This window comes from Melanotaenia boesemani, chromosome 2 (genome assembly GCF_017639745.1).
Source record: "Melanotaenia boesemani isolate fMelBoe1 chromosome 2, fMelBoe1.pri, whole genome shotgun sequence".
In the NCBI taxonomy this organism is placed as follows: Eukaryota; Metazoa; Chordata; class Actinopteri; order Atheriniformes; family Melanotaeniidae; genus Melanotaenia; species Melanotaenia boesemani.
The window spans coordinates 298,044-370,132 of record NC_055683.1 but is presented as its reverse complement, the minus strand read 5'-3'; the positions used below and the strand labels follow the sequence as shown (position 1 = coordinate 370,132).

Below are 72,089 nucleotides of genomic sequence, written 5' to 3'. Positions count from 1 at the left end.
TTTACTGTAATAAAATGTGTAAATAGTCACGTGTTCCTTGTTAAATGCTTTAGATTAATGTTATGCTACAGTAACATGTATGTGAAATATTTGATACTACAACAGTGTCGTCATAAAATATTTTATTTTATGATTATTAACTCTGTTTTTCCCATCACATATTAAGTGCTGTGTGTAAGGACATGCATTCAAATTTGGCTTATAAATGAGTCCCTTAATAAAAGCTACATCTGCACTGTTTTCTTTACACACAGTTGCCTATATGAGATTAATAGTACCCTCATAAAGAAAGACATATTGTTAGATGGGTATTGTGACATAGAAGGACATGTTTTGCTGTGTTGTCTGTGATTAGGTTCTACAGGAAAACACAAGTGACTCCCGAAGCGGTCGGACACGTGTCTGTGTAGGTTCTTCGTTTTGTCTTTTCCAGTTGGCTGCTCTCTATTTCAGGTGTAGAACTTGGGCAAAAGCTGTTATTTATGAAAACTGTGAATACTGTGGTTAGAAAATCTTAATTACACCCACATATTTACTTTTACACACCACATCCTCATCTAGTTCATAAGTAATTGACAGTTTGTACAATATGTTGGAAATATGTGGTATGATCCTATAATCTACAATTGTAAAGCCAGACGAACTACCAGCCTTTACCAACTTTAATACACACTTAAATATGGAAAATAAATAAGCATCTTTACTTTCTATCAACATATATTATCTAGTAGTAGTGTAATCACCAGTTCAGCTTTATTTATTTTATTAATGTAATATATGTTTATGTAAACCTATTTTCTAGCTTCTGAAAATCTAAAGAATTACAATAATGCTACTGATTTGTTCTGCATGGCAGTGCTACAGGGAATTGTAGTTTTTAAATGTTTTGCTGATGTTATAGGGGTCTATGGTGAATAAAGAAGATGAATGCAGGCCCGGAGGTGGGGCACAAAGGCGAGCGCCTGGTGGCCTGGGCCTTCGCCTATCGGGCTGTTTGTGCTCAGTCTGAATGGGGGACATGGTCCCCCTCCTTCTGTGGGCTCACAACCTGCAGGAGGGGTCATAAAAAGTATAGTGCAGTGGGAGCTGGGTGGGCGCCAAGGGCAGGGACCCAGCCTTTTTGGAATCCTTGGATGGGGTGTTGGAGAGCAATCCTTCTGAGGACTTTCAATGCTCATGTTGGCAAAATGTATATGTAAGACCTGGAGCCCCCCCCCGATTTGAATCTGAGTGGTGTTTTGTTATTGGACTTCTGTGCTCATCAGGGATTGTCCATAATGTACACCATGTTCAGGCATAAGAGTGTCCACATATGCACTTGGCACCAGGACACTCTAGGCCATCGGTGATCCGGGAGGGGCTCGGAGTAGAGTCGCTGCTCCTCCACATTGAGAGGAACCAGATGCCTCAGGCATCTGGTCAGGATGCCTCCTTGTGAGGTGTTCCAGGCATGTCCCACTTGGAGGAGACCCTGGGGAAGGCCCAGGACACGCTGGAGGGGCAACATCTCCCGGCTGGCCTGTGGGACTGCCTTGGGATGCCCCCAGACGACATGGCAAATGTGGACTGGGAGAGGGAAGTGATGGATAGAAACGTTTTGCATCCAATTAAAAGATGGAAATGCTGAATTATATACAATACAAACTTTTTACATCCCCTGTAGGTTAGTGTGTTTCTAAATTTCAGCATCCTGTAAAAGTATATATAAAAGTGCTTTATGGAATATAATTGCACACATGAAAAAAAAAAAAAAGTAATCCATTTTTTTATTTAGAGATTAGGTTAAATATGCTCTGCTACATAATAGTGGATATATACATAAAAATGATTTAAAAAAATGTAATTTGGAATGGAGCGCAGCCAACTGACGGCAGACAGCCCATCAAAGTACTGGAACGTACCATACACCTAGCAGCATCCATGGCAACCACAGCAGCGTCCATGGCAACCACAGCAGCATCCATGGCAACCACGGCAACAACGATCTGGCGAGACCTGAGAGAATGAAAGACTGGTTGAAATGGCTAAAAGACAGATTTTCTTTCAGGTATCTCATTAAAGGTCCATTTGGTATCCTTTTGTTGTTTCACTCATATATTAAATGGTCACCATTTAAATGTCTTAAATTTACGTTGTTTGACCAAAAATTGCGCAGTAATCACTAGAATTTGAATCTTGACACCTTTCGAACTGGATCGGGAGTCTCAGTCCAGCTCATCAGCAGCGTGAATATATGACAACGACCTGCCTGCTAGGAGGCAGAGTATGGCCTTATGGTCCCTTACCAATGGGCTAATAACCACTGATAATGCCCAGTTAATGGAGTGATAACAACCAAATCGGATCTTTTTACATGGTTCCTGCCATCAAAATTAAAAACAACATGAGAGTAATACATACTAACCAAAGCAGTGACAAACTGCACCAAAACAGAACAGAAATGAACCGTTGTGTATGGATATATGTCTGCTTGTAACATGACAGTCTCCATGGTAAATACGATAACCTGGAGTAACTACAGCCACATAGCCAATATGGCTGTTACAAAAAAACACATTAATGGCTCATCTGTTAAAGTAATTGTATGTGATGGACACCAGGAGTTTTGTGGTAACTAAACCTGAGGCTCAGGGCCTCATACCTGGCAACTTACTAATCGTTTGGCTCCTTAACATGAAATAACCTGCATTTACTATAATACCTTTTATACAGTAATTCAATTTTACATCTTATATACCAGTTTTAACATAATAATAGCAGTTTCTTTAGGTCAGCAGAGCGTGTGTTGGGACAGCCTAATTCTTTACTCCCAAAGTATCCATAATAAATTAACATCCAAACATAGAACAATGAAATTAACTATAACAGTCATTTTAGGTTTTTATATCTGAATATTTGTCTTTGGTTCCCAAGAGTTTTTCCACTTCATTCCACTGCAAGACAGAGAGAAAGACAGGCAGCCCAAAATATTACTGTTTCATTAAAACTGTTTTCATAATGAACCATCCTGACTTTACCATGTACAAGAATATTTAGAGTATAGAATAGAATAGAATAGAAAATACTTTATTAATCCCTTTGGAGAGTCCTCAGGGAAATTTGGGTACCAGCAGCAATACAACACCAACAGTAAAGCAGGATAAGCACTAAGATATAATATATACAGGTATAAAGTAAAATAGAGGCAATAAGGTGCAAGAAAGTGTAAATAGAATGCAATAAAAAAGTTAAATTAAAATAATATAAACAAGCATTGCACACAGTAGAGGTGGTACAGATTCCCAGTTCACTATTGCACGTTTAAGTTATAGCAACTGTTTGTATGGGTTATTGTGCATGTGTTGTATCAGGCGGACTGCACACCTCCTTCTCCCCCCTCCTTCTCCCCCTCCTGCCTAATGCAGAGTTGTACAGTTTGATGGCTCGGGGGACAAAGGAGTCTCTGAGCCGGTTGGTCCTACTCTTGGGGAGGAGCAGCCTGTTACTGGTCAGGCTTCTCTGTGCACTGATGACAGTGTGCAGAGGGTGACTGGCATCATTCACAAAAGCCAGTAGTTTTTTTAGTGTTCTCCTCTCTGCCACTGTCACCAGGGAGTCCAGCTTCATGCCAACCACAGAGCCCACCCACCTGATGAGTTTTTCCAGCCTGTTAGCACACCGACCTTTTTGTCATGTTACCCCCCCAGCAGACAACAGTATAAAAAGCGTACTAGTCACCACAGACTGATAGAACATCCACAGGAGTTTCCTGCAGATGTTAAAAGATCTCAGTCTTCGCAGGAAGTACAGACGGCTTTGGCCCTTCTTGTACAGGTGATCTGTACAGCATGTCCAGTCCAGCTTGTTATCCAGCCACAACCCCAGGTACCTGTAGTTGTCTACAATCTCCACCTTATCGTCCCTGATGGTCACTGGACGTGGTTGTGGGCTGGACTTCCTGAAGTCAATAACCAGCTCCTTAGTCTTTGAGGTGTTAAGCTGAAGATGGTTCATCTGACTCCAGGTGACAAAGTCACTGACCAGATTCCTGTACTCATCCTCTCCATCATCCCTGATACACCCCATGATGGCTGTGTCATCTGCAAACTTCTGGATGTGACACAGCTCTGAGTTGTAACAGAAGTCTGAGGTGTAGAGTGTGAAGAGGAGAGGGGCCAGCACCGTCCCCTGAGGTACGATTATTTATATTTATATATATATTAGAATCTATTTTGTAATCTGATGATGTATTAAAAGCTTACCTACCTGATTTGGTCATGTGGTCAAAGCTGCCCTCGAGAGAAAACTATGAACCTGTTCCACCTCCTCACCTGTTGTATTTCCTGGTTTCTGTCCCCCCGTCACCTTTCCCACAGCAAATATGTTTCTTAGCTTTACAACCAGGCTCCTGACCCACGTCACTGTAGTTTATCAGATGTGTTTCTGTATTTATGTTCTTATATGTAGACACAGCTAATATTTAAAAGTCTGCTCAAGGACTACTTTAAACTCATGTTTGGACTGTATTTAGATCCATGTCATATTGGAAGTCCATCGTTCAGAATGCCAAGCGGCATGTATAAACTTGCTTTTTACCACATTAGATAACATTTCTTACACAACTATGTGGATGCTGATTACATACACACACAACTGTGTGGTTTAAAGCAAGTGTATCTCTAGACAATGTCTCAGCAGGACTGCATGTAATGAACTAAATGATGTTACTAACATGGACTACGGTTTTCGTCCCAATGAAGAAATGTGCCTAAAAAAATGAATATGGTGCTATGCGTCATGCGTAAGAGAAGGCAGCAATGTGTTTGAAAGACAGTGTGAACCAAACATTTAACTTGCCACTGTAACTCACATTTGCCAGTGAGAAGCTTAGCATGCGTTACAGAGAGAAAAGGCTTCATCTCTGTAAGAGGCTGAAGCTCAGGGAACTTTTCACACATCTTCTGCAAATATGGCCAATACCTGTAATGAGAAAGTAAAGGTATTAGTATTGTTGTAAGATATGCTAGGACCAGGGATGTCACCAGTATGACCACTGTAACCAATCAAAGGAAAAAAATGTAGTGAAATAAATGACAATATATGCTTGATGTGCAAGTATTAACACTTTAGCCATCTCACCTACAGCTACAACATCTGAAACATGAATGTAAGCGTTGAAGGATGAGGAGTGGGATGATTTGGTTTTCACCTCGTCAATCTGAACTAATTCTGATCTGACAATTGGTGTGTGTGTGTGTGTGTGGTCCAACCAATGAATTCTAAGCAGAGATGGCAAAAGTACCCGCATTTCTTACTTGAGTAGAAGTAAAATACAAATGTAAAAAAACAACTTGAGTAAAAGTAAAAAGTAGTGATCCAAATATCTACTCAAGTAAAAGTAAAAAGTACAGGCTCTGAAATGTACTCAAAAGTATATTTAAAAGTAAAAAGTATTTCTATTGCATGATTCACTTTCTGCAAAGCTATTAAACACAGAATAATTTATATGGATTCTACTTTAGCAATGTTATTGTTTCAACAACCACCGCTGTCTAGTATCTCAATGTAAACTGTCACAAATCATGTTTAAGGCCCAACTCTCAAGCAACTTTATTTAATAGCACTTTTTTAATACATCAGGTAACAAATGTTTAACACTTTACAGGTGTGTTTTTGTACGTGGCACACCCAGGAACTACAGATGAAAATAAGCTTCTCTAGCTATTTTCCAGTACAATAAACACTGTGATATCTTCCTGCCAAAGAAATTGAAAATGGAAAAAAGAAAAAGTTGCACACCATGCATTCAGTGAAGATCAATGAAAAACCCTTCACATTAAAGACAACACTTGTGCTCCTCATATGTTACTCATGTTTACACCTACACAGCACTAAACCCCCTCTCCACCTCTGCACTGCATCACTCCATCCCTCTATGTGAGTTTAATGTGAAGGCATGGTCAGGGCCGGATTTAGGAGGATGTGGGCCCCTGGGCTTGAGCCAATGTGCGGGCCCTACTTAATCATAGTAATCCATCTGTACACACACATACATACATACATACAAACACATGCACACATACACACACAAACACACACACACAGACACAATATATATATATATATATATATATATATATATATATACACAGTATATAGATATATACATATAGATATTTGTATCTGTAGATTGAGAGAGAGATTACAAGCAGGAAAATTACCGAAAAAAAAAGTTTTCACCTTTTACAACTTTAATAAGCTGCTTGTCACAAACTACAATCAACCCTGAACTGGTTTCCATAAAGACAAAAGCAAAAGGCTCCATACCAGAATATGCTCTCACAACATCGCAACATAAAATCCTTGAATGTCTGTTGTTGCATAGACTTCAAACACAAACTATAAAACATTAAGTGCAAGAAAATGCATCTCTCAAATATACTTTTACAAAGCTGTCTGAACAAGCAATACATACAAATAACCAAGCATTGTGAGTCCTTCAAGTGGAAATAAATGTATCAAAACTCAAAATCAGTCTTTAGTTTCAAATGTCCAAAAAATGCTTTCCTGACAGTCAGAGAGCACGTGGACATAAACAAATATAGGCTAATGTTCCTTTGGGGAAAAAAAGAGATCAGAAAATACTGCAATTTTGAAAGTTTAAAAGGACAACTCGAACCAATGACATTAAACCCTTTAGGTAATGAGTCAAATGGTTAGAATATGGATAAGCCTTAAAGGCATTAGTTTGACATGAACCTTGTAAAGTTGCCAACTTTTCTGGATTTTTTTGCAGCAAAGTCCTTGACAAGATCACTGAAGTCCAGCTTTCTCACTAGATCACTCTCAATAGACATGAGAGTCAAATGGTTCAGTCTTTCCTGTCCCATTGTGGATCTGAGTCTGTTCTTAACTATTTTGAGCTTGGAAAATGATCGCTCACCACTTGCATTTGTGACAGGAAATGTCAGGTAAAGTCTGAGTGCAATGTCCACATTTGGGAAGATGTCCTGCAGGTTATTTTTCTTAATGAGCTGCAAAAGCAATGGAGCAGATGTGATGCCTTTAGCACTTATAAAGTCTTTGAACTGGACAATCTCCTCCACAAAGTCCATCTCAAGGTCAGCTGAATATTTACATTGGAGATCAGATGCTTTGTTTCTTAGCTCTGGAACAGAAACATCTGAAATATTGTTCAGGAAGCCAAAAGTGTTGTTGAGGTTATCATATGCAGCATACCTGCGATCGATTTCAGAAAGTAGTCTGTCAACTACCACCAAAAAAACACTGGTGGAGAACTTTTGTCGAGCTGATAACTCAACCTCTGAGGTGGCACTTTCTCCAAAAAAAGCTTTTGGATTTTTTGGTCTTTGAGTGCTAGCTCTGTAAACCTGTGAAACTGTTGGGGACAACTTCTTTGCTTGAGACTCAAACTTATCAAACTCATCTCTCAGACCTCCAATGTAGTTGCGCAAGGATCCTACCAAATCCACAGCTTTACATAAGTCCAGCTCCACCGACTGCAAAGCTACACTTGCTTTTTCAAAGCGCTGCAGAATGCAATGCCACAATGTGCACATAAATGCTGTTTCAAGCTTGTCCATTTTTTTTTTCAAGTGACCTTGCTTCATTTCTTGTTGCTGCGTTTTGGTTTGTGTCATTTACAATGATCCTCAGCGATTTTTGAATGTTTGCATAGTTAATATACAGTGCTTGTGTGGCATCTGCATGTGCAGCCCATCTAGTGTTAGAAAGATACTTCAGTGTTTCAATGCGCTTGTTTGCATTAGGCTGCAGTCCATCTGTCACCACCTTCCACCTTGCTGTTGACTTAGAGCAGAAGTTAAATAGGTTTTGCACAAACTGGAAAAAATCTGCTGTCTCAAAACAGCAGTTAACACTATTCACTCCCACCAAATTCAGGGTATGTGCAGCACATGGAACCCATTCAACTAGGGGATTGATTTCTTTTATGCGTGCTTGTAGTCCTTTATATGCTCCAGACATGTTGGCAGCATTGTCATAGCATTGCCCCCTGCAGTTTGCAATGTCAATCCCCATCTCTTCCAAAACCTTGAGTACAGACTCACATAAAGCTTCCCCAGTATGACTATGAAGTGGAAGAAACTTCAGAAAGCGTTCCTGAGAGTGTCCTTCAGGTGACACATATCTTAACACAAATGTTAGCTGATCAATATGTGCCACATCTAGTGTGGAGTCAACACTGATTGAGAAATATTTTGCCATCTTTACTTCACTGACTATTTCTGATAGGACACGATCACCCATCAGTTGAACAAACTCCTCACAAGTTTTGGAAGAAAGATATGAGGGTGTCCCTGCACCTGCATTTCCATATTTCTCAATGTGAGACTTCAAAAAGGGATCAAACTCACTGATTAACTCCAGAATACCCAGATAATTCCCATTATCAATACGGCCAAAAATGTCACTAGAGCCCCTAAGAGCCAGCCCTCTCTCTGCCAAAAACTTCACAACAGACACAACTCTTCTCAACACTTCAGTCCAGTATGCACACTCCGATTCAAATTGTTTTTGCAGCTCTGTGTCTATCCTTCCGCTAGCTGTTGCAAGTGTAATATATGGCTTTTCTGTGATGTTCACTGTTTTCGTGCTCTTTCATGCGTTCTGATGCGTGCTTCCAGTCACTGAAACCCGTTTCAAAGCATGACTGACTTTTAGCATGGCTAAAAATGCGACATGCAAAGCAGCACACATCTCCAGAGGATGGGGAGTAAAGCAGCCACTGTCTTTGGATGTACTCACCATTTGCGAGCTTGCGTTTAAAGTGCGATCTGGAGAGGTGCCGCTTCTGATGTTTGTACACCCGTTCCGATGCCTGAAAGCTAGCATTCATGTTATGACAGCTCCCCGGTCCTTGCTGAGCCCAGTAAGTCCGCATGGAGTGGTCCGTTTTCCCCCAATGTGCAGGATCCGTACTATACGGATTAGTCATGGTCATAGTTCCATCTGCCGAAAACGTCCAACTGGTGAAGTCCCGCCTGGTGTCTCTGATTCCGCATGCGGTGAAGTCCCGTCTGGGGCCTCTGATTCCGCAGGCGTCAGATCAGCCACTTCTGGCGGGACCGTCGCGCCGGTGTTAGCATCAAAACTAACATTTTCAGAAGCGGAGAGGAACGAAGGTTCTGTTCCATCTCCGCTTAGACGTTTAAAAAAGCCTGTCAGCTTGGGCATTTTCTTTATCGCCTCTTTGTCAAGACCCTCTTTTTCTTTCTTTTTCTTTCTTTTCTGCGCTCCACTCTCATATTTTCTGTTGTCCGCCATCGTGTTCTCTGATGCTCCACCTAATGCGTAAGATGCGTCAAACTTAGACCAATAACAATAAAGCATTATTGATTGACGTTTGCCAAAGCAAATGAGAACAACGTCAAATTCCTCTCTGATAAAATTAAGGAATCCTCACACCATTCATTCACAAAAATACAAAACAGCATTTGGGGCCCTCGAAGCACCGGGGCCCCGGGCTGGAGCCCTGGTAAGCCCCTGCCAAAGTCCGGGCTTGGGCATGGTAAACAAAACAAATTTAACAAAACCTTTTGTTGAGCTTCATGAGAAGCAGGTTTTCCAAGTTCTCAGAAAGCAGCTTAGCCCTCTTGGGTCTAAAAATCATTCCTGCTGTGCTAAAAAGCCTCTCACAGGCAGCTGAGGCAGGTAGTGGTGTGTTGAGCTTAAGAGACAGGTGGCACACAGATGGAAATGTTTTTAGGATGTCCATGGTATCAGTTGGACTGGCCAGGTAGGAATCTAGTTGTTTGGTGTTACCGTCCCGTTGATCTGTCTGCTTGATTGACAAAAAGAAGTCCTCCTCTTCTGCTGACGACAGAGAGTCACCTGACTGTGCTGCACTACTCTGCTCCTTCAGGTGGGTTTTGATGTAGTCAAGGCCTATGGGGGATATAAAACCAAATGAAGAAACAAAATTAGAATACAAGAGAAGGGGATGGACAGAAGAGGGAGGGACTGAGCAAGGGAGGGCAAGGAAATGAAGGACTATGGATGGAGGTGTGGAGAAGGAGGTAGGGAAGGGTTGTGGGGTTATAAGTGGAATTTATACCATATTTATATCCACTTTGGTTGAATGTACATATAGATGTGAGGGGAGTGAGTTTTAGGGTGTTAAGAATATTAAACATAATTTAAAAAATATAACAATACAATAAAAGAAAATAGGGGTGTCCTGATACGATATCGGAAATAGGTCTGATATCTGCAAAAAATAATCGGATTATATCGGACTGCATCAAAAATCTCCGATAAATAAGCAGTCCACTCCACCCTGAATTCTGGTCTAGCAATTCTTTCCAGCAGCGCTCGGATGCAGCATGCGTTTGGTTAATAATAAATGGTTAATAATAAATTGGTCAGTTTTTTTCCCTCATGCTTACTGTTGCTAAATATTGTTCTATGTTGGAGTAATATCACTTGATCATGCCGTTCACATATTCCACACTACAAAAAGGGTAAAAGTGTGTATGATTTATGTTGATATCTTATCGGACTGATATCAGTATCAATCAATCCCGAAGGCTGTGATATCGGTATTGTCTCAGAAGTGAAAAAGTTGTATCGGGATTTGGGACGCCCCTAAAAGAAAGCAGCACATACCACATTTAATGATGCCTTCATCAGTAGTCCAGCGTGTCCTGAACTTGGGGACAAGAATGGCAGCAGCAATCAGCTCTGGATCAGCAAGCGTCTCTCCAAAGCGACGTTCAAGCCCTGCTTGAAGAGCATCCACCAATGGCCCACAGTACTTGGAGGTGGTGTGAAGGTTCTGGAGCTTGGACTTGAGCAGTGTGATGGTGGGTACAAGCCACCCCATCTGCACGTTTGCCTCAGCCTGAAGAACATCAACTGCTTTTGCAACTGGGCTCATGGTCTTTGCATATTCTGTGAGAAAAGCAATCTCGGCAGGACTGAACCTGAGAAACATACAGATACACAAAACCATCAGTGTATAAACAGTCAAACATTACATGCCCACAACACCTAAAACTATGCAAAGTTTGTGCTGTGTTCTTTGTAAGTGCATTATAGCATTATTACTTAGTTCTACTCCCTGTTAGGCCACTAGGCGGCACTATAAGTTAGCACTGCAGGTCATCACCTTTAGTGTTGGTAGAACAGCAGGGAAGATCACCTGAAAAGATGGTGAATAAAGAAGCTAGCTGCTCTTGTTGATGATCTCTTACACATTTACTTACACCAGCCGACCCTACAGTTAGGTGGTAATTAGGGCTGCACGGTATTGGAAGAAACTGGCATTATAATATTTTCCAACCCTGCGATATACATTGCGATATATATTTCAATATGAAAAGATACAAGAATTTCAGCAGATGACTTGAACAGCACTTTAAGTTCTGCCATCTTGTTGACAATGAACCTGCACTGATCTTAACTTTCTAAATGTTGCAAGTCTGTTTTTTTTCTGTTAGTTGTTCGTATTGTTATTTCTCATTGCCTGCTTTTAATCTGCTAGGAGCTAAGTACGTTTTGTTTTATTATGTACAAATATGAATTGTGTTTTACCACAAAAAGTTTGTTCTTCACCAAACTAAGTAAGTGAGTGGTGGATCACTGTGCACAATGTATGTCAGGTACCTTTGAAATTAGATAAGAACACACGAGTTAATTTGCCTCCTACGTTGCGATTTGACCTGCGATGTGACTATTGCGCACAAATATATTGCGATGATGCTCAAACGATATATTGTGCAGCCCTAGTGGTAGTGCAAAGTAAACTTACATCGGAATCTTCAGCGTGCTGCAGATCGCTGCAATGGCTGCTTCTCCTTGTTCTTTCACAATCCGTACAATCCTCTCAACAGCATAGAAGAGAGAATTCCACCTTGTAACAATAAAAAAGAGGTTACATTATATTTGTATAGTGCTTTACATCTGAAACAGATTGAAAGGTTTGAACACGTCTCAAAATGCAAAGTGTACCTTGTTTCACAAGGCCTCAGGAGCTGGAGTTTGCAGTGTTCTTCAATTATCTCTATAGCTGAGGTGGATCTGCTGCTCTTGTTCCAGAGAGCCTGGCACTTTGCAAATGATGAGCGAGAGAGCTTTATGTAGATCCGGTCTTCATTCACTGCTTGGACATCAACTGTTGCCACCTGCGAATATCAAAGGACCGTATTGAGAATAAGTGTTCAAACTTACATGTCATCCCTTGGATCCATAAACTCGATCAATCATCCACCAGGTTCAGAAGATGACAGGCACAGTGATGGTGCTTTGGCAGTTGGTATTCCAGGCCATCATCCTGCTCCAGCAAGGGGCCGGCTTAAACAGCCTCCATCGTGATCTCTTCACCATCCTCCTCTCCTTATTAATAAAATATTAATTAGCATTCAAGGGTGTTTTTCAAGATATCCAAACACTTAGTAGTTATGTCATCTTCACAAACCAATATGATGCAACACTCACCTGATTCATCTGGCTCTGCCCCGAATGGTTCTGCATTGTTGTTTTCATCATCGACACCGTACACTCTGAAGGCTTTCAGAAAATTGGACCCACTATCTGTCGTTGTACGCACAATCTTGTCTCTGATGTTGAGCTCTAGACAGACAGACGGGTAAAAAAAAAAGGCATACCGATACGACACCACAGGAAATTTGATGATTGCACACATTAACAGTTAAGAATCCAGATATTCAGAGTTAAAGGCAAAGTATTAAAATTAATGAATGAATGCAGATGTGACAACAAGCCTAAATATTTAAACTGGATTGGACTCAAAGAAAATGCTACTAAACCTACCAATAGCCTACATACCTGTATGGATCTTAGTCAGAGCATCTGCAAGTGCAGTGAAGTTGTGTGGTCCTTTCAGTTGCTTGCATGCTAGTGCAGCAGAGCACCGCTGCAGACTTGTAGGATGTATCCGGTGGGCTGTGACACCGATGAAGCCCTTTCTGTTTGCTGTCCAGCAGTCAGTGGTGGTCCCTATGATCTCCACATCATGCATCGCCGCCTTGAGATTCTCTTTCATCTCTGTAGTTGCTTTGTCAATTCTGCTCTTCATGGTATTGCGAACCATGACAGATGCGTCAGGTTGGAGGTATTTAATTAGACGTTGAAAACCCTGTTCTTCTACAACACTTAGAGGCTGCAGGCCATTAACCACAAAATCAACAAGACGCTCATCCACACCTTTCTGTGTTACACGAGGTGTATCCCACAGTTTCAGCTGCTTGGGTGTTGCTTGGTCATTCGGATCTTCCTCATGCTTCCTTTTCTGAATAGCTAGCTTGGTGTACTTCTCCAGGTATCTCTCGTGCTTTCTCTAGAGGGGCAAATGTAGGAGAGCCATGTGATACAAAGAGAGTCAAGTGATACAAATGTTTGTCAGGGCAGCATTGCCTTTGGCTTATAATGTTAGCCTTATATCATCACCAGCGGTGCACACAACCATTTTGATCTGGCTCTCAAATGAGGGCGCTGATTTTTTTAATCTATGAGTCATGGGTCAGATAGTTTTTCTGATAAAAATGTGATTCAATACAAAATTTGCATTTAAGTAAATTATACAGATTACCATTTGACTTCATAAAATGAAAAAGACCCCCCCAGTTTCACTATAACTTTACTGCTGTTAACAGTACTGTTTGGCTTTTTTAAATTGTAACAGCAGCACCACCTACTTAAAATCATTTCCCCAGACAATGTTTGTATCCCTAAGAGCAAGAACATGAATTCTATTAGCAATAACGTCTGCACACTAAGATGTTAGATATTCAGATGAGCAGTCTAATGTTAGCTTAGCTAACTAGCTAACACGTAGCTAGCGCTAATGACTTACCTTAATGTGTTTCCTGAGGTTTGACGGACTGTTCTTGAACGCCAATATTTCCTGGGGTTTTGGTTTGCACAAGATACAACGCATTCGCCAGGAGTTGCTTTTAGCACCAACAAACTCAAAAAGCTCTTTCAAATAAGGCCATGGGTGCAGCTCCCCAACAGACTGCTCCTGTGACTGAGCGCCATCCTCACCGTTGTCCATTTTGTGCAGCTGCTCAAACGTTGGTGGTGTAACACGTGTGGGCGCGGAGTGGCAGACCTGCTCTGACACGCACACAATGGGCTTTATGCGCAGTCTCTTCCGGGTCACGATAAGCCAGCCCAACTACTTCCGGTTGACAGCTGCCAAAGCGGTGAATATGGTGTTTTTTACCCGTTGTCTTCAAGACTTGCCTCGCATCAACGTGGACGATGTCCACAGGATTTTCCAGAAGCATACGGCGACGTCCGCAAGCAAGCGGATTAAAGGCTTTAAGTTGTTTATCACCAACTTTATACACGATTATGAAGGTAAGTGGTTCGCTAACAGTGGTAGCTCGAAGGTAGCATCATAAGAAGACAGGCAGCTAGTCAACGTGTTAATGTGATTAGGACACCGTGTAGTAAGAACAGTAAATATTAAGCTCACATTTTACACAGAAATATATTTGGTCTGTTTTTGACATATAGTAATGCTTTGCTACTTATATTGTGTGTTCTTTGGTTAGCACCATTTGCTAATAAGTCACTACTGCTTCTCTTCCTCAGTTTCCGACAAGAGTGAGACAGAAGTGACAGTGAGGGCAAAGTGCTTCAGATCCATGAAAAAGAGCCAGAAGCCGCATTCATTGAGTGTAGGGAAATGGGAGCAGCGGGAAGAATTTACTTATTAAATATCACCTCAAACGGCAGTTAGTTGCAGTACTGGGTTTTGATGCTGCTGTAATTTTTGTTGTTAATGTCTGTCGTTCAGAGGCATTTTCTACTCTGGTTTATTAATGTGATGGGAACTATGCGGCTCTACAATTATTGTCAGGAGTTTTTTTTTTCATTTAGACGAAATAAGGGGAAACGATGCATATTAATGAGCATTCAGTCAAATGTAAATATAGCTCAAGACTAAATTCATCTGTAGACCCCCTGGCAGGTTAGTGGTACTACAGAAATGCACACTAGACAAAAATAATTCAGTATTTTATGTCTATTCAGTATTTTAACATATAATAATATTTGGCTAAAACATATAACAAGTTTAACAACTTTAGTTGCTGTGTTTTTATAAGTCATACCAGTTTTAGGGCTATCATTCACTGCATGGATATAAAAACACTTCACATGGTACTGTTTCTATCAACGTCTTTTACAGGTGGTTCTCAAAGAAACTAAACCTGTTGAGCTGCTGACGTACCAGTGTTCATGTGTTGCTGGGCTTGCCCTGTGCAGTCATGTTGCAGCCTTGCTGTATCAGTCTGCTGATTACAGCCAGAAGGGACTTACAGCTGTACCCCCAACACAAAGCTGCACAGATTCTGAACAGCAGTGGCACAAACCTCGTACTCAGGAGAAAAATCCAAATTTTTTAACATAATGTTTTTAGTTACACACATAGAAAAACCTCATCTTTAACTTTTACATTTCTTTACAGGGCTTCAAACCTGGTCCGACCAATCAGATGGTGATAGTATCAGCAAGACCCAAAGAAAGAAGACTGGCTGAAGGAATCTGGTAATACATTACACAAAGAATAGTTCATTTATTTTCCTTTGTCTGTTTTATTGAATTTCCCTTTATAAGCATGCACACATGCACACTCTTCTTCTTAACGCACACAGCTTGTTAACAGTGAGGCACAAGAGAAGGCATAGATGCAGTGAGTACATAGTACATGGTAGATGATACCAAACCAACAAGCAGCGTGAACAACTTCTTAAGAATAAAGTCTACTCTAAAGTTTGGCAGTTCAGAAGGTTAAACTGAATTGATCTCATAAAATATTTGACTGAACATGTAAAACAATTACGCTATGCTGTAATTGCGGGAGTAATTTATACAAAGCAGCCTCAAACCTGACCTGCGAGCTCCCAGACATGACTGTGCTTCACCTGAACAGATGCCAAGGGACACTGCTCCACTTATAACCACCATGGGGATTTCAGGGGCTATACCACTGGTGGACAGTGCCTTTGGCAAAGTTCAAGAAGGAAGTGTCCTCTCCTATCTCCTCCCAGCATGGAGCCCACCTAAAATGTGTTTGCATTCCACTGCAACACCACGACCATCTGTACCTCCCTCGAATTACTTCTTGGGCCCCACCAAGTGCTGCTTTGTACTGAGCCATTATCAGCAACTCCACATGATGTCTCTGGAAACATCACATGACATGGCCCACCGAACTGAGGAGAGCACAAGGCAGCAAAGCTCTCTGCAGGAATGGCACCTCTTAAGGAGGCTGCGTGTGACATCCTCTAGATTTAGGTATGTGCACTTTTCACCCAACAGGATATATAGTTGTAAACAAACATGATGATCCTGTCGGAATAAGAAATTGTGTTAAATATGATTTTGTTTTTAAAACTTTGCCTTCATATATATATATATATATATTATACTGTTTAATTATATACTGTTTATCCATGTGATGTGCTTCAGAGAAGTTTGCCATGTGAGAGGACAGTCATCGGCAGAAAGCTTGGCCGTTCGAATCTCCCGGTCAGGCTACAAAAGTGCCGACATGAAGAGAAGCCTCGAGCTGGAGCCTAAGGCAATAGAGGAGTATTGTCTGGCGAGGGACGTCAACCACTACCCATGTGGCTTCATCATTCATCCCGATGCGCCGTGGCTTGGGGCTTCACCAGATGGTCTGAGCTTCGACCCAAAAGCTGAACCTGCATTTGGACTGGTAGAGGTGAAGTGTCCTCATGTCAGAAGCTATGTCGACTGCACTTACCTCAGGGTCTCTGATGACATACTTCAGTTAAAAAAATCACATGCCTACTACTGGCAGGTGCAGGGGCAACTTTTATTAAGTGGATTTGAATGGTGCGACTTTGTAGTCTACACTGAGGATGACCTGTTCATTCAGAGGATTTACGGGGATGATGAAGTTCTACAAGCTATAAAAGAGAAAACTGATTATGATGCTTGCACTGCTTGTAAATAGAGGTGGGTAGTAACGTGGTACATTTACTCCATTACATTAACTTGGGTAAGTTTTTACAAAAAATGTACTTTTTATAGTAGTTTTAAAACGGTGTGCTTTTCCTTTTTACTCAATTATACTTATAAATTAACACTACTTTTACTCCATTACAATTGCATGCATTCCACTTGTTGCTTCTATTTTTTGGCCATTTATTAATATGAATCAGTTTTGTTACACGACTTCCACATGACCATCTCAGAAAACAAACATACTGTGCTGGTGGCTACGTCAGTTTTATGAAGACTGTTTTAATGTGATGGATGTTTTATTCATGTTCATTTTTTTCATCACTGTTTCAGTTATTGATTTTTAGTTAAAAAGAATATATCTGATGTTGTTGTCAGTATTTTAGTAGTTTTTTTCAGTAAGTACTTTTTAGTCTAACTAGAGTAATTATCTGGATGACTAGCTTTGACTTTTACTTGAGTCATATTTCTCTCATGTAACAGTACTATTATTTCAGAATTTTTGGCTTCTCTACCCACCTCTGCTTGTAAATAACAAACAAACACAAAACAATTAAAATTCCACCGTTTGTGTCCCAAAGGAAGGCTGTGAGATGGCCTTTTTTTATTGCATCAAAATGTTTAAAACAGCAATAACAATATCACATTCAATGACTAACTATTCTACAATTCAATATTCAATTCAAACTATTCAATAATCACTTGCAATGTCAGATTTGATTGTTCTACTTTGCCCAAGCCTTAACCAAGGGGCCATTTTCGTAGTTCAGCAGGAGACGTGCAACAACGTACAGTTGATTAATGTTACCAAACATCTTCAAAGGAATGACTGAATCAAATAACTCGTGTTCTTTCAATCTTCGAATCACACGCTCCACATGCACTCTGAGGTGTGCGATTGCCAGCGTTTCCCTGACCTCACTCTCAGGCATTTGATGTCTTCCTGAAAGAAATGCAGGTCTGTACATCTTACAGGGCACACAGTTGTCCATCAGGAAGCCTCTGTCCACCATGATCGCTGAGTCTGGACGGAGAAGCTTGCAAAGACCTTGATCGAACCAGCATAGAGGGGAGAAAAAAAGGTCACTGGACCATGTGGTGCTATACCAATCATTCCTTTCAGGGTGCAGTGGGACTTGTAGTTTGAGTAGACATCACTCTGTAGCAAGGGAGAAGAAGGGGTTTGGCACCTCAGCTCAGTGCAGTCCAGAACCACAGTGGTGTCAGCATAGTCTCTGAACTCTACAGGTAGGTACTCCCGGATCCTCTCTTGTGTCATCCAGACTCTCTGTGCACCCAGGACAGAAAGCAAAAAATTGCTCCATGTGAGAATTATTCTGCTCACAGTAGATTGGTGGATTTGATAGCGGTCAGCCAGGTCCCTCTGCTTCAATACAAGGGCCGGGTAGCACAGGAACATCTCATCTATTGGGTGTAGAGCCTGTCCCTGTGAAACACACAAGATAAGAAATAAATGGTTGGCTGTACTACTTTATTGTGCTCTAGTTGGAAAATCACATAATTACAAACAAGGCCTACCGTGGGAGCACTCAGTCGTCCAGCATCATCAGCAGTTAACCTGGTCGCTCGGACCATGTATTTCAGTGATGGTTGAATGACCTGCCAAAACCGCATCAGGTGGTCATAAGATGCAAACCTGGAAAAAGATGGAGGCCTAACTTCACCTGAGGGACATTCCATTTTGTTTTATTTATTATTTTGAAAATTACCATAAGCAGGATAAATGTTAACCAAACTACATTAGTCAGATATTCAGTCATTTTTTTCCCCACACGCTGCGTAAATTTTTTTTAGATAGACATTTATTTATGCCTCAGTGGGGTAATTCATAGTGCTGTAGACAGCTGTACTATTTCACAGTAAACAAGTAAAAAAATATGAATAGATAAACAAGTTGTGTATACAAATATATATATATACACAACTACAATATAAATACATCAACACTGCTGCGAACAGGCCTAATTGTGGAGTCTGACAGCAGAGGGGAGGAAGGACCTGCTGTATCTCTCCATTGATGATGCTTTTGGTGTTCTTGACCTTCATCTGCGATCTGAAGTAAACCTTCCTGCTACAAGCAACCACCTGTTAGACCGGGGTCTTATTAATTTGTATTTCAGAATACGTTTTTAATTTCCATGTTCATGGAGTCTAACAAGTAAACCAGTCTATCCAAATATAAGAAGACGACCCCTCATTTCCCCTTGATGTTTCACTCTCAGCAGATATCTGCATCTGATCATCCACCTGGCTGCTTACTACCTGTAGATTCTACAGGTGAAGCTCCTGCAAACTTCAGTTATACTGAGGGGTTACCTTATGAAATAAATGCTTAACATTTTCACAGTACAGGGCAGCCCCTTTCACCCTGCTGCTGTCAGACCTTACAATCAGACCTGCTCACAGTCGACAACATGTAAGCTAGATGTTTACAGTAAGCAATAAGCAGAAAGCAATATACCATCTCCTGTGCTATAACTCAGCTCTTTAATTTTCACCAATATAAAAAATAAAATAATGGAGCTCCTCTTGTGACACTGTATTATCATCATCATCATCAACAACATTATTATTATTAAGAAGAATAGACTATGCATTATGTAGCGTGGCTATGTATTATTATTATTATTATTATTACTGTCATTGCTGTTATCGTTATTATTATCACTTTATTTCTAAAGAGGGGCTCCATATAACTGGTCTAAAAGTATAAGATAACTAACAAATGTACTTACCGGGTGAAAAAACGAATGTCCACATCGGACCCATCAAATCGCTGTATCCCGAAACGTGACAGGGACATCTGCTCCAGCTGCTGCCTTAGTGGAGCGACTTCCTCTCGTAGCCTCTGCTTTTCCTCCAGCACACTGTCCACAACGGCAGGATCCGGACCCACGCAGTAGTCGTGATCGTGTGCACAATCTGGTTCCCCAGTTTCCACATTCTCTGGTTCTCTAGCTGTGCGTTCCCACACAAAAAGTCTTCTCTCACCAAGAGAAAAGTTGTTCCACGGAAATAAAAGTGGAAAGGCGCCGGGTCTCAGCCGCCTCCTCTTGCCTTCCTTACTCGGCTCTTTGACATCTTGCGCTGTAAAGTGTCGACTGCATACACGGGTGTGTGGAGTGATGATGAGATTATCCCTTCTGATGTTCACCATCCATCTCTTCCGTTGCTGATCCTCCAAGGGAAACGTGTAGAAACTGATGGTTGAATTGTATTTAGCTGACGAGGTACACAATGGAACACAGCAGTGTTCAGCTGTCCACCTTTCACGCCGCTGAAACTTGTGTTCCTGCTTCATCTCACGTTATATATTATACCATTATAGTAATACACTCTTCTATAAACAACTATACTACCTGTTGTCTCGAATATGAACAATATCTTATTCCTTTGTTTCCCTCAGTGTTCAAATCTACAGCCACAACGTTACCATAGCTTTAACCGGAAGCGTTTTTACTGGCGTGTCGTGAACCGGAAGTTAAAAAAAACAGCACCGTGCATAAAGCCCATTACAACTTTTCATGGTAAGGTTCAGTATAGCTAATATATCAATTATTAAAAAATAAAAAACTATTGGACTGACCCTTTGGACTTTCTGAAAAGATAATGTTTTCTATTGCCACCCACAGATATAGCAGCGTATCTGGAATACAAGCTGGACACTTGAATGGCTCCTGTCATGCTCCGTGGTACGGGGACCAGCTTTCCCAGCTGCCCTGAAGGCATCTTCCCCTCATTCATTCATGATTGCTGATGCGCTCCACCTGCGCTGAGCGCTTTATATACCTGCTGGTGACAACTCTTCCCTGCCAGGTCGTCTTGGTTAATCTCTGTACGTATCCAGCCTTTGTATTTCTGCCTGCCTGCCTGCCTGTCGTTGACCCTCTTGCCTGGATTTGGATTTCGCCTCTGCCTGCCCCCTGTCTGGTGCTTGTGCTTGTTTGGATCTTCTGGCTCACTGACCTCTGGAAATTATTACAGGACTGAGATATCGGATCACGGACTCTACTTTCCTTGCCCCACCGGAGATTCTCTGGATTCCCCACTGTCTGCCTTGTCAGCAGTCCGACCTGTGGTTTGTAAACCGCCTTCTAACCTCTCCTCTGCTCAGCAGCCTTTTCCCCCACCCTGCAGCGGATCCCTCCTTGGATTCCCTCCGCCCAGATTCAGAGACTATCCTCATTCATACGTTGGTGCAAACTCTGCTGGTACATCAGCCATTACATTTGTGCACTGTCACCTTCTGCTCCCTGCTTCCTAACTTCTGTCTCATATATCCACAGATGCCAGACCAGAGAGAAGACTCGATTGCACATTCTATCATTTCTTGTGTACAATAAAATATCTAACCCATACCTGGGATTCAGGGCCTTTTTTTATTGAGTCCACACACTATTGCCTTGACAGGCTCCACCAGGCACAGATCTTTTTTTGTAACTGCAGAAGATAAATTCCCGAAAGACTCTGTGGAATGTGTCACTGCAGATGCTGCCTTTCTGGAAGCAAGAATAGTAGCACTGTGGTCAGTTTAAGACATGGAAGTTTGAAATTAAAAACATCTGAATGACAGAGCATCTACCGTTCTGTACTAAAGGCTCTGTGTTCTCATAAACGCTTGCTGTGATAAAGCTGTCTAACTTCATCTGCTGAAATGTGAACACATCAAATTTGAACAGCAACTGGAAGCTGGGAGTTGCTGGCCAATATTTGAGGCCAAGGAAATCACTCATCCCTGGGGTCCATTTGGCGGAACAAAGGGGACAGCAGGCAGAGGCTGTATGGACCTGAAAAAAAATTACACTTCCAATCAGTCAGTGTCAGAATTAAATAAGATCTTCATTATAATATATCATAATTCAGTTAGGCCTGACCTAAAACTTAACGTTCTTGGGGGTTAAAAACAGTCACAGAAAGTGACAACATGTCATCAACAGTCACCAAGACCGTTTGCCTGTTTTACATAAACAGCAGCGATGCTCTACAGCCGACTGTCTTTTAGTCCACGTAGACATGGCAGGTGTCTCCTCCACTTGGACGGATGCAGGGACAATGACAGAGTTCACAAGATCCCTGAGTTCCTGAAGATGTTGCTCTAAAGAAAATTATTTAAAGAAATATGATGATGTAAAATACAGAAAAAGAACAATAATTTCTTAGATGGCTTTGTCACTCAGTTTAATGGTAATTCTAAAGATACAAGTTTATTTAAACTATCAGAGTTTAATATGCATACCAATGTGGTGAGAGACCTCAGGTGACAACAATCAGGGTAGTTCCCGTTAATTGGGCCATGAGCTGCACCATATGAGGGCAGTGACGACACTGGGTGACAGAAGACTGAGCACATGCAGCTGGGTGTAGAGACGTGCGTCTTTCCTTTCATAAGATTGCTGCAGCAGGGATCATTGTCGGCCTGGTGCTGTTTGAGTGGATCAGTTTTGGTATGTGTTTAAACATTCCATGGTCATCTGTTGCATTTTGTGATGCTAAGTGGGCATTTCATATCAGGTGCACGCCTTTGAAGGAAAAGCGTCAAGCTCCCTTTGTGTAGGCGACCGATTGTCTGTCGATCGGTAAGTAGTTGTTGATTCTGCAGTAGATGTTAATAGATAAATTACTGACATCGTGCTCCATGCATCACAGGGATTAACTGAAGGCTCATAGGAGCCCCAAACTTGATTGATCGTGCTGCAGTGGATTAAAGGTGGGCCACGGAGCGTCGCCGCCACTGCTGCTTTGCCCGGAGAGGAAGTTCTTGGGTGTCCGCTGCCACGCTGTCAAGGGGGCGTGACTTCCCAACGGAGACGGACATACTGGTTGCAGGCGGACTTTTCCGCCATTACCCTGCACTCTTGTTTTGGAGGATTATTTGTTTTTCTATTTACAATTTAATTTCGTTTTAGCTTCTGTCTTGTTCCACTGGGGGAGGAGCTTAGCAACCATTGATCCCAGTGTGATTGTTTTATCCTTTTCTGTTTTATTTCTTTCTCTGTTTAATTTGTGTTTTTTTGCTTTGCAGGCCAGAGCTCACGGTGGAGGTGGTGTGGATTTGGTGGTGTCTCGTTGTGGTTTGCCGTGCTGTGTCTGGCACCATCGGGTTGAGGTAGGACGTGTGTATGGATGTGTCTGTGTGGAGGGTGACTTCGCATGTGAGTGGGGCGAATTTGACGCCCCATCTTACCTGCCGCTTCTCACTGTGAGTCTGGCTGCTGCATTGTTAATTAACTGGATTTTATTCTTTTCTTTTCTTTCATTTTAGTCATTTATTGATTTTATAATAAAAACATTTTGACAAACTTGGAACAAGCTCCCCTTTTTCTGGTCACGCACCTAAGTGCCTTGTTTGACTAAATTATTCTATTCCCGGGGTGAAATTCCCCGGGTGGCGTTGTCGAAACTTTAAACTTGTATACGTGTGCTGCCACACAAAGATTTGGGAGCTCTGGAGGATCATCATCAGTCTGTGACATCTCAGCTTCTGAAAACTGACTAGTGTGGCCAGATTTAACTGTAAACAGATTAATGTTCTGGATTAAGAGAAATAACTGGGACTGGACATCATAGACTGTATCAGACATGTCTTACCAGATTGAGTTTTCCTCCTACGTGACGGTATAATCGTCCCATCCTGTTCCTCCAGGTAACATTTGAGCCTCCTGCTGTCCTGAGCTTTTTCTTCGTTGGGGGCTAAAAAAACAACAACAACAACAAAGATCATTAATTTACCTTTGCTTGGTACATTTATCTTTCAACCATAAAGAAAGTTGTGTACTTCATCTAGGTACAATTTGAAATTAGCAATAAAAGGAAAATGTCTGTTTTGATTGGTAAATCTCGCCAATGGTGCACAAAGCTTGCAGTATTTATTTTATTTATTTATTTCTGGTCAGTTTTCATTGAGGGGTGATGGGTACAAAAAATTAAAGCTGAATTTAAGGAGTATTGATGCATTAAATAAATTTTGATGGTGTAAGGGAAAAAACATATTTTACCATACTGTAAGTAATATTTTAACCCTTTTCTGATTTTTTTTGTTAGCGCTGGAAAGAATTACAAACATTTTTGAGATACTAAAATGTGCTTTCAGATATCTGTTTACACTAGTGGTCCCCATTCAAAGTGCAAACAGGTGCCAGTTGCGTCTGGTTGACGTATCATTTATTTCGCAGTTAGATTATTTATTTTTTTCATTTTTATTATGTTTAGCTTCGTACTTGTAAGCTAGCAAAGCGCCTGTTAAAGTTGCCTCAGGCCAGCATCCACAAATGATCCTGGCAAAGTTGTAGTTAAAACCTTACAATTAACTGACTTGTGGAGGCCCGAAATGCAACCTCTTCAATAACAACAACAACAACAATAGTAATAATAATAACAGACAAATAAAGCTAAATACATGATAGTCTTACCTGTATCACCAAGTTCAGCAACGAAATTACATCACACCTTTTCCAGGTCAAACGAGGGCACCGGTATCTTGCGTTACCCGAAGGTATTTGGGCCGGAAATGACGAAGCGACCTTTAACTAGAAGGTTTCAGAAGATCCTGACATTCCAGATTCAAAGACAGGAGGCCTGGTCCCGCCTGTAGGCCATCGTTGTCTTTATGGATTTCTTTCTGATAGGCTATGTTTGTTTTTAATAAGTTTGTAGTGTAAATATCACAGAGTTGTTGATAATAATGTTGATAAATTTGTTAAGGTGGCATTGATTGTGAAATATTGACGTTAAATATGAGTGGTAAATAAATCATTATCACCCAAATTTGCTTGAGTTCTCGAGGTGCACAATATTTATTTATTTATTTGTTTATTTAAAATTTAATTTAAATTTATTTGTGATTTTCTAGCTGTAATGTACTTGTACATACTCAGAATTGGCTACTTTGGATAAATACATATATAGCTGTTTTAAAATACCTGGTAATGATGTCACCTATTCTGAGGTGGTTGGAATTACGAGACAATTTGAACGCACCATTGCTGCCGTGCTGACAGTGATTTTTTTACATGACCGGTAGGGGGCGCTTAACTTTGAAAGGTAACAATAAACCGTTTATGGGTGCCTGTTAAAACTACCAGTGTGGGCGTCCTTCTGGGAAGGACAGTGTAACCATTACTGAGGATGAAAAATTCTGGTCAAACCAATGGGGAGACAGAATAATTTACTCACATGGTACTTCTAAATCAGCAGGAGTGGCAATCCTTTTAGATAATCTTCCAGGAAAAACTGTATCAACTAGACAAAGCGATGACGGTCACTGGATTCTTTTTGTATTACTTCAAAGACTCAGTAATGATCCTAGGTAACGTCTATGGATACTCTATATCCAAAAATAAAGCTCTTCTCACAAATTTAGAACAAGAACTCCAACTACTAAAACAAAGATTCCCCACTGACCACATACTAATGGGGGGAGATTGGAACATGGTTGTGAATGAAAGTTTTGATAGACACCCCAATAAGTATACAGATTCCCATCCAAATAATTCTTTATCTGAATTCTGTAACAATCTTGGGCTATTGACCTATGGAGAGAAAAACACCTTAACGGAAAACAATTCTCCTGGCATAAACCTGATGCTTCTAGCAGATCTAGAACAGATTTTTGGTTAGGAACAGAAGAACGTCTCCAAAATACATCCATTTGTAATATTTCCCCAACCCCTCTTACCCACCACTGTAGCATCACCCTGTCCATTACACCTTCACTGGAAAATATGAGGAATAGGGGATATTGGAAATTTAATGCAAACCTCTTGAAGCATGACTTATTTTGTCAAGAAATAAAAGAGCTAGTTAAAACGATTTTGCAAGATGGTAATCTCTTATCCCCTACTAAAAAATGGGAATACTTGAAATACAAAATATGGGCTCACTCTATATCCTTCAGCAAAAACCTTAAAAAACTCATTACCATGGAAGAAGAAAAAATAGAGAACTGAATTCAATTTATACTAAACAAACGCCTATGGATGATGATGATAAAGATAACCTAGTGACCCTACAATCTAAATTAGATGGTATGTATGAAAGAAAAGCTCACAGTGCTTCTATCAGATCAAGAGCCAAATGGATTGAGGAGGGAGAAAGAAACTCTGCATATTTCTGCGGACTGGAAAAAAGGAGACAGCAAAAAAACTACATAAATTCCCTGATCATTGATGGCACAGAATGTACAGACCAAAAATTAATTGCTGAAGAAATCAGCCGCTTTTATCAAAACCTCTACAGCTCTATCTTCTCAGCCAAAGACTGCGATCTCCTCATAGACCAAATCAAGGATTATGTCCAAGTCTCTGAAGATTTCAGAGAAGAATGTGATAAGGAGATTACTGTAGAGGAGCTCGATAACGCCGTGATGTGTCTAAAAGTTGATAAATCTCCAGGCCCGGATGGCTTAACTGCCAACTTTTACAGGCATTTCTGGAAATATCTTAGAGAGGTCTTATTTAAGGTATTTGAAGAGATAATTAGTAACTACTCGCTTCCAGAAAGTATGAAACAAGGTATCATTACTCTTATACCAAAGCCAGAAAAAGATAACAAGATTTCAGAAAACTACCATCCAATATCCCTTTTAAATTGTGATTATAAATTACTGACGTACATTTACTCTAACAGACTAAAAACAGGTCTTAAGGATGTTATCTCTGAGACACAAACTGGCTTTATGAGTAAGAGATCCATTTATAATAACATCAGACTGGTGCTAGATTTACTGGAATACAGTGATTGGATTGAAGACAAAGGCTTTATTATGTTCCTTGAATCCTCAGTCAAATATCTTGGAATCCATATAACTAAAGATATCAAGACAGGAGAAAATCTTAATATAGAAAATAAAATCAAAACCTGCAAATCTCAGTTAAATAAATGGCTTCAGAGAGACCTGACACTCTTCAGCAGAACCTACTTAACCAAAATGGAGTCACTGGCAAGATGTATTTACCCTGTTTACTCAATGGCCATACCACACAAATATATTAAAGCCATAAATCAGATAAACTTCAACTTTATCTGGAAAAACTGATGCCCATTATATAAAGAAATCAGAAATGGTAAAGGACTTTAAGGATGGGGGCTACAAGCAATTGACTTTGAATGCTTTAAATGCAGTCCTAAAAATAAACTGGCTGAAATAATTTTTGTTAAATCAAAACAGCATTTGGTATCGTCTCCCCAAAGGTTTGTTCCAAAAGATGGGTGGTATTGATTTTGTCCTCTAATGTGGCTTTTGTGTGGATAAACTTCTTGAGAAACTCCTCATTTCACAAGCAGACACTGCTATGCTGGAAACTCATATACACGCACAACTTTTCCCAGATAGCAAAATATATTAATTCAACGTTGAATTAGGGTCAGATTGGTTATTTTTGGTTGAGGTTGAAAAGTCTTTGTTGATTCAATATTTAATTACAGGCACAATTTCAATGGCTGAAAAAAATGTTATTGAATCAACATAATATCAATGTTGTTTTTTCAGGGTTGAAATGGCGACAAAGATTCAATATTGTTTCAATATTCGTGGTGTTGATATTGCAGCGGGCACCTAGTATCTCGCGATACTAGAATGTCCGACGGGATTTCAAACGGGATTTCAACGGATTTGACAGTTGGCGCTCATTTCATGGTCAGTGAAAGACAAGTCAAGTCAAGACAAGAAGACAAATTCAAGTCGGTAAGAATATAATTTATTTACCATCTTGAGATACTTTTATCTGGCTGTCATGTTTTAGCTAATCATTAACTTAGGAATTATTGCCTTGCCAACTTAATCTGTAGGCTGCGTTTTGCTAATAGCTAGCATGCTAGACATCGTTAGTCAGCAGTATTTAGCTAGCAAGCTAGCTACCTTTAGTCAGTAGTATTCATCTAGTAGTTGTCATGACCATCCCATCTAGACTTTCACAGACACAACAAAACAGTTGTGTCCTTTTCTCATGGATTGTGTGTGCTTCTGTCGGTCTGTTAGGCAACATACACAAGGAGACGAAATCGATTCAATTGATCAAAACGTTTTCCATAAAGACATCATTTATCGTTTAAATAAATGTGTGTGTGCACACGCGCTGTAGTACATATACCGGGTTCGTCAGTGGCGCTGTAACACCACCTCAGACACACGCCAAAATAGAAAAGAAGACACCGAGCATGCGCAGTGAAGACAGACGAGCGTACGCTCACTCCTTGTCCAATTACTCGTGGTGGTAGTGCATGAGCAGAAGTATAGTGTGATGATTGACAGCTGGAACCTCTAATTGGCTATTGTTTATGGCCGGTCACAACAATGAATGCAACGTGCTGTGAGCGTGTACATGCTATGGCGAAAGAGTGAGCTAATATTAGCAAAAGTCGATCCCAAAGGGAGTCCTGGTCGATTGTGAGACATCCAGAAAATGTTTTAATGTTAGTCTATCATCTGTCCTCACAGGGGTCGTTTAAGGATCGTTTATAAAACAGATCTCTCACTCTCTCCTGATCACTCGCTCACTCGCGTCATTGTGTGTGTATGTAGTAGCGCAAATGATCAAAGGAGTGAGAGGTCTTACCGTTAATACAAAATCTTTACATGTGCACGTTTTGGGGCCATGTCAACAAACTGGACACACAGCTGAATGCTGCACGCCGACAGACAGACAGACAGAGGTCAGTACTGCTGGACTGATGTGAGTTCAGACCCTGTATGAGGACGAAGAGTAAAAGTGTCTGGCTGCCCGCTGTGTTTTTATAATGTCTCTCTATCATGATGACGGTACACTGGCTCTTTAGTTAGCTTACTAGTTAGCTGCTGTCTGCTAACATAAGTTCTTCCATTAATGATGGGCTGATTAACATTAAAGCAGGAATACTTTGCTTGAAGTTTTAAGAGATTTTTTATTTACCATTTATTATCATCTGCCCCATGATACACAGACCTGATTAGTCCACTGTTTATCAGTAACTACACATTATCAATTTCAATTTAATTTTTTCTGATGTCTATAAATAGGCTGCAAACATCTTTAATTGATCGGGTGTAGTATAGCCTACATATACCATTTATTTATTTATTTTTAAATAGATCTTTTGACTTGGTCATTGTAAAAAGTAGCTTGTGAGCCAGAACAGTGTGGGCCCCCCTGTGTTAGTCACAAGTCGGCCATTAAAGGCAGGCAGCAGTTAACTATGCCGAATCTCGGATCACAGTTCATGGGACACGCACCTTGAATTGAAAAACCTTGAGACAGAGCAAAAAGGAAAAAAACTAAAACATGCACTATTAATCATACACTGTAAAAAAAATTCTGTTATTTTTACAAAAAAAATCTGGCAGCTGTGGTTGCCAGAGAAATTTTGTAAAAAGTACGGTTACCATGTAAGCAGGTTTACAAAACAACCTGTAAAAAACAAGATTTTTTAGTGTAAAATTTACAGAAATGTGTGTACATTTTTTACACATTTTAACTGCTGTTTAGACACAATAACATAATTTCAAACACATGTTAAATGGGTAAACTCAACAAAAAAATTCTGAATAATCAACAGGAATGTCCTGCTGTTAAACTAATGTTGCTCTGTATTAATTACATACAGTAGTCGCTGATTATAGATTAAATCACTGTAAATTTAATTGAAAAACACTAAACAAATAACTGTTTTTCTGTTAAATCATCATTATTAGTTGTATTCTAATCAAATATTTCTGCCAAATTTAATGTTTTTAATTGACAGTGTCAAAAGCAGTCTAATAGTAAAAGCAACATGTAAATACTGCAATGTTGCACTGTTAGCAGAAATGTAACCCAACTTAAAGTTTCACCAGAAAATCAATACTCAATATATCTTTAAAATGACTGAAATTAGATTTCATACAATTTAAGACTAGATTGCTTCTCAACAATTTTTTTTATTTACACAGTTAACATGAACATTAGCCATATTGTTATGTACTCTATGTACATTTTCACATATAATTTACAAAAATAATAAACATCAGCATGTACAAATAAAATTAGTTTGAATAATAATTCAAATTAACAATGTTCAAAATTCAGTTTTAATACAGCTGAAATCATAGTTAAGCTCTTGTGTTCTAATTTAAATGAATTTAGTGAAATAGTGTAAAGTTTGTATGAAAAAAAAATATCTGAATTTTGTCAAATTCAAAGCAGCAGCTTGGCATCTCTGATTACATTATTGGTCAAATTGTAGTGAGCCTATTTTTTGTATGTAATAGTCTAAGATTCAAATGATAAAATAAGTAAATGAGTCGAACTTCAAAAAGAATTGGGCTGTATTAAAATAGACTACATGAGCATGACAGAAAAACATAATGACCCATGCCTTGTTGATCTAATTAGTCTTAATAATTGCTTATACCTAATGTTAACCAACATTGATCACACTAGCAGCCATCTACTGCTGCCATGACTGGTTGAGTTTTGCATTGTCCAACTATGGGGCTTGAATGTGTTAACACACCATACTGCAGCAACAGACTAGTGTGAACATTAATATAATAAAAGGGTGATCAAAGAAATTAGGAACAGCAGGTAGTAATCAGTTTCCAAAATTAACAGATAGAACGTTACCTTACATCAAAACGTATACAACTCTACCAAAAAATCTTCTCACTTTAAGATCTTTCAGAATTTTTTCATGCCCTATAACAATTACATCCTTTCTTCCTAAGGGAAATAATTGAACAATATACCAATACCATGTTCAGGTTCAGTCATGCAAATGAGGAAATATAAGAGAACACAACTCTTGCAGTGAAACAAACACAATTTGTATGCAGTGTAAGAACTGCAAACATATATTTGAACAACTTTGCTTAAAACATTTTACAAACCTTACCTTACAAGCCTTTGTTCACATTTGAACAAAACTTACTGATCTTAGTCCATATCTAAACATCACGCCACTCATAATCTGAAAGCTCCTGAATCAAGGTGAGGACTCTGGGGTTCACATGAAGTCGGGAGGTACGCGTCTTCTCTACTTTAGTGCCCTTCTCTGGGTTGATGGAGAAAAAACACCTGAAGAAACAGAAAAGAAACGGATGACTATATTAATAATTAAAATTCCACCTACAGAAGCACAAAAGTTCAATACATTGTCTTCTAACCCAAAAGTCACTACAGCACCTGCTTTAGTTTTGTTCAGATCAAATTAACATAGGATAAAGCTGGTCTAAAACACACACACCTCTGCAGAAACTCCAGGGTTGATGCCAAGTCCGATGGGTAATGGATGTTGAAGCAATAATAGCTGGCAAACATCAAGCAAAGGGCAGATGTGAAGGAAAGGATGTTGTCATGTACAATGCTTTGATCCACACTTAACATGAACCTTCTTGCAGAAAAGCAGGAGCGTCCTAAAAAAAACAAAACAAAACAAAAAAGAAAACAGACCCACATACACAGATTTAGATATCTGGTAAAGATCACAAAATATCAGTTACACTTCTCTTATAGTAGAAATGAAACGGTCATCCAAATTAACTTTATTTACTAAATTGAGTCTTTTTCCTATAAACAATTATATAACAAATGTGACAAATATAAACATATAAAAGAAAAACGTAGCGCCACCATCTTGCAGTACTATCAACTGTGACATCACGGGGTTGGTTGATGTCGCGGTCCTGATTAGAGTCCCCTTGTCCGTGTCAAAGTGAGAGATATAACCACGGGAGAAGAGAAAACAAAGAACACTACTATGTTGCTCCTAGGTGTACAAAACAAACTTTACAGAGTTCAGGCCGAGGACAAAACCGTTCTGCTGTGCTGGTTGGCAGCACTGCAGGAAAAAAAAATCTCCTGACTCCAGGGTCTGTAGTTGTTTTCTTCAGAAGAATACACAGAATAGAAGTCGTTTGAGTCTGGCAAGCTAGTGGTCCGGCGGATAACCTCTGTTATATCTCTCACTTTGACGCGGACAAGGGGACTCTAATCAGGACCGAGACATCAACCAACCCCGTGATGTCACAGTTGATAGTACTGCAAGATGGTGACGCTACGTTTTTCTTTTATATGTTTATATTTGTCACATTTGTTATATAATTATTTATAAGAAAAAGACTCAATCTAGTAAATTATGTTAATTTGGTTGACCATTTCATTTCTACTTTAAGACAACTTAAAGTTCATGAGCAGTTCAGTCTAACCTTTAAGATTTAGAAGATTACAATAAACAGAAAGTAGAAAAACCAGACAACAAAAAAATACACAATATAAATTTGCGTCCTTATACTGAGACAGACTACAGAGAAGTAAACGGAAGAGCAAAATACAGAAGAACTGAGAAAAAAAAGAGGACAGATTATCAGAGAACCAAAAGCACAATCCTCAACTTACCACATACAACAATGGTGGGAGTCAATGGAACTTGATTCATCTGTACTTCTCCTGCAAGGCACGTGTCCTCCACGAAACAGAACATCGCCTCTTCCTTCTCATCAAAGTAGTACAGCAGAAGCAGCACCATCTCTTTAATGTCTTCAGAGCACCCACTCAGCTCCCCCCTCTTTACCTTCAACTGTGTAAGAGCCTGTAGGAACTTCTTGCTCTTCTGTATACAAACAGTATTCATGTAGCTCAGGAGCCGTTTCCCCTTCAGATCCAAATTCTGTGTGAACTTTTCTTTGAGTTCAATTCCAGTAAGTTCCTTAAAATGGACTCCAATGCCAATATCTTTAAACCAAAATGGCCACTCCTTCAGGACATGCTTGATGTCTTTCCCCTGATTGATGTCTTTCCGCTGTGAGTAGAAAGTCTTCTTCATCAGTTGTTTGACCTCCTCTAGATTTACATTGGTTTGCTGAGACAGCATCTTCAGTTTTTCTTTCTTGTCTTGCTGGCTCTCTGGGGTCTCTCCAAGGGGCAGAAATTTAAGATCCCACTTGATGCATCCATAAGTGTCCTGGATTGCTGCTCTCTGCTCAGGAGGGATTTCCTCTGTGTCAGACCCAGAGTGACGCTTTCGCTTTCTTATTTTTGGAGTCATAGACCTCTTCACATTCTCCAACCTGTATTGCAATTGCTTCACTAAAGAGTGATAACCCAATCCGATGACATCTCCCTCTATGACATCTTGGAGAGATTTTGGATACTTTGCCACCATCTTCCTGGCAACTTCTGTGCAGCTCCTTTTACTTATGCTAGAACTTTTGTTCATCATCTCACGCACCACAATCCTAACCATTTCCCTTCTCATTCGTGGACTAGGTCGTTTTCCTCTCTCCAATGACTGCATCAGTTCCTCTGAAAACTTATCCCATGGTATGAGAAAGTTATCAGCACACTCTATTCCAGGAGAACATTTGCTGTTGGAGGAGGATGATGATGAGCTTTGGGGTGAAGGAGATTGCAGCGATGAAGGAGGTTCTGGTGAGGAATCTACAGATGACCTACTGGTGTCAGGAGTCTGGCCTGCAAAAAACACAGAAGATTGATCTGGAACACAATGTAAATATTGTGATCTACATTAGTATTCTTCTATATGGGTACTTTTTTTTTGGGAGGGGGGGGGGGGGGGGGGGTATACCAATATTTGACTCACATCTTAGTTTCCATGCAGCAAGTACTTTCCTGGCTTGAACTGGCCTCAACGCTGACAGCAAGTCGTCCTCCACAATAAACTGAAAATCATCATATGTCTCCACCCCAAGAGACTGCAAAGTCTCTTCTATAATGTCTTTTGACATCTCTGGAAGGTCAGGTAAGACCTCATTGATGGCAGTACGTAGAAATGTTTGCTCAAAGTCAGCCATTTCTGAAATCAAGAAAGCATGACACCGGTTTTCAAGATTACAAATAAAAAGGACTAAAGTAGTAAAACATTTGGTTATCTGTGTATAGACAGAAGACACTTCTGCTTAGTGTATAATGTAAGCACTTATCTTTGTTATGTACGTTTTGTTTTACTAAAGCCTACAAACTTGTCAGTGTTATATCACAGTGGTCAAAATGGTATTCATTTTGACAACACACTGTGCTTCAGAGGAATAAACTGTTGCCCATTTAAAATGTATGGCATTAATGGATAAAAATCTACCAAGTCATTGATGTTAAGACACAGTAACCTTGTGTTCTGCTTTGTCACTGAATAGAGATGGTATTCAGAATGATAGTCAGCTTCATGGGTATCCATCACAAAATACACAGTTGTATCATGTTGAATTAAAATTATGACAAGTTCTCCAAACTCCACTGACTCTTCATTTTTAGACAAAAGGAAATGCCCTTTTTTATACAGTGTTCCTTTATAATGTATCTCGGTGGAAACACTAGTATTGTGTTCTGAAAATCTGAACTCTTTCACTGCATGTTTAATTGCATCACTGTACAGATCAGGGTAAAAAGTACAGCTGTCTTTGACCTGCAACGGCTGATTGCTTCTAAGTCCAGATGAAATATATGCTTGATACATCTGATGTCTTTCAGACAGAGTGAGGCAGATGTTTTTGAAATTTTTCAAATGCCTGGCACATCTCTTAAAGTAGGAGTGTTTACTTTCAAAACGCATCGTCCACAACCTAATCAATGGGCCAAATTTTAAAATAAGTGCTGGATAATGACGTAAGAAATGATGTTTTGGTTTGAGTGGAGTTTCAGGAAATAAAAACTTTCTTGATTCCAAATACTCTTGGATTATGATGTCGAGATAGGCTATCTGTGACATAGAAATCTTTTGTGCACAAACCATATCAACAATGTCTTTAAGTTGAAGCGTTAACTGCCAGACATCATCCTGTGGATTTTGCACTTTGTCACCAATGAAAAAGGGAAGAAACCTCAAGAAATTCCAGTTTTGGATGGCTTGACCTGAAAGCCTGGGTAACTCAGCATTGACAGCACATGGTTTTGTTTGAGCATCCGACCCTTTGTATTTAAACTGCTTGATTCGCCGGTTCAAAAGTGAATATGTAAACCATTTCTTTTTTTTTATAAAATGCTTCAAGTATAATGCAACATCATAGGATAAGACACCCTCAAATATGTCATGCCCTAAACAAGGTGGGAGACCGGGCTGGCAAACATGGTAAGACTTCAGATTATTGAAATCAGAGTTTACCTTTATGCCTTTGACGTCTTGCCTGTTTCCAGGTTGGAGATCACCAACAGCAGAGTCGTAACTTTCGGGGGTTCGCTGTGGACCACAAATATTAGGATCATCACTCTGAAACTCATTTCTGGTGATTTCACAGTATCTGCAGAAGTACTGAGAGCAACTAAAGTTTTCAGTAAACCCACCAATGCTGTGTGATCCCAGATTGTCACCAGCTATACAGAACAGAGCCCCTTTGACCATTTGACCACCTGATGTTATTCCATGTTCTTCCAAATCTTTTAAATCTGACAGCAAATCTGAGAAAACCTTTGCACTGCCAAATTGTTTTAAGTCATGTTCACCACACAACAAGACAAGGGACATGTGATCAGTACTGGATCGCACATGAACAGGCAAGTTTGCTACAGAGAGATAGACTGCAACAACTTTGTGTTTTTTCCTAGCAGAGCCAAGAGGATTGACAATTTCAAATGCATCCTCATACAAAATAAGTTTCAGGCATCCTGGATTATCAACAAAAAACTGATTACACTTGAAGATTTGTCCATCACATATGTCACCAAAAACATCTGCGCAAGTTTCTGTGGACTGTTCCAGCACTGAATTCTTCCATAACTCTGATTCCAATAAGCTGGTTAGTGTTTGTTTCACAGGCACGTAGTGAGCAAACCTCTGTTTCATATTTTCATCATTTCCTAACAGTATTTGTTTTGGTTCAATGTATGTGAACATTTTTTTGAAAGTCTGAGTTCTGGAATATGATGTTCTCAATTCTCCCCGATGACAGGCAGAGAGCAGGTCTGAATCTTTAACACAATCACAGATTTTAGCAGCAACATCATCCGTCAGACCCATGTCATGTGTTAGCAGTGTCCGCAGTTTACTTATAGTGTAATCCTGTCCCAGCTCATGCACATTTTGCATCTCTTCTACAATTGTCTGAATTGTGGAAGCAGGAAGAAGCAGCTGCCCTTGCAGTTTTAGGTAAAACAAACATAAGTTTCGAAGAAAGGTTTCATTGAAATTTGGTGGAAATTCAGTGCCTTCATTTACTGTTCCATCATTTGAGCTTGGATAAACATCTTCACACGCAGTGAGAGCTGAAGCCTGAGTAATAGCTTCCTTGTAAATGTTGCTTATGCTGTCCACTGAACATGCTCTATGTTTCCGTGACATATGTGCAGTAAAAGATGATTTCACTGTGAAAACATTTTTACAGCCAGTTACTGGACATGCCACAGGTTGCCCCTCAGTTATATGCTCTTTCAAGTGGGATGTAAGTTCTTTCACTGTTTGAAATTGGCGGTCACACAGCGAAATGGCGCATTTAAATTCCGCGGCAATCGCTGCTGCGGTAACGGTAGGTGCAGACAATTTGTGAACACGATAGAAATGAGCTTTAAAAGCTGCATAAGTACAAAATGTCCGTTTGCAGTCAGTGCCAGCACATTTGAAAAAACAGTGAGGCTCATTCCTGTGAACTCGACAGTGCAGCATGTAACCCTTCAACGACTCAAGTGTTTTACTGCAAAAACGACAAGTAATCATTTTTCTCCTTTTCAAATCTAACTAACTAAGCCGCAGTTTAAATCTTTAACATTTTCAATTGGTGCTTCAAATAAACACACGCTTCCAAACAGCACGAAAAAAGACTTTAAGCAAGACACAGGCCTACTCACTAGCTCCTCCGACGCACAGCAAAACGCCTCGATAAAATACACGCAGCTTTTTCTGTTTGCAATAAAATATAACTGTCATCCAGTATTAAGACAAGAAAGCGTTAGCTTACCAGAGCTGCAGGTAGGGATTCTCTGTGAAAAAGGTCGCATGCTGTAATCCTGTAACAGTCAAGGCGGGCAGGCAGTAGTCAAAACGGTCTTCACTCTCCACCTTCGGCAAACTGGTTGCTATGGCAATGCTTAAACGGACCAATCGGTGAACAGAAACAATCATCGTGCATCGTGAGTTAGGGAGGTAGAACCTGTAGGAGCTCATCACATTCAAACGCAGGTCTCCTGTATGTGTGTGTATGTGTATATATATATATATATATATATATATATATATATATATATATATATATATATATATAGATATATATATATATATATATATATATAGATAGAGCTCATCACATTCAAATGCAGGTCTGTATATATATATATATATATATATATAGAGCTCATCACATTCAAATGCAGGTCTCCTGTATGTGTGTGTGTACCTTCTTGACAGCTGTGAGGGTGGGGTGATTTTTTTTTTTTTAACCAAATCTTGACACATAATTAGGGGTGTGTCTTTTTGATTGACAAGTATCCAATATAGAGAGAGTGCCGCACAACTGCGGTTTTTAGTCGGCTAACAGTGTGCCTTAGCTTTATCCTGCCTACCTCCGTTAGCTGGTTAGCTACCGTTACCTCCAGGTTAGCTTGGTTAGCTCTTCGCTACAGGCAGCTTATAGTTTGATGGGTGTCAGTCATCCACCCCCACCTTCACAGTCCCCCTTTCAGCTCCACCTCTTTGCCCATTTTTGGAATTTTCGGGAACGACCACACTGCAAAGATTGCAACGGTGGGAACCGCCCAATGAGCTTCAGTTCAGCTCTTTAGAAACCTACGGGTGCGTCACGGAGGCTCTGTCCATCTTTTATATACAGTCTATGGGTCAGCATGATGAAATCTCTAGGAGGAGATAGTTTAAATGCAAGGCAAGAAACATGTAAAAGTGACCCCAAAAATGACACTTTTTTCAAAATGGCCGACTTCCTATTTAAGTTATTGTATAGATCCAAGAGGCTTATTTGTACGTCCTGCCATGTTATATCATTATGCTGGAGACAGTCATGTCGGTCAGTGTGGTGGGTGGGGCTGATCGATTAAATGATTGTAGGGGGCACTATAGAGCCATATTGCAACTTTTCCAGCATATGTCAATTTAACTTTAGTTTCAGACCTGACCGCACTCCTCCCAGCTGAGTTTAGTGGAGTTAGTGGAGTTCCGTTTAGCAAAGGAACTTGAGATTTTTACTGTGGTATCATGAAAAGGTTTGACCTGTTGTGAAGCACTTTCAAGTGTGTGAGATTCATTCCTGAGGAAAAAGGATCCTGGCGCCTGAAAAAAGCACTTCCTGTTGAAAGTGGGCGGGGCTTAAGCCTAGACCAGAATCATATGTATCTGTTCAGGGCCAGAACCTGATTAATCCCTGTAGGTTTCATGGAGTTGGATGAAAATTGAGGGATTTATATTGATTTATGGTGTCATGCCGTCTTATCGAAGTTCGCCATGGCGCCACGGTCTTGCCCTTCAACGTAGAGCCAGTTTTCACCGGATATCATCACCAACTTGTTTTCAGCTGTTTGACCCAGTTTGGACCTGGTTGTGTCCAAAATGTCAGATAAGTGGGTCTTTGAGTAACAAAGATTACTTCCTGTATTCAGGGGGCGTGTCAAATTCATAATCCAAATATTGACATGTAGATGTATTCAGGATGGGACTAGCATCATATGTGGCCATTTTGGTTAAGATATGTTGTTTTATGTTATATCAATTTCGTTTTTCATGGCGAAACATCAAACTTTGAGGTCACGCCCCCTCTAAGCCCTTTTTCCTATTAGAACGTTTTTGATAACTTTTAAAGACACATGCCTTCTGAACATCCTGGGCAATTTTGGTACCAGTACAATGAATCTCTAGGAGGAGATAGATTTTATACAGCGTGAGTAAAAAGTAAAAAGTAAAAAGGCGACTTTGACCCAAAATGGCCAACTTCCTGTGGTTTTAGGCCATTGCTCCAAGAGTATTTTTTGTTCTTCCAAGCACATAGAATATGTGTACTGATTTTCATAAATATTCAATTTCGCCTAAACAATCCAGAGCACCCCACCATCTGTAAATTTATATATTCCTTGGGGGGGGGGGGGGGGGGGTTCAAGGTTGTAAGATCCCCAAAAATATGTTTTACTTTTGAGGAAAATAATAAGAATATGGGAAAATTCAAGCACAGACCATAAGTCTTCGCACCACCTTTGGTGCTCGGGCCTAAATATGAAAAAGATCAGATTATCAAAAGGAGCTTTATACCCAAAAAGCTCCTCTTGGCAAAGCAAATATTTTCAGCACAACACAGCAACCAGACTGTTATTCTGCTGCTGGATTGAACAAGTTAAGAAAACATAGCCTACATGATTATTTATTATAATTTGACTTTTATAATATAATTAAATATGTAAAAGTAACAAAAAGAAAACAGTAAAATGATCTGCGTTGCTCTCTGTAAATAAAAATACATGCCCAAAAATTATTTTAACAATATAATGTTGTAATTCTTGTTATGCTTTTACTCTACTGTTTAAAATACATGAAGTTGTACATTTCAATGATAAATTTTGTTCTTTTAGCATATTTTTACCTTAAAATTAACAGTTCTTTTATGTTCTGTGTTTTACAATATGTTCCTGTAACTGGAACACCATTTTACTGTTTTCCGTTTTACAGATTTTTAACATTGTGATTTTACAACATTTCACTGCAAATTTTACTGACTTTTTTTACAGTGTACACAAATATTAAAAATTAGCATTGTCAAATACTTACAAGTGTGTGAACACAGAAACGTGGGTGCAGCTTTTTGGAATCTACCCACTCTGGGACCCGCTTTCAATTCGTGTATATGTGAGCAAAATACATTACAGTATTCAGACATTCTTAATATTTTGCTGGCAGGTGAATGTTGACATGTTTAATGTTTCTCAGGTTTTCTACAAAATTAATTTAATTCTTGTATGTGAATGGTGATAATCATAAAACCATATACTTTATCATATCTACATAATTTCTAGTGTAGATTTCCTAAATGTGTGCCACTTTATTTGGAACAGAAACAAGACATGTCACACTAAGGAGAATTTGTCAGTGCAGTCATATTTGCATTGTTTTCTCCCAGTTTATGCATGTTTAATTTAGTCTTCTCTTCCTCTTTTTTACAATTTGCTCTACACCAGGAGAGAAGGGGTACACTGGAAAAGTAATACTGTAGTTTTAGCAGCACCACCTCATTTAAAATGTCGTCTTATTGGGCCAAAAGGCGTAGAGTCTGCAAACTTTTATAGGACACAGAGAAAGATATTGTTAAAGAATATGAAGAAACTCTTGTGTGCCAATTAGACTGTGTTCCTGTGTGCCAATTAGATACACCAGCCTCCTACATACCCATAGAAACTGATCACATGGATGGTAAAGATGAAAATGAATCAGATCACTTACAAACTAAAAATAATAATGTGCATCATAGTGTAGCTGGTAATGATGAAATTGAATCAGACTCCTCCTCTGACTAACATTGATGATGAGCCTGGGCCTAGTCAGGATCTGCTAATTAGGAGTCTAAGATATTGGGCAACGTCTTACTCGGTCAGTGTGGTTGCTTTATCTGCTTTGCTGTCCATCTTGAGGCTGTTTCACCCTTGGCTGCCCAAAGATGGAAGAACTCTGCTTAAAACACAATCTCATGTTACAACCACCAAAATGCAAGGTGGCGAGTACTATCATTTTGGGTTGGTGCAAGGAATACTTTCAAGACTGAAATGTTTGAGCTTACCAGTGAACCTTAGAACTATTACTGTACAGTTCAACATAGATGGTCTTCCCCTCTTTAAAAGTTCAAAACTTCAATTCTGGCCTATACTTGCAATTCTGAAATGCGATTACACTAAGTCGCCATTTATTGTAGGTGTCTTTTGTGGTTTAAGCAAGCCAAAGTGTGTTTTTGAGTATCTGCAGCAATTTGTTTTTGACCTTAAAAATGTACTGGCCAATGGCATTGTTCATAATAGTAAGCGATTGAATGTACTTGTTTCGTCATTTGTGTGTGATGCTCCAGCCAGAGCCTACATTAAGAATATAAAGTCACATAATGGCTATTCAGGATGTGACAAGTGTGATCAAGAGGGTGTTTGGAGGAACAAAATGACATATCCTGAAACAAATGTCAGGCTCAGGACAGACTCAAGTTACTGTGAAATGATCGATGAGGAACATCACTTGAGAAATGAACTCAGTCCCCTAACAGGGATAGTAAAGATGGTTTCTATGTTCCCAATTAATTACATGCATCTCTGTTGTCTTGGGGTGACCAGAAGATTGTTGAATATGTGGTTAAAGGGAAATCTAGCCACTAGGCTTTCTTCACAAAGTGTTAAGAGTATATCAGATAAACTGCTGGCGTTACATCCCCATACCCCATGCGAATTTAATGGCAAGCCAAGGGGTTTAATGGAGTTGGATCGTTGGAAAGCTACTGAGCTCCGGTCCTTCATGTTGTATTGGGGTCCTATAGTTCTGAAGGGCTGCCTTCCAAGTGAATTGTACGATAACTTTATGTTGTTTTCAGTTGCCATGTATTTGTTTTTGTCCCCTGGAATTTCTAGCCAAATGATTGATTTTGCACACAAGTTGATGACTTCCTTTGTGGAACACTATGGACAGTTGTATGGCAAAGATGAGATTGTGTATAGTGTACACCAGCTTATTCATTTGGCTGATGAATACAAAACATTTGGACTTTTTTAGATAATATTTCAGGATTCCCTTTTGAGAATTATCTCGGCCAAATTAAACGTATTTTACGCAAGCCACACCAACCTCTACAACAGCTGGTCAAAAGGCTGTCAGAAATGCCAGATGTAGAGGTTCCATTGCCAACAGATAAACCAGTCTTAAAGAAAATCCATACTGATGGTCCTCTTCCTCAGCATTTCAGTGTTGCCTTACAGTACGCAAAAGTGTCCAATAGGCGTTTTACCTTGTCTACAAAGCAGGGGGATAATTGCATTGAGGTGGGAAATGGGATTGCATTAGTACAGAATATAGTCCAGGAAGACGACGAGGTCTATATAATATATAAAAGGTTCAGAAACAAAGAATCATTTTACACCTATTCCTGTGAGTCCTCATACATAGGTATACACACGGTCACTGTGTTGAGCGATGATATCGGGGTTGGTAAACTTGAATGCATCAAATGTAAATGTCTTCTATATCCAGAGTCAGGTGGAAACTGCCTCATAGCTATTCCAATAGCTCATATGCAGTAGCATACTGTTCATATTGCTGGGCGAGTTAGTAGAATTTTTTATAATGTATATTTATTTATTGTGTATTTTTTATGATATCTTTTATAACTTTTAAATTCTATAGTAGTACATTATAAATTTACATTTTATATTTATTGTTGACAGGATGAGTGAGGTGGTGCAGTGGGCTGTTGTGTTATTTCCAAATGGCGGAACTGCAACTGTTCCAGCCACCTGGTTTAAACCAAAAGAAAGTACATTATTTTGGCCCCCAAAACACATAAGTTATTCAAAGGCCCTTAGAGAAAACATGCAATGACATATGAAAGGATGGACGACATATGAGAATGTCCATCTCTTAATTACTTGTGGTGAGTAATTATTGCATTCTTTATTCTGGTGTGCATCCTTTTGATCTATTCCCCATTTGTGAAAGGGTGACTGCCGTTATGCTTTTATTGTGGTAGTCTTTCCAATATGGAAGTCTGTGCATGTCTTGAATGTTTCCTAGTGTCTTCTGAAGTATGTAGCTATCCACATGTTTTTATTAATGGGTGTATGAAAGTGTAATGCCATACATCTGTCACAAATGGGACTAGTCAATAAGATGCGTTTAAGTGGCTTAATCTTAATCCCCATTTTGCTCTCCTGTGAAGTATCCAGGGAGAAAGCATTGTCTGTTGGGGTAGAGTATGTAAGCTATTTATAGCCACCTCATTAGGCTATAGATGGTAACTAAAAATAATAATAAATTTTATTTGTAGTGCACTTTATATTGTAGGGAATCTCAAAGTTCTACAGAGAGCTGTGGTAAAAGCAAAAAAAAAAAAAAAATGAGAGAGAAGATAAAAGTTAGAATTCATCAACTAAACCTTGTTTATTTACATTTTTAAGTAATAATCATCCATTCTGTCTTTTCTGCTTGTTCTATTGCAGACTCGTTCGATAAGGCCAAACGTCTTGAAGAAAAGTATGTCAAAACTGGATGTGCAACCACTGACTTGGAATCAGAGGACGAAGCAGATGAACGCTGGAAAAGAAGATCAAGGTACACCTCAATTTCTCAACCAAATGTGTTTAGTGCATTATTTTATTAATTAGCATGGGTTCCGGTGGTCCTGTGGGCACCTTAAAATTAGGAGGTCTGGGTTTGATCCCTGCTTTTCACTCAGTATTAAGTGTTTGGATTGGAGGTAAGTTCTGTGACATACTGTGTCATGTCAATGGGGTGTATTTGTACATCATGCAGTTTTGTGCTACATGAATAGGAGCTTTTCACCCATGGGCATTCTCTCTCTCTCTCTCTCTCTCTCTCTCTCTTAGTTTGATAAACCTTAAAACTATTTTATTCGCTGAGAATGTTGAATGTCAATTCTTTATTTTCAAGGCCAAATCCCCTTTATATGGAATCAGAGGAGGAGCCAGAAACCAGCAACGCTAAGAGAAGATTTGCCAAACCACCTGTTTTTCCAGGTACAGAGGTAACAATGGCATGTTATTGCACTAACTGCTACACCCTCATGTTACCTTTTATAATTCCACTTATTTGCAAATATAGGAATACCAGGATCCAGCGAGTACCACAGAACCACCGATGCAAGCAGTGGTATGTCATTACTTGGTCAAGATTATATTTAATTTATTTTAAAAGTATTTAATTACTCTGACAGTACACACATGCACACCTGGCAGGTGAAATTGTTTCAAAGTTACAGCAGCAACCACCAATTTTATTGTTTCTTTTTTAGATTCTGGAGGCCTCTGCATGGAGGATGTTCAGTTACCTGACCAAGCTAGTAATGGTAGGGTGATCCATTTCTCTCTTATGCTTTGCCCAAGTAACGGTGTTCATAGATCATGGTTTGTCTTTCATCATTTCAGGCTTTTGTGGCATCTACCTGGCAGAATTGCAGTCATCTGACTCATTTAATGATGGTAAGTGGCCTAGTAGTCTACAATCATGTGATGTTCTCTCAAGTCTGTGAGACAGTGTCTCTATGTAAGATTAGTGGTCCAACATAGATTAACACTGGCTGGAGACAGCAATTAAATGGCAATTAAATGTTTTTAGCACCCCCTGCTGTCTTGGAAAAAAATGTTACAACAAACTGTCATAAAAATGGCACGTTGTCCCTCAACCTGCATGTTTTCAACCAGAAACGCTGTAAGCCGGTAAGGTGAATACATACATTCATACATTACAGTAACTTAAAAAGAATAAAACCAAGTGAAGCAAATAATTAATACTTTCTGTTATTTTATTGGAATACAGAAATGTGATCATGAGGAATTAGTAACAGTTTTAGGCTTTATTTTCCTAAAGTAAGGCTCATAAATTCATCGGGCAGAATGACAGTTTAGCTTGTCAACTGAAAAGATCAGATTGGAGTTAGAGAACAGTTTGGAGCCGCAGGAGTTATTGTTAACAGCTTCGTGATAATATTACAGGAATCAGCGTCAGCCTCGTGTGAGTTCGCCGATCAAACTTCAAGGATGAGATAAAATATCACACAAATATCATAAAATATCATTGTGTTTGTGTTACTTATTAAAAGCAGGAACGTGAGGTCTGCATCCAACCTGCAGCGACTTCTTTCTTCTCTGACTCGTCTCGACTCCTCCCTCACTCTGAAGCTCTTTTCTTCTTCTTCACTTCATCCAACAAGAGTTTTCTGTGTATCTTTGTCGTCTCTGCCATGAATACATGTTAGCAACAACCGCTAGCCTGCTCTTTTGCTCTCTCCCTCTGTGCTGGAAGTGGAAACACTGTTTGCCGTAAAGCGTTCCTGCTGTCGCGCTGGGAGTCTCCTGGTAGGTGTCCCTGAAGTTGCAAGTGCGGTATTCTCGCTACAGACAGCAGGGGGGGCCAAAGGGGTCTTCATTCGTCCTGTAATGTGTCATTTTAACATCTACCACAGGGCTACTCAATTCGGTCCTACGAGGGCCGCAATCCAGCAGGTTTTCCATGTATCCCTGCACCAACACACCTGAGTCAAATTAATGAGTCATTGTGTAGAACCTGATTGGCTGTTAGAGCCACCTAATTTGACTCAGGTGTGTTGGTGCAGGGATACATGGAAAACCTGCTGGATTGCGGCCCTCGTAGGACCGAATTGAGTAGCCCTGATCTACCGACTTGCGAAGGTGATTAATTAACATGAAAATGTTACTTAGTGTGCCTTTAAACACTAAAATACAATATATGAGTTGTCCTAGGTGGATGTACAGTCATGATGCTGTGGCATATGCATGTAAGCTTTTTTATTCAAGTTTCATCATCATATTTTTCATGTTTTTCCTGTTTTTAGACTTCACTCAATACAACCCGCAAGACTATAATGGTGAGTCAACTAAAATTTACATTCAGATTTCTGATAGAGATGCTGTGATAACACGAGACATGTCCATTAACCAAAAGGGATTGCAATGAAATATGACACTGTCGTTGATATTTTCAATCTTCAGCTCCAGAGAGGCACTGCCGACTGGAATCCAGCTAAGTATTAAAAGGCAAGTGTTTCATGGTGTGTACTATATGTGTTGTTTTTGTTCCCCCCCCTGTGTCCTGTCTTGTCTCCCACCCCTAGTGTATTTGTCTAGTGTGTGGCTGTTTCTGTGGATGTCATTCTCGCTTTCTCTTTTGTCCCTCTGGCAGGCCCTTCCTTCCTCCTGGACAGGGAGCTTTCTTCACACAGGTGATTAATCAGTTTCATCAGGTGAAACTGATTCTACCCTGGCTCAGTCACTTGTTGCCAAATTGAATTGTGACCAACAGTGGTACAAATGTCTAGTACGAGGTCTTAAATTCAACTTTGATTATTCTGAGTGTCCGCTTCTACTGATTTTGAGGATTCCTGTAGCGAAATGGAAACAATATGAGTAGATGGCGAAACTCAAAGAATTGAAAATAATCATTATTCTGAGTTTAAACTTCTGCTGATTTTGTTGAATTTAAGTCCTGACACTCGTACCTCCATTGGTCACAATACAATTTGGCAAACGAGTGACTGGGATAAAGATTAGAAATGCCAGAGCTGATGAAACTGATGAGCCACCGCTGTACAGAATGTTCCCTGTCCAAGAAGAAGGAAGGACCTACCAAAAGAGAGTGCACACACTCATCCAGCACACACCATGACAAAGTGTAATTTTCTGATCATTAGCTTCACAGATACCCTTAAAATAGTGACTCTGTCCTTGAAAAATTGTTTTTCTTGTAGACATTGCTGCCAAGAAAATGACCACGATGCTTGCTGAGCTACTTGTGGAGGTCAAGCAAATGTCACGAGACATCCAGTTTTTAAAAACTGAAATCACTGACATTAAAGCCACCTTGAATGTTAGTGGAGCTGGACCAGAGTCACAAAGAAACTTCCCTCTTGTATTGCCACTCACCAACGAGGAGCAGTTTGACGAGGCTGAAGCTGCACTTAAGGAAGAATCAGTCCCCCAAAAGATGGTGAATCATTTTTACATTAACCCATTTAGATTTTATTTATTGAACAATAGGCCATTGATTTGTTTTTCTCTAATATGTAAGTTTTATAGTCTTTTAAAAAAATTTCTGTGTGCATTTTTTACGTAATTTTATGTTTGATTCTTTGTTGAATTTTCACTCTAATCTATTAAGGTTTCCCGTCTGGCATTAGTTGGGGGGACAAACACCGACAATATGATCCAAAGAACGTTGTCATCTACCAGGGCTGGATGGAAAAAATGTATGGTCTGTAAGACATTTACTGAATGACCATGGTTCCTTAGATAAATGTAAGTCCAACAAACTAACTCGCCGGTACATACACCCCACCCGACCGAATAAAAATTCCATTATTCAAATATTTTCAGACTTGGAGGTTGAAAAATGGAGAACAACTTATCTCACCTATCCGTTAAGCCCTACGGCTAAAGAAGTTCACTTTAAGATCCTCAATAATATTTTTCCATCCAGAGAACTGTTAAGGAAGAGATTTAACCTGGAAAATAATACGTACATTTTGTAACAATGATATTGAAACAACAGACCACCTGTTCTTTTACTGTGTACAATCTGAAACATTCTGGAAAAGCCTTCAAGACTGGTTATCAACCAGACTCTTACTTCCACAACCCCTGACAAGAAATAACATCTTTTTCGGTGCTACTCCTAAAGACAAAAGGAGTGATCTTGTACTTAATAACTTGCTGATTCTTGCCAAATTCTTCATCCACACATGTAAATGGGGAAATAGAAAGCCCACTTTCTCACTCTTTAAAAGACACCTTGTGGACAACCACTTAAGTGCCTTAAAGCTGGTAAAAAAACAAACAGAGCGAACAACTCCTTCATGCCTATGAAGACCTAAAGACTTTTTTTGACTGCTGATGCCCTACATTTTATTTATTTATTTATTTTATTTTATTTTATTTTATTTTATTTTGTGTATTTATTTATTTATTTATTTTCTCTCCCTTACTTTGTTTTTTGTATCCTCCTATGATTGTGCCTTGTAATGTATGACTTGTTGTTTCTGTGTTCAAACATGCCACTTTGTCATGTACAGAGGGGTATTTCACGAAACCAAGATAAGGGATTAAGCCGGGATATGTTGGTTATCCTGGCTGAATTTAGCCCTAAGTCGGTTGCATGAAAGCAGCTCAAACTAATCCCGGCCAAGTTACTGTGGTGATTTATCCGCTGCCGCTAGCCTGCTCCAGACCAGGCTAACTGCTCAGGCTAAGATTAATCCTAGCGAGTCACCTGCATGTCCAACGTCAATTCTATGAGGAATTAATGTGTTTTACAGCATGTCCATGGTCTTCCTAAGTATGGCGCGTCATTTTAATCATCCAGTATTAAAATATTACATATACAGTCACTGTACATTTAATCCAAATCTGTTCGTAATCGCAACAGCCTTTTTGTATGGATTAGAGTTGTAGTATTATTATTCTATTCTATTCTATTCTATTCTACAGTCATTTAGCAGATGCTTTTATCCAAAGCGACTTACATTTGAGAGTAAGAACAACACAAGCATGAATTCAAACAAGATGGGATGTCATAATTAAGTGTTAGTCAGACCGCTTTTGAGTCCAGTTAGACCCAGGTGCTGTAGTGTAGTGCTAGTGCAGTGCATATAATTTTTTTTTTTTTTAGTCATTTTATTTAAATACAGGATCACGATTTCATCACACAATATCAACTTGGTCATAAGTGCATGATTTCATCAGGCGAAGTGTTATATTGCTATGCTAATGAAGACTGCTCGTCAAATTGCTGTCAGAGGTTTTATAAATATGTGTTTTATTGCAGTAATTGAGATTACAAAACACAGCGGATGAGGTTACAAAGGTGTATTCAAAGAAATCCGTGACGAGGGCAATGTAGAATATATAAGTCCAACTCCCCTTCACCTGTTCCCTCTTCATAATGGCTTGCCCTTTTTCGGAGGATGTGCTGGACGAGGAAGCCCGCATCCTCAGAAGAGCATTCAGACGTGAACGAGTCTTCGGGGACAGCTCACATCCCCTGGCCTTTGGAGATCATTAAGAGATACAGATTTTCGGTTACTGGATTTCCAAGTCCAGTTTTCTGAGTGTCCGGCGTTTAATCTCAAGATCCAGCTCCATTCCTTGGAGCTTGCTCTTTCTGAGTCAGCTTTTGCCAGCTCTATCTCTCTCTCCAGGTGCCCTGAATAAAGCGTTCTGACAGTTTGTGAGGTCTGTAAAGGAAATGTCAGTTAGCACAGCAGGATTTGTGCATAATGTAGATGTACTTTAGCCAATACTCACAATGTTACCAGGCCGCTTAGGAGACTGTGCAGCATCCGGGTCCTGCTACACATTTTCTATTAGCACCACATCACTGACTTCATATCCTTCATGGAATAAATAAGCAGGCCAATCCCATAAAACTGACATGCCTCAAGCCTTCTGGACTCCACTGACACAGTCTCCTCATCTGCAGACGTGCATTCTGCAGCTGCAGATGTGCCTTCCTCCTGCCGTATACATGCAGCGAGAGGACTCGGATTAAGATTTCACAGAACATACCAAGCCTGTGATTTCGAGACACTGTACTAACCGGATCATCTTCTGGTGGCTCCAAAAGTGTAATTGTGTTCCCAGACACTGCAAGGTTATCCAAAGTCAGACACTATATTATATTTGATTGTGTTCCATGTGCAGTAGAATTGCAGTACTTTGTGTACCTTGTATGAAGTGGACAGTTTCTGTGGCTGGGACAGAGTCAGTTATTGTCCCTCCCTGGATCCCCTCCATCACTGGCCTCCCTTTATTTAAATGGAGTGCCAGTTCCTCTGCTGGAGTCACATCCTGGCTTGGTGGGCCGCCCCCTGTGCCAGTTCTATAGGCTTTTTTTTTTTTTTTTAACTGCTACAATCATACAGACATTGAACATGTCAGCAGACACCTCATCTATTCACCTCATTTGTTCACGGTTATCTACTTTGGAGTCACTTACCAGCCTGCAAAATGTTCTTATATTTAATTTTTTCTTGCTGCAGGTCCTTTTATGGCCAAGACAGGTTTGTCCTTTATGAAGGACAGAAAGATAAAATAGATAAAAACGTTACATGAGGAAAATAGATTAAATGACACATTGTGGATAATTGTTTGAACCTAATCATACTCTACATTTCCTGAGTAACATGCACCTGCTTGTCACTCTTAAAGTATACAACAGTTAGTGGATTTGAAAAGTAACTCCTTTAATTGTAGCCTAATTATGACAGTTCCAGTGGAGCACTGTTTATTAATTGTACAGTTTTTGACCACTTACGCATTGAGCCGGTCGGCTATTGTCTGCCAGACTCTCTCGCGTTCTTTACTTATGGCATTGGTATTGCCTTTTTTCCTTATAATATCCTTAACTTCGTCAGAGAACTCCGTCAGGAGCTGTTGTTCAGCGGCCGTGACGTAGGACGCGCGACTTTTATCCATTTATCCATCGGTGATTCTGTGAGCAATGGTGAGGTCTGCTTCAGTATGCCGTGCACACGCACTTATCCCAACTATCTTCACCTGGCTTAACCTAGCCGCACCTTCTCATCCTGGCTCAGCAAACGTGCAACCAATTAAGCCAGGATAGGCCACGCAAGCTAGGTCAAGCTGGGCTTGCTTAATCATCCTGGATTTCTTTATTCTGGTTTCGTGCAATACCCCTCAGGTGTTAAATGTTATAATAATAATAATAATAATATAATAATAATAATAGATATACACGTGATGGATGATGTCTCATTGAAGTGTAAGATATCGTTGGAAAGCTCGCAGGTGAAGAATTTGATTAAACTTTATTTACACTGCCAAGACCCACAACAAGATGGCTGTGAATGAAAGCAAACTTAGCGCATGATGCAGTTTCATATTATGGATTACTATGCTGTGAATTTTGGTTGAAGAACAGTGTGGATAGACTGAAAATGACCACGAAAAGGTAAGGAAATAAAAAAATATCGCTGTTTGTGAGAATAGCTTTGGGATTTGGTGTATTTGGTGATAAACATGCTATCTGATAAGGCTAGCTGTGATATGCAAAGGTTAGCTTTGTGTTTGTTTTGAGACTGACGTGAGGTGCTTGGCGAATATCTTTTTATGCTTGGTATCATATGAAAGTGCAGCTTTTCTAGTTTCATTTGATACCCAATATGTTGGGCTGCATTTTGTTTAGGGTGTTACTCGTAATGGTGGCGCTGTTGTTTGTTGTATATGTATTTTGAAGTTGTTTTTAAACAAATACTTTGTTGACCAAATGCACTTGAAGAGTTGATTTAGTGGTGTTAGGGATTCTTCTTTGAGACAAATTATAAATAAAATGTCCTTACATCACTAAAGTAATTTTTTTTTTACACACGTGAACTTGTGTTTACACCTGTTCGACCGACTGGTGGATCCGTCGGGCTTAAGGGGTTTGAATACTTTGAACAAGTACATATTTAACTAGTATGTAATATATATTTGAATAGGAAAGATGGGTGGAGACATGATTCAAGCAGCGTTCCCGAAAAGCAGTCTCGTAGAATGTGGTATTTGTTTTTGTTAGCAGATGGCAGCACTGTGGCTGTCTGTAGCGAATGGATGACGTCACCATGCTACGGTATAGTAGTTTTCTGCATAAAGAATGAAGTGGTATTAAAATAAGTCTTGTTAGAATTGATTTTACAAAATATGAAGAAGCAGAGTATTAGTTATTTATACAGGTTAATTTTAAAGCGGTGTTGAAGGATATTTATTTGTAGAACTGTCTATGTTTATTAAAATATGAAAATGCGCTCAAGGTAGTCCAACATTTCCCTTCAGGCACCGCGGGGCTAACGTGGTGACGTCACATTAGCGTGTCCAATAGCTGCGGGGTATTTTTTTTTCCTAGTGGACAGGGATTAGTTGAAAAAAATTTTGAACAGATTTGGCAGAGCGTTGTAACGGTTGCTGCTTTAGTTTGTTGCGGTAGAGTTTGCGTTAGCAAGATTAGACAGAGACAAACGTTTTTTCTCAAAAGAGAATTTATTTTTCTTTTGGTGGATTATTTTTTTTGTTGCGTACTTTAAGTGAGAAGAGGTAAGTTTTATTCAAAAGTAGTTTGCTTATGTAAATGTGATGTTGTTTTTATGTCTGCTAAACTTTGTTGGGGTTTCTTAAAACAACACAACGGCAAATGTACATGTTTGTACTGAGTGCTGTAAACTCGGGCTGGCTTTAATAAATCAGTACATATGTATTTTACGTATTGTGGTGTAGTTTATTGTTGCTGTGTTGCGGTTAGTTGGTCACTTAGTAACTTAATTTTATCGCAGGTAAGTCAGAATTGTAGCGTGGCTATATTAGAGGAGTTACTGTAGTTAGAATATATTTATTTTTAATACATAATTTGTAACGTAGGCTGACGGTTAGTTTAGTTATATGTCGCCAGCTTAGTTACATGCCTGTTCGATGTTTTCGTGCTTAATAAATCTATGTATTGTGTCTAGTCTGGAGTTTTCTTCCGCGTTGTGATTACGGTTGGTAGCATAAATGTAATGCAGTGATTTCAAGTTGTTTACTGATATAATTGGCTACAGCTGTGAATGGAAATGTTTTAAGAATTTATTTAATTGCGTTGGTCTCTTGTTTGGTGGTTGTGCTCATGGCAAAGCTTTGAATATCGTCTGTGACGACCATTTTGTCAAAGGCTCGCCTAATGCTCTTCCTGTTTGCTCCCGTGTTAACAGTTGCAGTTAAAGAAGTACTTTGTTGTTATGTTATGTAAAGCTTTGTAGCTATGAATGTTATTTATTTTTGCTATTCTACAGAATATGTTTTTATGGGTTTTATTATTGATAGGCTGTGTGTGTGTGTGTGAATGTTTTATGTTATGTCCAAGGTTCTACAATTCCCTGATTTGATTTTATTTATTTTGCTTTTTGTTTATGAAGAACGTTGTCCTTTTCCCCCAAAGTTGGTGTCAGTGAACATAAATGATGGAAGTGTCCTTGTTTTCATGTTTATGATCTATGTATTTTCCTGTGGCTTTGTGTGTAGTTTAATGTGGAAATGTTATGTTGGTATGTAATGATTTTGTTGTCCAATTCTTGTCTTTTAAAGGTTGAGGCAGCAGGTGTCTGCTAGCTGTGTTGAGGCCACACCATGCCCAGTGTGTGCCTGTGACGTGCTAGGGCCACCAGTGATGCACACACATCCATCTCAGACACAACATGGCTGGTCTTCTTGTAGGACAGTTCTTTGTGACTGATGGTAGTTTCTTTTTTATTCTAAGTGGTCCTTCAGATGGAATTTATTTTAAGGTAACAGTTGTATATTTGATGAATTGTGATGTGTTAAAACTAGACTTTAATTAGGCTGGGAACTTTCCTAGCTGGGGTTATAATTGTAACTGGTTTAATCTTCATTTTCTACCAGTTGCAGATGGTGTAATCTGTCTGGTGGAGCCCTCTCCCATAACACACCTCCATGCAGTTGTACGTACTGTTCATACTCCACGGATTTTTAATGATGGGTTAGAGTAGAACATGCATTCATTTGATTTGCGTTACAGGAGGATGAAGACACCTTGTCAGCCGCCACCGAGAGGGAGGGTTCAGAGAGACCCGTAGACAAGGCAAGTTTATTTGTACAGCACATTTCATGTACAAGATAATTCAAAGTGCTTTGCATAAAACATTACAGCAGGGTGCAGAAAACAAAACACGTGCATTAAAAAAACAAAGATTAAAAGAAATGAAATGAATTCAATAAAGACAGAAAGAAAAAGCTAAACTAAAATAGATTAAATGCAATAACTAAAGTTCCAGTGTAGGGAAAGAGTATTAAAACATGATCAAGTTTAAAGATTCCAGCTTAAAAGATTATAGACTGTAGAGGTTTTACAACTTGAAATAACTTCTATCAGTTAATCAGACTTCATAAAACAAACAGCATAATGTATTTATGTCTTTATTTCTTTATGTCTTGATGCATCACTCAGAAAGGAACCTGAGTCCATCTATGCAGCCAATCACACCCGGAAATCCCTAAAATATATCAGATTAACTTATGTGTTCTTTGTATCTTGTTGGTCTGTGATTTGGAAACACCACTAAAGTGTAGAGCAAAGGTTTCAGTGTAAGAGTGACAGTTCTCGCTGTCCGACAGACTGCTGCTTTGAAATATGCTCAGCATCACCGACGTTATAAAGAAATCTCCCTTTGGGAAAAAACGACGTAACCTACAACACAGGGAGGGAATGATAAACATCCAGGCAGGGTCTGATCACCCTTTCCACCACATCGATATCTGCAGTGTCTTGTCTTCGATGTCAACTGGCTCTTCAGAAAAGCGCACGCCATATCAAACACTTCCTTCAGTCTGCAGCTAAAGAGGATAGAAACTCCGGTTAGTAGAAGAAAACCTGTCAGCAAGCATGTTAGCGTTACCAAGTCTGTTGCCGTGGTAAACTGACTCAGAGTTACACTGAACTCGCTTTGTGAAACCGAAAACCCAGAGTTTCCCTAACTTGGAATGCATCACAGTAGCACACATTACGTTAATACGCATGCGGGTTAGGGGCAGTTTGCACTATGTATGCTGATCTCACAGAACACGGACGTTGCACTTGTATGCACGTTATTTCAAGTGTGATTTCAAAGTGAGAAATGGGAGGTGTGGCATCAGAAAAGCCACTGAAATGTGTGAGAGTTGGCAGGGGTGATAAAGTAATGATGTTTCTGGATTTTCAGAATGGCACAATGAAGTTAAATAATGTAGTTGAAACGGACATCATTGTTTACGTGTTTGTGATGTTTGTCAATATCAGGACATTCAGTTTTGTTTCTGAAATAATTATAAAAAGAACAGAGTTCATGATTATCTGACTGCTCTGTACTGTGACGTCACAGCGCGTGGAAAAATCTGAGGTTTTCACTAATCAAAGCACGTGACCTGATTGGCCTTGTGTTGTCTGAAGGGGGACGCCGGAGATGATGAGCTGCTGAAGCACCAACTGGCCGATCCGGAGATGAAGGTACAGACAGACATGGTGAGGCGCAGCTTTGTGTTTCAGGCATGGTTCAGGGTCTGTCTCCTCCCACAGGAAGCCCAGATGATCAGCTGGCTGCAGGAGTTCAGACGTTGCGAGACTCAGCTAACGAAGGACCACGAACAGCTGATTTATACTGTCTTGGTGAGAACAGGGCTTAAAGACCTTATAGAAGGTCCCTGCTCTGATTTATATTTCAGAACCTGTTCGTAATTTCCCTTCACTACGTTCATGGCTCCTAACAGTAAACCACCGGAGACAGAGGGCGACTGAAGCATCAATGTATGAGCAAAGCGGCGCAAAGTAAATGAACCAACACAAACACAGCGGAAAACGTGTGGGTGTTAAACCTTCTCACCATGAAAAGTGTGGGTGTCAAAACACCCACATCCCCCCTGGGTGCGCCGCCTCTGCATGGGCCTGTAGCCTGTCTCAACTGATATTCATCTTAAGCTTATTATTTGCTGTGTTACCAACGTTACATGCTGACTTAGGGTGCAAGATGTTCAGTATTAATGATGTTTAGTTTTTAGGCTAACATTACCTTTTCGGAGTTACAATAAGTTTTGGGCAGATGTGTTTGAGCACAGTATATCATACTAAGCTTTGGTAAACTTCAGACGTGGTCCACCGTCTTCTCTGCACTAAATATGTCTGCTGCTTTGGTTTTCTTTTCATAGGCCTCGTGTATGTGCATGGACAGGAGGAGCGGGTGTATCAGCTGTCAGGACGTGTGCATGTGTCAGTTAGAATAGAATAGAATTGAAATACTTTATTAATGCCTTCGGAGAGCCCTCAGGGAAATTTGGGTACCAGGAGCAATACAACACCAACAGTAAAGCAGGACAAGCACAAGACACAATATATACAGGTACAAAGCAAAATAGAGGCAACAAGGTGCAAGAAAAGCACAAATAGAATGCAATAAATAACAATAAGATAAGTTAAATAAAACAATATAAACAAGCATTGCACACAGTAGAGGTGGTACAGATTCCAGTTCACTATTGGCACGTTTAAGTTATAGCAACTGTTTGTATGGGTTATTGTGCATGTGTTGTATCAGGCGGACTGCACACCTCCCTCTCCCCCCTCCTTCTCCCCCTCCTGCCTAATGCAGAGTTGTACAGTTTGATGGCTCGGGGGACAAAGGAGTCTCTGAGCCGGTTGGTCCTACTCTTGGGGAGGAGCAGCCTGTTACTGGTCAGGCTTCTCTGTGCACTGATGACAGTGTGCAGAGGGTGACTAGCATCATTCACAATAGCCAGTAGTTGTTTTTTTAGTGTTCTCCTCTCTGCCACTGTCACTAGGGAATCCAGCTTCATGGCCAACCACAGAGCCCGCCCACCTGATGAGTATTTCCAGCCTGTTAGCACACCTTTTTGTCATGTTACCCCCCCCCAGCAGACAACAAGCATAAAAAGCGTACTAGCCACCACAGACTGATAGAACATCCACAGGAGTTTCCTGCAGATGTTTAAAGACCTCAGTCTTCGCAGGAAGTACAGACGGCTTTGGCCCTTCTTGTATCAGGTGATTTGTACAGCATGTCCAGTCCAGCTTGTTATCCAGCCACAACTACAGGTACCTCGGGTTGTGACTGGATAACAAGCTGGACTGGACATGCTGTAGAAATCACCTGTTGATCCACACTGAGTGGTTGCGAGTCACCAATAGAGCTAATAAAGACTTTTCTTAAAACATTCAGATTAAATGCATGAGGCAGCATCAAGGAGCGGCGGGTGGAATCTGTGGAGGCTTGGATTTGATTCTGTGACTCTGCGACCACACGTGTGGGAAACCCTAACCTCAGCCCAAACAGTGGAAATGACTGATTACTGATGTTTTTGTTCATTTTAACCAGTTTTTTTCTTTCAAGTAAATGGATGTGTGTGGCAGTTCTGCAGACATGATTACAATTTATTTAATATGTATTAACACTATCAACTGCGACAGGTGAACTTCAGAGTAATTTTTTGTTTTGTTTCTTTTCTCTCAGTCGCAGCCCAGCAAGACAAAAATCCTGATGGAGGCTTTGTGTGGAAGTATGCAAGGTGAGCCCAGGAGACATTTTCCTTTTACATGAATATGGTCACTCGTTTATTTGCCAGACCACCTCAGACTGGATGCAGATCAAATCACTGAGGATTTCTTCTTTTACTGTTTCTTATTCTATAATGCTGCTGCAACACTGGAATCTGGGATCAGTGAAGGACGTCTGATTCGGATTTACTGACATTATTGTCTTCAGATGTGATTATAGGCTGAGAAACACTGCACGAAATGCATGGAAAACTTGACACACTGTCAGCTGTTTTTCATGCAGTACATTTAAATTATGTCCATATTTGGACTACATATTACAACATTTATACATCAACATTCAGCTGCATGCTTCCACAGTCATCTTGTTTGTGCATGGACAGTAAAAGAAACTATCTTCTGTTTCTCGTCAGGTCGCCTGAATTGTTTGAATTCATTGAAGCATTTTCAAGAAAAATATCTTGAGAGGAAACACTGATCTAAAAGAGACTGGTTAAGCTTGTTACTATGACTTTAAAATATTAGAAACTAATGTTAATTAATTTTCCTTCATAATGATAAAGGACTTAATGTTTTCTCTTCAGTGTATCACAATTTACATATTCCCTCAAAGTATGCATCTTCATTCTATATGTAGCTAATAAAATGTTTTATGACCATATTAAAATTATGTGACGACTTCAGTCCTGTCAAGGGGTAAAGCAAAAATGATCAAATTGGATTTTTCATTTGAAGCAGTACGTTGTCCCGGAGGTTGTCTCTGCTCTGCATACACTGTGTTGTATACACATCAAAAACTGTGTCTAAGTATCTCGGTCAGTATACTAATATTCTGGAGACATCGGTTATCAGATGGAAGTACTTGTTCTTGTTAGAAACCGTCTCTGTCACAGATCACTGTATTACATGACATCCTGATGGGTTTGTGTCTCTCTGCAAAAAGGCCTCATGACTACAGAGTAGTAGCTTCCTAACAGGCATGAACTGCTAGTACAGTGGTCACTTAGACCAGCGTAAAACTGCAAACTCATTGGAAACAAGCACTGATTTCAGTCAGGGTTGGTACAGTCAGTTAGGTGAGTTTACTGCTTGAGTTTCTGACTTGGTTTTGGGTTATTGTTTACATTGCTGGTGTGGGGCTTTGTCGTTAGCACCTTCTCTCTACAACCAGTTGAGGCTGTGACGCGGGTCACACCCACTGTGTACTGCTCAGGGCAAAGCAGATAGAGGCGGTGATTTTGAGGAAAATCCCATATAAAAGAGAAAATTTGTTTAACTTCAGCAGAACAAGCACTGATTTCAGTCTCCTTAAGTTTCTGTCTTGGTTTCGGGTTATTGTTTACATTGCTGGTGTGGCGCTTCATTAGTTATGTAAAAAAATGGAAATGAAAGCTAAAAATGTAAAATGAATAGGGAACTTATCCTACAGCGTACCAAACAACATGAAGTAGCATGACATTATCATAAGTGAAATTAAATTCAATGCATGAACACTATGTGGATACATGACGTATAAAATTGAAAGACAAGAAGACATACCAGTTTTGAGACCACCCTCTTTTCAACAAGAAAAACCTCCAACGAAAAATAGTTTTATTAGAGGAAAGCTTGTAAAGATGTGTACAAAACAGACTTTCTTCCAAGGTGTTTTGTCGTTAAAAAGTTAGATTAACGCAATAAATATTTGAAATATAAGAAATAAAAATCGCTCTTCATCCTGTGCCCATGTCTTCTCCACCGCTTCAGGGTCCCACGCCGGCATCCTGTTCCACACTTCCTATCAAGAGAGTCCATGTTTCCAAGGGGATTCCAGGATGGAACACTTCTCTTCCTGTTCGAGCCCACGTCTTCAAGGGGTCCCGGGATGGGATTCTCCTCAACTTGTTCCAGTCTAAGTGCCCATGTCTTCTCCACCGCTTCAGCGTCCCACGCCGGCATCTTGTTTCACACTTCCTTCCAAGGGAATCCATGTTTCCAAGGGGATTCCAGGATGGAACGCTTCTCTTCCTGTTCGAGCCCACATCTTCAAGGGGTCCCGGGATGGGATTCTCCTCAACCTGTTCCAGCCTAAGTCTCCAATGGGATCCAGGTGGGGATATTCCTCCGTGTCCTGGGGTGCCTCTCTCCGAGGAGGTTGCACCTTCTTGCGTCTCTTGTGGTTCACGCCTCAGAGGAGGTCGCTCCTTCTCCGCCTTCTTTTATTTACATCTACCCACCAGGCATACGAGCGATTTAATCGAAACATGATGAGAAACGAAAAATACATTTGCTGCCAATTTCAACCTAGCTTGCATGTTTTTGGATTGTAGGAGGAAGCCGGAGTACCCGGAGAGAACCCACGCATGCATGGGGAGAACATACAAACTCCACATAGACAGGTCCCAAAAAGGAGCCTTCTTGCTATGAGGTGAGAGTACTAACTACCACACCACCGTGCAGCCCTCTTTTACAATCTTATTGCAAACACATAAATATAAATTATAAAAGCATTTGATAAAAACAGTTTAAAGAAAAGAAAATTGACTTAATTAGCTTACGTAAAAAACAGAAATGAAAGCTAAAAATGTTAACTGAATAGGGAACTTATCATACAGCGTACCAAACAACATGAAGTAGCATGACATTATCATAAGTGAAATTAAATTCAACGCATGAACACTATGTGGATACATGATGTATAAAATTGAAAGACAAGAAGACATACCAGTTTTGAGACCACCCTCTTTTCAACAAGAAAAACCTCCAACGAAAAATAGTTTTATTAGAGGAATGCTTGTAAAGATGTGTACAAAACAGACTTTCTTCCATAGTGTTCTGGTGTCAACAAGTTAGATAAACACAATATTAATATTTGAAATAAACGAAATGAAAAGGGAAACTTAACAGTTTTGACACCACCCTCTTGTCAACTAAGATAACCTCCATCAAAAACTGGAATTTTGGAGGAAATCTTGGGAAGATGTATACAAGAGAGACCTTCTTCCAAGGTGTTCTAGTGTCAAAAAAGGATCTAATTTCAAACGTATCAATACATAAGGTAACTGAAATTAAATTCAACGCATGAACACTATGTGGATACATGACGTATAAAATTAAAGACAACAAGACATACCAGTTTTCAGACCACACTCTTGTCAACAAGAAAAACCTCCAACGAAAACTAGTTTTATTAGAGGAATGCTTGTAAAGATGTGTACAAACAGACTTTCTTCCAAGGTGTTTTGTTGTTAAAAAGTTAGATTAACGCAATAAATATTTGAAATATAAGAAATAAAAATCACTCTTCATCCTGTGCCCATGTCTTCTCCACCGATTCAGGGTCCCACGCCGGCATCCTGTTCCACACTTCATTCCAAGAGAGTCCATGTTTCCAAGGGTATTCCAGGATGGAACACTTCTCATTCCTGTTCGAGTCCACGTCTTCAAGGGGTCCCAGGAGGGGATTCTCCTCAACCTGTTCCAGTTTAAGAGCCCATGTCTTCTCCACCTCTTCAGCGTCCCACGCCGGCATCTTGTTCAACACTTCCTATCAAGAGAGTCCATGTTTCCAAGGGGATTCCAGGATGAAACGCTTCTCTTCCTGTTCGAGCCCATGTCTTCAAGGGGTCCCGGGATGGGATTCTCCTCAACCTGTTCTAGTTTAAGTGCCTTTGTCTTCTCCACTGCTTCAGCGTCCCACGCCGGCATCCTGTTTCACACTTCCTTCCAAGAGAGTCCATGTTTCCAAGGGGATTCCAGGATGGATTGTTTCTCATCCTGTTCCGTGTCCAAGTCTTCAAGGGGTCCCGGGATGGGATTCTCCTCAACCTGTTCCAGTTTAAGAGCCCATGTCTTCTCCACCTCTTCAGCGTCCCACGCCGGCATCTTGTTCCACACTTAACACGACCTGACAACAGCCATGATAAGCGGAGACAACCTCTGTTGCTGTGTCTCACTTTTCTCAGCTGAAAACTAACTCATTGTATCCTCTTTCCCTCCATGTCCACCTTCGGCCTAGAGTGGCCAGAACACCTCATCCCCGTCCCTAGACATGACGATGCTGGGAGCCTCCCCGGATCCGGACTTGGACTGCTTCCCCAGTTCCTCCCCCTCCTCCCCCTGATCACGGTCCATCCCTGGCGGGAGCGGCTGCCTCTGAACTGACACCACCCCAGGCCGAACCACAGCCCGATCCACAGACCACAGGTGGGGAAAAAAAAAATCCAAAGCCCCTCACAAAAGCAGCAGAACCTCCCTTGTGACCCTGAGGAAAGATGGCCTGAACTCTGATTCCACCACTCACTCATGCCCCATGGTCGAAGTGGCTGGTCCGACTGGGACCCATTCTGGTCTTCCGAACATGGACGGAGACTGAGGTCGCTGAGATCGCGACCCAATTGCCCCTTTGACCTCTGGGCCAAAGTTTGCTGATGAGTTTCCTCTTTTCTGCTGCTGGAGCTGTTGAGGGGGGACAAAGAGCTGCACCTGGCTGCTATGACAATGTATTCAGCTCTGTCTGGTCCAAAACCAAAATGGGCCAGACGGCGTGACTTCCCACGTGGACGTGGGTGTTGTTCTCGAGGATGTGGCCGCCATCACGACGCATGTCATATCTGCAGACAGCTGGGACACGGGAAGGCTGAGTGTCCGCGTCGCCTGCAAAACGGGGGCCGGCAACTTGCCCCTTCAGATTGAAAGGGTGGGAAGGCAGCCAAGGATGGATCAGGGGGACGCTCCACATCTCTGGGTGACGTAACTTACACACACAAAGTTTTGACTCAGTAAATGAAAGCTCTCCTCTCCTTTTCCTCCTGCTCTGCTGCAAGCACACAGACACCCAATGTAAACAAACTACAGATAACACAACACACACACCCAGCTCCCACACACACACTCGCTGAAGGTCACAACACTGATGAACACGTGCAGTTTCCCTCGCTCTGTTGCAATGAAGAAACGCTTGCTGTTTCCTCTGACTTTGACAAAATTAACCATGCCATCTCTGTGCTCGAAAGCAGATGCATACCGACGAAGACTGGGACGTATAGCAGCGAAAATACGCATTTGACTAGATCAGTTTTGAGGGCTTCTGAGTTTCCTGTACCGCTTAAGATGTCTAACCGCTGACCCAGGATCTGATAAGATGGTTTCTCTCTCATTCCTACAGCTGAAGCAGTGAGAGTGAGTAAAACCTTTTTCTGCCAGAGGTGTAAAGGCCCCCATACTGATCCTTATGTGTATTTATGTAAATACCGAACGGCAGTTTTCCTGCTTGGTTCTGTGTGGTGATGCGAACTGCAACTTCCCTGATTTCCTGTCAACTTTAAGTGTGTGCGTAATTCGCACCAAAACTGCTTGTGTGTCTCTGGGTCCCGATTATTTTATTTTTGCTCACAGTTGGGTTAAGTTAAGGTTTTGAATATCTTGGTACCTATAATTTATAATAAACCAGAAACAGCTTCCATTTTGCTCTTAAAAAGGCTGCATAATAACTTTGAGCAGTGGTGTCATGTGTGAACCATAATGTGCTGCATTTAGGGGTTATTTGCAGCCACATCCAAATATACTGGAATCATTTTCTTTGGTATTGCTCTATCATGGCTCATTGGTAAGTTAAAATGGATAACATTGCTCTTTGAGATCAAGGTCTCAAACATCTATAAAAGAGGGAAATACGTGCTATTTTACTTTAAAGAATAAACACTGAAGGCCTGATCTATATTTCAACCGAGCAAACTAAAGATCTGAAATCTGTCTAAAAACAAATAAATGAATCCCGGGCACTTTGAGAAAATGTTGATTAATAAATGGAATAAAAAATTAAAGTAAATTTAAGGAGCTCCTCTTTTAACGGTCACCAAATAACCAGATGGAAATTAAAGTAACAGAAGGGAAACTTGAAAAACTAGCTCCACAAACCTATATTAATATAGATAAAATAGTTTTTTTGGGGGGTTGTTGTTGCTATTTGAAATAACATGGGAAAGTGCACTGTAAGAATTAATACAGAGGTACCTGGAGAAAATACAAACTATTTCGTAATAATCTGATATCCATGGATGTTTTAAAATGATTCTCTTGTAAAATAAAATACAGAATTGTAAAAGAACAAAAGCGAAAAGCTGCTCGAGCAAAAAATTTGGCTGATGATGGACACATAATTAAAAGCAATTTAACTTGATTTAATGTCCATATCATATCGGAGTTTAATAAATTGATTAGGAAAACTCCAGTCTTTCTAAGACTAAGTTCTGTTGGTCTTTATGGATCCTCCTACATGCAGGGAAAATCTACCTGCTCTGATTTGGCTTTTCTGCAGAACGAGTGACGTAACTGACAAAGTTCTGACTGACCTGAACGAACTGACTGACTTTACTTGACCTTTTCCTTCCAGCAGGATTTTCTCCAGGACGCTACTCTGCTTCCACACAGGGATGGTTGCTGTGTTTCATAATGCTGCTAACTCTGATGTTATTAACCAGAAACACTTTTACTTTCCTGATAAGCAGGACTGATGATGTGGATCTACCTCCAGGAAACGACGTCTATACTAAATCTCTTTTGAATATGTGTATGTACATTTTGAAAAATCAAACATGATTTTGACACTTATGACATTCTGGGATAAACTTTTACAGGAAGGATATCACCATGAATACGAGTGCTTGTGCTGCTTAATTCATCTTATCATACTGCTGATGATGCTGCTTTCACAGGGATGATACCGGAGCAGTCGCCTATCTGATATGTTTATGTTGGTTATGTGCATGTATGACACTGTCCTGTGGTTTGAGTGAATGTTGATGTGTTTTAGAATGTTTGTTTTGTCCACATCTTTCTCTCCTAATGCTGGTTGCTATGGCGACGCAGACACCATTCTAAAAACCGGACGGCAAGCTGGTTTTGGACGTGTCTCGGGTTGCTGACCTTGTCAGGCACCGTTACTCCTGCCTGTCTCACTCCGCCGTCTCTCGCCTGACGTCTCCCTTCTTCTCCTCCTTGCTCCCTCTCTCCTCTGCTCCTCCCTTCACATTCTCTGCTTTGCATGCTGATGGCTCTCTACCTCCTCCTGACCTGCATGAGGATGTGTAACCGGACAAGGTTGAACCTCAGTCCGTTTCAGGTTCTCTCTAGCAGGCCTCCTGGTCTTGGAACTGAGCCAGCCCTACCTGGAATCGTCATTGGTGAGGATTCAGTGTTGGTTTATTGCGAAACCTTTTCCTTGTGCTTTCTGAGGCTTCACAGGATCAGCCACTCTCCCACAACCAGCTGAGGATGGATTTCGCACACTGATGCAGACTGGCTGGATTGTAATTTGTTTGTGACGTTTTCCCACGTCCTGCTGAAACCGTGTGCCATTCGATTCGTCTCGGAGACTGGGTGCTGACTAAGAACCTCAGAAGGATGCACTGGTGGTCCCAGCGGTTCTGTGGACCCCGTCCAGGCTGGTGCCCATTCCCCTGGAGTCCAGGGACTCATCAGGTGCCCCCGCCAAGGGTGCAGCTGTATCGCCTGGCCCTTAGCCTGAGAAGGAGCCTAGCAACGGGACATCATGGCCCCGGACAGAGCGGGTGAGCCTAGCAACACAACTGGATTTTCCTGGCTCCTTCTGACCTGAGCCCACCAGTGATCTGCCTGTTTGCTGCTTGCACACCTTTTTCCTGCCTTAAGGTGTGCAGTTCATTTCCTCTGTGGGAAAAAAAGAATGGAGCCCTGGATGCGTCAACACCGTCTCCCACCTGCACATTTGGTGGTGTTTCAGTGCAGATGTTGGTGTCTGCCTCTGTTTGTTTTAGCAGCACTGCTTTCGCTGCTATACGTGCTGTCTGCCCTGACAGCAGGAGTTTCACATGTTCCCGCCCTCACCTTCACCTGGTACGGTTTCAGTTTCTGAGTTACACAGACTGCGACGCCATGTCATCAATCATCATGACGAACATGACAACTTGTGGTATGCACTTGCTAAGCAGACCGCAACCAAAGTGTTTAATAGCACATGTTACGTGTGTTCTCTGATCCCTCATGCCACACCGACTGGAGAGCTATTACGCCCGTGGCCTGTCGGTGCTGTGATGGTGCTGTCTTTCCTGGCTGCCAGATCAGTGGGTAAATCTAACAGTACACATTTCCTTAATGCTTCTCTGCCTCTGAAGTTTTGTCCATGGATGTATGATTTTTCATTTCAGTCTATTAGGTTTCACAGAGACTTCTCCAGCAACACTGATCACCTGATTTCTAAGTCTGTGATGCCTTCTAGTTCTGTACATGCAGTGGCCGCCCCGTTGTGTTTTGAGATGCCTTGTTTTGATGTGTCTTTGCCTTTAGGTGTAAGCAGTAACTGTAATCACACCATCCCTGCTTCATGGGGTTTTTACTGCTGGATAGACCTCCCTGTAAGGATCCTAATTATACGTTGCGTGCAGGAGAGAGTAATTTTAAGTTGTCCTGGTTTGTCCCTATTTAACTCTTCTATCTCCATCTTCTATCTCTTCTATCTCCATCTCCTGAGGGTTATAGTTGTCCAACTAATGTGGTTTGGGTTTGCAGTTCAAAGTCCTTTTTGTATCTGCCTAGAAATTGGTGTGGTAGACTCTATCTATCTTATCTCATCCCTCACCTCCGTGTGTTGTCAGATCTTTCAGGGGTTCTCGCTCCTCCTCGTATGACTACAAGGGCTCGTATCTCCATCACTAACTCAGTGCTTGGAGGTATTTTCCACACTATGGTACAGTAACAATGCTTTTCAAATGGATGCATTAGCTGTAGAGTTAGAAAATCTCACTTTTCTGTTTACTAAGGGGTTCGACGTGTTAGATTAGATTAGATAAACTTTATTGATCCCACGGACGGGGAAATTCACTTATTACAGCAGCAAAGCAGAAAAAGTGAAAAAAGAAAGAATAAATAGATAAACTTAAGAGTTAAATATAACACAATAAACATAATAAACAATAACAGAATAAGGTGACGGTATAAATGACTGTTTAAACAGTGTAAACAGACTATAACATGACAGCCCGATTCAGGTGTTACAGATTGTTGTAGAGTCTGACAGCAGTTGGGATGAAGGACCTGCGGAGCCTCTCTTTCTTACACCGTGGGTGTAACAGTCTGCTGCTGAAGGAGCTGAGTTAAAGTCCCTCCGGGTCATGACCCTGCAGAATAGGATAGCTCTGGATTTTCTTCTGAATTATGGTCTTGGTTTCAGTCAGGTGGCTGGTGGCATATCTTGCTCACAGTTTTAGGCCCTATTTTTGCTGTTCTGATTGCCTGCTGGCTTGTGGTGATTTTCCTCCCCCGGTGCCTCAAGATTATGATAACGTCTGCGTTTCCTGGTCATTCCCTCCAGATGTTTGTTAGTGCTAAAGGCGACTTTTCTAACACCCCGTTAGGTTTCCTGGCTTCTCCTCCCGCTTACACTCCCCGGATCTGCTATGATGATACTGGTCTCCCGTTTGATTTTTCTAGTGATGATGAAGTTTAGATTGTGTGGATAGTTTTCTGTTTAGTCATTTTAGTTTGCTCTGATTCTCATTCATATGTATTCTGATGTGTTTTTCTTTTGCTGGTAATCACATGTGTTGGATTGCTTTTGATGTTTATTTCCCCATTCAGGGTTATGATGAAGTTTCTCGAATCCTCGTGAATTGCAACTTCTGATGTTTTGTCTGTATGTATATTGGGAATGGTGATTTGATGTGATTGTTGAATGTAATGATTGTTTTTTTTTTTTACTACAATTACATGACATTTATTACATTTATCTTTTATGGGTTTCCTGTGTTTTGTTTCTTTGTTTCATTTCTCTTTTCATTGTTTTGATTTTTTTTTTGTTTCCTTTGCTTTTTTCTTTGTTTTGATGTGTTCATTAGCAGTTTGATGACACCGTAAAGGTTTTGGGTTCACTAGTTTATTGTGGTGTTCTCATTTTTATCCACTGTACAACTCTGCCTCAGTGGTTATCCTTGTTTGATGCATTTTTGTGTTTTTTTCTTTTATGCTTTAATCTTATGAAATTTTCTTTTCTCGTGTGATCAATATGAAATGGCTTTCATTATGATCGAAAGAGGGGAATTGTTGTGGAAATTTCATATTATTCCCTTTTACTATATTGTGTCTACTGATCACTCTCAGGGTCAACAGCTTGTTTAAGTTCTTGGTAATTAAGTTTAATACTGAGTAGCCTGTTGCTATCGTAAGTTGATGCATTCCTTAGAGCAGTTCACACTGACCTGTGTGACTTATCTGATACCAGCCAGACGCCTCAGGATGACCCAGCAGGGCATCCTGGCTTAATGTCACTGGGGTTGTTTATGTGCTCAATAAGTGTCTAATCCTGTGTGAGGAACAGACAGTCTCTTTGTTTTTATCTTACAAGATATATGATGTGCTGTGACGTGATCATTCTGCTCAAAAGATGCTGCATGTACGTTTCTTATCAGATTCTGTTCAGATCTCTGTGCTGTCAGACCTCTGAACAGTCTCTCGGATTGCGATCCTATTCTTTCTATTCTTCCTATTCTTTCTATTCTTTGTATTTTAATTCTGTGCTCAATAAACTTGTAATCATTCTTCACTTCAGAACCAGACTCCTCATTCCTTGACAGAGTAACTTTTTTGCCTCAACACTTACTACTTCATGTAGCCCACATCGTTCCTCACAAGCCAGAGGAATGGTGCTTTCTTGTACCATCCAAATGGCACCACAAGCTTTCCCAGACACTGCAGACGTGATGGTGTAGGGATACGCTCTGCTCTAAGGATCTTCTCCACATGGGCCAGGGCAGTGGAGTGGTTCAGAAGCTCCGGGGGAGGTTTGGGGAAGACCAGCTTTTGGTCACGATGCAATCGTGCCTCTTTGCTTGCCAACAATACAGCCTGCTGGCAATTTGCAGGGGCATCTGGGTTCACAACTCGTATTAAAGGGGTTGTCATCTAGACAGACAGACAAATATGGCTGAATGACAGTTGAGGAAACAATTTACAAGTCATACAAGCAGCATTACATTGAGGTATTACAGTGTTTATCTTTAAATACACACGTCACACTGACACACAAGCACATACTGTATAGGTAGAAGCAAAGCATATTTTCAGTGCTTAGTAAGGTGGTTAACAAAACTTTTGATATATGCAGTTATACAGTAGTTGGGACATAAAGATATGACTTGGATTAAATTATTGAAGTACAAGATCATGTTCTGAACAAAATTTATGTCTTTGTGAACAGAAGTGAATGACAGCTCTGTACAGTTAGCTTGCTAGCTAAAGCCACCGTAACATTGTCAGTCACAATTCTAATAAGAGTTATTCACCTTTGCTGGATTCAGCACATTTCACTGAAGACAGGACAAATATTGACAGGTTTTCCATAATTAGTGAGAAATATATATATATATATATATATATATATATATATAATAATATATGTGTACAATGAAAATCAGCGCGCCTTTGTGATTTGACTGACCAGATTTTTCTGAGAAACAGCAAATGTCAGTACTTACCTTTCAAATAATAAAAAGAATCCTTTAAAGAGAAAACAAAAAAACCAAGAAGAATATATTTTATACAGATTTCTTTGCATTAATCAATACAAATGAATGACGTAAAACTCTGCCTACCAAATTCAGATTTTCGTCGCGACTCTCTGTCGTGGTAGGTCCCACCAAGCCATTGGCTGTCTACGTTGGCTTCAACGATTCTTATTGGTAGTCTACGTTCAAAGTCTACGGTCAGTGAATCGGGCGATCCCATTGGTTGTCTACGGTCGGCGTCCGCCGTCATTGCATTAACCCTTAACCCTAGCTAATGCTATGCTATTAACATGCTAATATGCTAATGATATACTAATAACATGCTAATATGCTAATGCTATGCTAATGTTATGTTAATGTTATGCTAATGCTGTACTAACATGCTAATGCTAAAATGCTAATGCTATGTTAACATGCTAATGCTAATATGCTAATGCTAACATGCTAACATGCTAATGCTATGCTAACATGCTAACATGCTAATGCAATGCTAACATGCTAACATGCTAATGCTATGCTAACATGCTAATGCTATGCTAACATGGTAATGCTATGCTAACATGCTAACGCTATGCTAACATGCTAACATACTAATGCTATGCTAACATGCTAATGCTATGCTAACATGCTAACATGCTAACATGCTAACATGCTAACATGCTAACATGCTAATGCTATGCTAACATGCTAACAGGCTAATACAATGCTAACATGCTAATGTGCTAATGCTATCCGAACATGCTAATGCTATGCTAACATGCTAACATGCTAATGCTATGCTAACATGCTAATGCTAACATGCTAATGCTATGTTAATGCTATGTTAACATGCTAATGCTAACATGCTATATGCTAATGCTATGCTAATATGCTAACATGCTAATGTTATGCTAACATGTTAACATGCTAACATGCTATGCTAACATGCTAACATGCTAACATGCTATGCTAACATGCTAACATGCTATGCTAACATGCTAACATGCTATGCTAAGATGCTAACATGCTATGCTAACATGCTAACATGCTAACATGCTAACATGCTAATGCTAATACTATGCTAAGACGATAACATGATAACATGCTAATGCTAACATGCTAATGCTATGCTATGCTAACATGCTAACATGTTAACATGCTAACATGCTAATAAACATCAAATGGAAGGGAATTGCATTTTTTAAAATTCCAAAACATTAAATGGAATGGAATTGCATCTGTCGCATCTTTTAAAATTCGAAAACATCAAGTGGAATGAAATTGCATCTTTTAAAATTCCAAAACATCAAATGGATTGTAATTGCATCTTTTAAAATTCCAAAACATCAAATGGAATGGAATTGCATCTTTTAAAATTCCAAAACATCAAATGGAATGGAATTACATCTCCTGTGTATTTTAAAATTCCAGAACATCAAATGGAATGGAAATGCATGTTTTAAAATTCCAAAACATAAAATGGAATGGAATTGCATCTTTTAAAATTCCAAAACATCAAATGGAATGGAATTGCATCTTTTAAAATTCCAAAACATCAAATGGAATGGAATTACTTTTTATAAAATTCCAAAACATCAATTGGAAAGGAATTGCATCTTTTAAAAGTCAAAAACATCAAGTGGAAGGGAATTGCATGTTTTAAAATTCCAAAACATCAAATGATTGTAATTGCATCTTTTAAAATTCCAAAACATCAAATGTAATGGAATTGCATCTTTTAAAATTCCAAAACATCAAATGGAATGGAATTACTTTTTATAAAATTTCAAAACATCAAATGGAATGGAATTGTATCTTTTAAAATTCCAAAACATCAAATGGATTGTAATTGCATCTTCTAAAATTCCAAAACATCAAATGGAATGGAATTACATCTGTTGTATCTTTTAAAATTACAAAACATCAATTGGAATGGAATTGCATCTTTTAAAAGTCAAAAACATCACGTGGAATGGAATTGCATCTTTTAAAATTCCAAAATATCAAATGGAATGGAATTGCATTTTATAAAATTCCAGAACATCAAATGGAATGGAATTGCATCTTTTAAAATTCCAAAACATAAAATGGAATGGAATTACTTTTTATAAAATTCCAAAACATCAATTGGAATGGAATTGCATCTTTTAAAAGTCAAAAACATCAAGTGGAAGGGAATTGCATCTTTTAAAATTCCAAAACATCAAATGGAATGGAATTGCATTTTAAAAAATTTCAAAACATCAAATGGAATGGAATTGTATCTTTTAAAATTCCAAAACAACAAATGGATTGTAATTGCATCTTTTAAAATTCCAAAACGTCAAATGGAATGGAATTACATCTGTTGTATCTTTTAAAATTCCAAAACATGAATTGGAATGGAATTGCATCTTTTAAAAATCAAAAACATCACGTGGAATGGAATTGCATCTTTTAAAATTCCAAAATATCAAATGGAATGGAATTACATCTGTTGTATCTTTTAAAATTACAAAACATCAATTGGAATGGAATTGCATCTTTTAAAAGTCAAAAACATCACATGGAATGGAATTGCATCTTTTCAAATTTCAAAATATCAAATGGAATGGAATTGCATTTTATAAAATTCCAGAACATCAAATGGAATGGAATTGTATCTTTTAAAATTCCAAAACAACAAATTGATTGTAATTGCATCTTTTAAAATTCCAAAACATCAAATGGAATGGAATTACATCTGTTGTATCTTTTAAAATTCCAAAACATGAATTGGAATGGAATTGCATCTTTTAAAAATCAAAAACATCACGTGGAATGGAATTGCATCTGTTAAAATTCCAAAATATCAAATGGAATGGAATTGCATTTTATAAAAGTCCAGAACATCAAATGGAATGGAATTGCATCTTTTAAAATTCGAAAACATAAAATGGAATGGAATTACTTTTTATAAAATTCCAAAACATCAATTGGAATGGAATTGCATCTTTTAAAAGTCAAAAACATCAAGTGGAAGGGAAATGCATCTTTTAAAATTACAAAACATCAATTGGAATGGAATTGCATCTTTTAAAAGTCAAAAACATCACGTGGAATGGAATTGCATCTTTTAAAATTCCAAAATATCAAATGGAATGGAATTGCATTTTATAAAATTCCAGAACATCAAATGGAATGGAATTGCATCTTTTAAAATTCCAAAACATCAAATGGAATGGAATTGCATCTTTTAAAATTCCAAAACATCAAATGGAATGGAATTGCATCTTTTAAAATTCCAAAACATCAAATGGAATGGTATTGCCTCTTTTAAAATTCCAATGAAATCAATTGGAATGGAATTGCATCTTTTAAAATTCCAAAACATCAAATGGAATGGAATTGCATCTTTTAAAATTCCAAAACATCAAATGGAATGGAATTGCATCTTTTAAAATTCCAAAACATCAAATGTAATGGTATTGCCTCTTTTAAAATTCCAATGAATTCAATTGGAATGGCATTGCATCTTATAAAATTCCAAAACATCAAATGGAATGGAATTGCATTTTATAAAATTCCAGAACATCTAATGGAATGGAATTGCACCTGTTGCATCTTTTAAAATTCGAGAACATCAAATGGAATGGAATTGCATCTTTTAAAATTCCAGAACATCAAATGGAATGGAATTGCTTCTGTTGCATCTTTTAAAATTCTAAAACATCAAATGGAATGGTATTGCATCTTTTAAAATTCCAAAACATCAAATGGAATGGAATTGCATCTTTTAAAATTCCAGAACATCAAATGGAATGGAATTGCATCTTTTAAAATTCCAAAACATGAAATGGAATGGAATTGCATCTTTTAAAATTCCAAAATATCAAATGGAATGGAATTACATCTGTTGTATCTTTTAAAATTACAAAACATCAATTGGAA

The 72,089-nt window shown here is 39.8% G+C and overlaps 2 protein-coding genes and 3 long non-coding RNA genes across 8 annotated transcripts; 2 read left to right on the top strand and 3 right to left on the bottom strand.

Annotated features, from left to right (window-relative positions):
• Positions 1-5,656: 5,656 nt before the first annotated feature.
• On the bottom strand, positions 5,657-12,288 carry LOC121647999. The gene is made up of 6 exons (XM_041997875.1): positions 12,247-12,288; positions 11,971-12,143; positions 11,771-11,872; positions 10,627-10,943; positions 9,529-9,906; positions 5,657-5,927 (listed from the first exon to the last, which is right to left on the bottom strand). Exons 1-5 carry the CDS (start codon positions 12,286-12,288, stop codon positions 9,545-9,547), a joined length of 996 nt encoding a protein of 331 aa, XP_041853809.1. The 3' UTR covers positions 5,657-5,927; positions 9,529-9,544.
• Positions 12,289-18,390: 6,102 nt separating this feature from the next.
• On the bottom strand, positions 18,391-19,825 carry LOC121650435. Its single transcript, XR_006012274.1, has 3 exons — positions 19,737-19,825; positions 18,520-18,637; positions 18,391-18,427 (listed from the first exon to the last, which is right to left on the bottom strand). It is a non-coding gene; the product is annotated as an uncharacterized LOC121650435 (long non-coding RNA).
• An 11,031-nt stretch (positions 19,826-30,856) lies between these two features.
• On the bottom strand, positions 30,857-36,868 carry LOC121650031. 4 transcript variants are annotated; one of them, XM_042001306.1, is made up of 6 exons: positions 36,851-36,868; positions 35,065-35,139; positions 33,550-33,762; positions 32,346-33,443; positions 31,195-31,363; positions 30,857-31,025 (listed from the first exon to the last, which is right to left on the bottom strand). In XM_042001306.1, exons 3-6 carry the CDS (start codon positions 33,758-33,760, stop codon positions 30,896-30,898), a joined length of 1,608 nt encoding a protein of 535 aa, XP_041857240.1. In that variant the 5' UTR covers positions 33,761-33,762; positions 35,065-35,139; positions 36,851-36,868; the 3' UTR covers positions 30,857-30,895. The 4 variants fall into 4 exon arrangements, with proteins under 4 accessions (XP_041857240.1, XP_041857224.1, XP_041857249.1 ...); XM_042001290.1 differs by lacking the exon at positions 36,851-36,868 and having other exon boundaries at positions 35,065-35,309; XM_042001315.1 differs by lacking the exon at positions 36,851-36,868 and having other exon boundaries at positions 32,346-33,419; positions 35,065-35,308.
• A 16,552-nt stretch (positions 36,869-53,420) lies between these two features.
• Positions 53,421-65,934, top strand: LOC121650421. Its single transcript, XR_006012271.1, has 3 exons — positions 53,421-53,431; positions 55,323-55,329; positions 65,831-65,934. It is a non-coding gene; the product is annotated as an uncharacterized LOC121650421 (long non-coding RNA).
• Positions 58,244-59,949, top strand: LOC121650493. The gene is made up of 2 exons (XR_006012289.1): positions 58,244-58,347; positions 59,514-59,949. It is a non-coding gene; the product is annotated as an uncharacterized LOC121650493 (long non-coding RNA).
• Positions 65,935-72,089: the final 6,155 nt, after the last annotated feature.

Coding starts and splice junctions, on each gene's coding strand:
- LOC121647999 (XM_041997875.1), bottom strand. CDS start 12,288: ATGGCCTGGAATACCAACTGCCAAAGCACCATCACTGTGCCT. Junction 11,873..11,970: donor CTGAGGCCTTGTGAAACAAG/GTACACTTTGCA, acceptor TATTGTTACAAG/GTGGAATTCTCTCTTCTATG. Junction 10,944..11,770: donor AGCACGCTGAAGATTCCGAT/GTAAGTTTACTT, acceptor TATGTTTCTCAG/GTTCAGTCCTGCCGAGATTG.
- LOC121650031 (XM_042001306.1), bottom strand. CDS start 33,760: ATGGCTGACTTTGAGCAAACATTTCTACGTACTGCCATCAATGAGGTC. Junction 31,364..32,345: donor TCCCACCATTGTTGTATGTG/GTAAGTTGAGGA, acceptor TGTTTTTTTTAG/GACGCTCCTGCTTTTCTGCA. Junction 31,026..31,194: donor ACCCTGGAGTTTCTGCAGAG/GTGTGTGTGTTT, acceptor CTGTTTCTTCAG/GTGTTTTTTCTCCATCAACC.